At 48.1% G+C, this 50,991-nt stretch overlaps 2 protein-coding genes across 7 annotated transcripts; one reads left to right on the forward strand and one right to left on the reverse strand.

The window, feature by feature from the left end:
• Positions 1 to 22,388: 22,388 nt before the first annotated feature.
• On the forward strand, positions 22,389 to 24,910 carry TMT1B (thiol methyltransferase 1B). The gene is made up of 2 exons (XM_047866537.1): positions 22,389 to 22,921; positions 24,015 to 24,910. Exons 1-2 carry the CDS (start codon positions 22,424 to 22,426, stop codon positions 24,249 to 24,251), a joined length of 735 nt encoding a protein of 244 aa, XP_047722493.1. The 5' UTR covers positions 22,389 to 22,423; the 3' UTR covers positions 24,252 to 24,910.
• ITGA7 (integrin subunit alpha 7) lies at positions 24,871 to 45,014 on the reverse strand. Of its 6 annotated transcripts, XM_047866529.1 has the most exons (26): positions 44,671 to 45,014; positions 40,261 to 40,388; positions 40,080 to 40,159; positions 38,685 to 38,940; positions 38,073 to 38,204; positions 37,658 to 37,777; positions 36,602 to 36,809; positions 36,280 to 36,473; positions 35,828 to 35,916; positions 35,571 to 35,698; positions 35,366 to 35,461; positions 35,148 to 35,209; positions 34,833 to 35,002; positions 34,259 to 34,408; positions 33,466 to 33,581; positions 32,712 to 32,904; positions 32,549 to 32,629; positions 32,363 to 32,442; positions 32,146 to 32,220; positions 31,900 to 32,002; positions 31,189 to 31,365; positions 30,879 to 31,010; positions 28,192 to 28,305; positions 27,864 to 27,962; positions 27,650 to 27,775; positions 24,871 to 25,604 (listed from the first exon to the last, which is right to left on the reverse strand). In XM_047866529.1, the coding sequence occupies exons 1-26, from the start codon at positions 44,874 to 44,876 to the stop codon at positions 25,374 to 25,376; spliced, it is 3,546 nt and encodes a 1,181-aa protein (XP_047722485.1). In that variant the 5' UTR covers positions 44,877 to 45,014; the 3' UTR covers positions 24,871 to 25,373. The 6 variants fall into 6 exon arrangements, with proteins under 6 accessions (XP_047722485.1, XP_047722487.1, XP_047722486.1 ...); XM_047866531.1 differs by lacking the exon at positions 38,073 to 38,204; XM_047866530.1 differs by lacking the exon at positions 37,658 to 37,777.
• Positions 45,015 to 50,991: the final 5,977 nt, after the last annotated feature.

Here is a 50,991-nt window from a genome sequence, read left to right on the forward strand (position 1 = left end):
TCTATCACCAGCCTGTGGCAGGCAAGACCACTCAGAGACAGAGAGAAGACTAGTCCTCTTCATTTTCCAGGCAGTGGGTATATTGAAAAACAAAGAAATGCCAGAACAGAGTTACTAAAATATTGATATATTTTAGATATTTATTTTTAACCAACCAAAAGTTCTAATACAACAAATCAATACATAGACAATAGGACCTTATTTGGCAATAAGGCAAAATCTATACTTGAGGCCCTGTATGGATACAAGGCCTAGACCCTATAGCTTTCCTAGTAATAAGACCCCTCCTTTCTGTGCTACTGGGGAGTTCTTTGCTTCCCGATGGGAGGAAGGGAGTGAGAATTCAGATAAATCAACTTCAGGTTCTCTCTTGAAAGGAGAGCCACCTACAGGATCAGTAGATCAAAGTGGTAGCCCCTCCTCACAAACCCAAGGAGGTGAAAAGAAGTTTATCCTCCCCAACTCATGGCTACATTTCAGCCCCTGCTCATGTCCTCCTTCCTGCCTCTTCCCCAGGGGGAAAAAAAAAATCATTCCCTATGTTTTCATGGAGAGCTACACTACTCTGTAATAGGGAACTACTACCGAGCAGTCCAGAAGAAGACTAGAAGAGTTGTTTTATATAAAGAAACCATTCCCTTGTATCACACAAGCAAGAGTCCTTATAGACCTAGATCTTCAGAAGAAAAGGATTTCCTGTGGACCCTTCCTCTCTCTCTACCCATATTCCAACTTCAGATGTTAGCCAACTGCTAATAGAAACTTTCCGCTGTCCAATACCATGTTTTCACTCTTATGTGGATCCTGAGAAACTTAACAGAAGATCATGGGGGAGGGGAAGGGGAAAAAAAGGTTAGAGAGGGAGGGAGCCAAACCATAAGAGACTCTTAAAAACTAAGAATAAACTGAGGGTTGATGGGGGGGTGGGAGGGAGGGGAAAGTGGGTGATGGGTATTGAGGAGGGCACCTGTTGGGATGAGCACTGGGTGTTGTATGGAAACCAATCTGACAATAAATTTCATATTAAAAAAAAAAAAAAAGAAACTTTCCACTGTCAGGATTTTACCAGATCCAAAGTGGGGAGAAATTGTCTCTGATTTCATGAATGAAGTAGACATTGTGTGCTATAGCCAATTTCCTCACAGGTTACCTAAAAAGCAAGCATATATCATCCCAGTAAGGATTAATTTTTCTCCCAAATCAATAAAATCGAGTTTCATATCAAGAAAACATATATTACTGTGATGTTAAGATCTTGACTCTATCCCTTGCAAAATAATAACCCCAACAGGACTGTGCTAAGGAATACTTGCCTTCTTCCCGAGCCTGCAGTATCTCTAATAGGTCACAAAGCCCTCCCAGGCCAGGTGCAAGCTCCAAATTCTGATCCAAAATTCTCTTCCCTGACAGAAGAAAAGGGCGGGTATCGATACTTCTTAACACATATCACAGTTTGCATTCTAACACATATCTGATGGCTTCCATTATTTTTGCTGTGAAATACTGGAATAGCACATTTGAACATAAGACAGTGCATGCAGGAGCCACACAACAAATACATATGAAAAGAAGAGCACACTGGGGTGCTGGGAAGGCACCAGCTCTTCTGCCACTCCAGCTTGTGCTCCCTGTGAGTTGTCCTTATGACCACAGGAGACCTAAGGTGTAAGTCTGCCAACTGCAGTATAAAGCAGGACATTTTAGCACAGCCACCACTTCAAAAGGTAAATTATTGCTCTGGATTACACAGAATGTTGTTTACATTCAACATTCTGACCCCTACTCCAACCCTGCACCTTGCCCCATTCCTGAAGCTGAGCACCCAGCCCCAGTCCCTGCCCCACACCCAGGAATTGACTCATCTGATCCTCTGGCCCTGACCTATGCTCACTGCCCAGGCCCCTGATTGTCTCCCCTCTCAGTTCCATCCAGGTCCACCTCCTGCCACCCTTCCCTGCCTAATTCTAGCTGAACTCCATTTGAGCCTATTTAGCCAAGCCCAGTCTCAGGCCCCAAACAGTTCCTGTTTAACCTGACCTGAAAGGTGCTCAGTCTCTAAACTTGACTTGGAACAGCTGCTAGATTGAGTCCTTTGCCACCACTCCTTCCTGAGGTCAAGCTCTGGAATGTCCAGCCAGCCAAGCCTTAAACAGCACTGCTTCCTGGAAGAGTGAGAGGGACTAAGGACCTGAGCTCACAAGCTTCATCCCCCTGTTCAACTAATAGTTTGTTTTTGGGGTTTTTTTTTAATGTTTATTTTTTTTTTTTTTTTAATTTTTTTTTTCAACGTTTATTTATTTTTGGGACAGAGAGAGACAGAGCATGAATGGGGGAGGGGCAGAGAGAGAGGGAGACACAGAATCGGAAACAGGCTCCAGGCTCTGAGCCATCAGCCCAGAGCCCGACGCGGGGCTCGAACTCGCCAACCGCGAGATCGTGACCTGGCTGAAGCCGGACGCTTAACCGACTGCGCCACCCAGGCGCCCCATTTAATGTTTATTTTTGAGAGAGAGAGAGAGAGCGTGCGCACTCAAAGGTGGGGGAGGGGCAGAGAGAGAGAGGGAGACACAGAATCCGAAGCAGGCTCCAGGCTATGAGCTGTCAGCACAGAGCCCCACATGTACCTCAAACCCGCGAATCATGAGATCATGACCTAAGCCAAAGTCGGACACTTAACCGACTGAGCCACCCAGGAGCCCTTAAAGTAGTTTCTTAAGACAGTGTTTCTCAAACTTGAATGCACATAGGAGTGACCTGGGGATCTTGTTAAAATGCAGATTTCAGGGGCACCAGCGTGGCTCAGTCGGTTGGGCGTCCAATTTCAACTCAGGTCATGGTCTCACAGTTTGTGAGTTTGAACCCTCTGTCAGGCTCTGTGCTGACAGCACAGAGCCTGGATCCTGCTTCGAATTCTGTGTCTCCTTATCTCTCTATCCCTCCCCCGCTCACACTCTGTCTCTCTCTCAAAAATAAACATTAAAAAAATTTTTTTTTAATTAAATAAATAAATAAATGAAATGCAGATTTCAATTCTGCATGTCTGGTGTGAGGCCCGAAACAGCAGTTCTGACAAATGCTCAGGTGAAACCAATATTGTTAGTCCAGGGAATACACTTTGAGTAGCAAGTTTCTAGAATACTAATTACTAATTGCAAAATAAAATATATATATATATTTCACATTAACAACAGCCCTGATGTCACCAAGGGAAGAGGAAAAATTTTTCACAGTTTGCTCTACCCCACAGAATTTGGAGTCTGTCCCATGCATATTTTGCACCAATCACATGCTATACTGCTTTGAATTTCCCTTAAAAGTTTCCTATGTGTTGTAATAAGCACCAGGTGATGTATGGAAGTGTTGAATCACTATATTGTACACCTGAAACTAATATACTTTATGTTAACTAACTGGAATTTAAATAAAAACTTCTTAAATTTTTTTTAACTTTTTAATGTTTATTTATTTTGAGAGCGAGAGAGAGAAAGCAAGCAGAGGAAAGGCAGAGAGACAGGGAGACACAGAATCCGAAGCAGGCTCCAGGCTCCAAGCTGTCAGCACAGAGCCCAACACGGAGCTCAAACCCACGAACTGTGAGATTATGACCTGAGCTGAAGTCGGACGCTTAACTGACTGAGCCACCCAAACACCCCTAAATAAAAACTTTTTAAAATTTTTCCTATATGTGTGTTTTGTTTACTACTCATACATCAGATTCCTTTATAGCATTCATTCATTCTGCAAGCAATATTGAGGGGCTATAGGAATATATAAGACATAATCTCTGTGCTAGGTAAGCCAACAGGCCATTGAAGGAGACAGATACAGGGGCACCTGGACGGCTCAGTCAATTAAGCATCCAGCTTCAGCTCAGGTCATGATCTCACAGTTCGTGAGTTCAAACTCCACTTTGGGCTCTGTGCTGACACAAAGGCTGGAGACTGCTTTGGATTCTGTGTCTCCCTTTCTCTCTGCCCCTCCCCTGCTCATTCTCTCTCTCTCTCTCTCTTTCTCCCCCCCCCTCAAAAATAAATAAACATTAAAAATTTCTTAATAAAAAGACAAAGGAGACAGAAACATAAGCAGGTATTTGGGGCACAATATGGTAAGAACAACAATAGTATCTGTATATAGTGTGAGGGAAAAGAGGTCTATGACATTATCAGAATTGGGGAGTCATCAGGAAAGCATTCTGGGCAAAGAAGAGCCTGAATTGAATCTAACCAAGAGAGGGAGTAAACCAAGTGAGGTATAGGGGACCCATCTGGCAGAGACTCCAATATGAAACACCTGGAAAGCAGAGGCGCTGCACACACTTGAAGTTATCGAAACACATTACCAAAGGAGAAGGCTTCAGAGAAGAGGCTGAGGTGTTGATCAGGGGTAGATCACAGAGAGCCTCTCTACCATATTAAGGAGTGTAGACTTTATCCTATGAGTGACAATGAGGAAACAATTCATATTTTTAAAGAAGGGCATGGCATGGTCATGTTTGTCTTTTAGGTAAATCATGTTCCGTGACTGTCTGGAGAATGGATTTGAAGGTGACAAAACTAGAAACAGGGGGACCCATTAAGAAGCTGTTTTCATGGTCTAGAAACCAGATGATATGGGCCTGAACTTAAAGTACTGGTGGTTGAGATAAGAGGAGACAGATTCAAGATATGTTTAGAAGGCATTTGGAAATACATGGCAAGATTTAGTGATGAATTCAGGTGCATGGGTGGCTCTGTTGGTTGAGCGTCTGACTTTGGCTTAGGTCATGATCTCTTGGTTCACGGGCTGGAGCACTACATCCAGCTTGCTGCTGTCAGCACAGAGCCTGCTTTGGATTCTCTGTCCCCCTCTCTCTGCCCCTCCCTGCTTCGTGTTGTCTCTGAAAATTAAAAAAAAAAAAAAAGGAAAAAAAAGTTAGTGATGAATTGAATGGGGATGGGGTGAGAGAACAGGAGGATGAAGAATGGTTCCCAGGTGCTTCCTTGGAGAAATTTCAACCAAATCAGAAAGGACAGGAAGAGTTGGTGGATCAGAATTCTGGACCAAACCAAATCTCTATGCTAATGGGTCTCAAATATTTATCTCTAGCCCAAAATGCTCTTCAAAATTCCACATCCATATAGTTAATGGCTCACTGGACATATCACTTCCAAGTCACACACCAAATTCACCATCTTTAAAAAAAAAAAAACAACAAATCTTATGCGTAAATTGCATCCAGCGACCAGAGTCAGAAGTCTCAGAGTAATCTGTAAAAAATTATAAACATCGATCCCATTTACAATTGCACGAAAAACCATAAGAAACCTAGGAATAACCTAACGACAGAGGTAAAAGATCTGTATGCTGAAAACTATAGAACACTTATGAAAGAAATCGAAGAGGACACAAAGGAATGAAAAAACATTCCAAGTTCATCGATTGGAAGAACAAATATTGTCAAAATATCCATACTACCCAAAGCAGTCTACACATTTAATGCAATCCCTATCAAAATACCACCAGCATTCTTCACAGAGCTAGAATAAACACTCCTAAAATGTGTATGAAATCATAAAAGACCCCAAATAGCCAAAGCAATCCTGAAAAAGAAAAGTAAAGCTGGAGGCATCATGATTCCAGACTTCAAGCTATATTACAAAGCTGTAATCATCAAGCTGTAATCATGATGCTGGCACAAAAACAGACACATAAACCAATGGAGCAGAATAGAAAATCCAAAAAAGGACCCACAGCTATATGGTCAATTCATCTTCAACAAAGCAGGAAAAAATATCCAATGGAAAAAAAGATAGTCTCTTCAACAAATGGTGCTGGGAAAACTGGATAGCAACATGTAGAAAAAATGAAACTGGACCACTTTCTTACACCACACACAAAAATAAATTCAAAATGGATGAAAGACCTAAATGTGAGACAGGAAATGATCAAAATCCTAGAGGAGAACATAGGCAGCAACCTCTTTGACCTCAGCCAGAGCAACTTCTTTCCAAACATGTCTCAAAGGCAAGGGAAGCAAAAGCAAAAATTAATTATTGGGACTTCATCAAGATAAAAAGTTTCTGCACAGTGAAGGAAACAATCCATAAAACTAAAAGGCAGCCTAGAAAATGGGAGAAGATATTGCCAAATGATGTATCTGATAAAGGGTTAATATCCAAATCTATAAAGAATTTATCAAACTCAACACCCAAAAAACAAATATCCAGTTAAGAAATGGGCAGAAGACATTAACAGACATTTCTCCAAAGAAGACATACAAATGGCTAACACACATGAAAAGAGGCTCAACATCACCCATCATCAGAGAAATACAAATCAAAAACCATGATGAGATACTACCTCACACCTGTCTGAATAGCTAAAATTAACAACACAAGAAACAACAGGTGTTGGCAAGGATGCAGAGAAAAGGAAACCCTCTAGCACTGTTGGTGGGAATCCAAACTGATGAAGCCACTCTGGAAAACAGTATGGAGGTTCCTCAAAAAGTTAAAAATAGAATTACCCTATGACACAGCAATTGCACTACTACTACCCAAAGGACACAAAAATACAGATTCGAAAGGCTACATGCACCCCGATGTTTATAGCACCATTATTGACAATAACCAAACTACAGAAAGAGCCCAAATGCCCATGGACTGAAGAATGGATAAAGAAGATGTGGCATATATATACAATGGGATATTACTCAACCATCACAAAGAATGAAATCTGGGGCACCTGGGTACCTCAATCAGTTAAGCATTCAACTTTGGCTCAGATCATGATTTCATGGCTCATGAGTTTGAGCCCTGCGTCAGGCTCTGTGCTGACAGCTCAGAGCCTGGAGTCTATTTCGGATTCTGTGTCTCACTCTCTCTCTGCCTCTCCCCCACTCCTGCTCTGTGTCTCTCTCAAAAGTGAATGAATATATAAATAAACAAATAAACAAACATTTTTTAAAAAAAGACTGAAATCTTGGGATGCCTGAGTGGCTCAGTCTGTTGAGCATCCAACTCTTGATTTTGGCTCAGGTCATGATCTCATGGTTTGTGGAACCCAGCCCTGTGTCAGGCTCTTCACTGACAGTGCAGAGCCTCCTTGGGATGCTCTCTCTCTCCCTCTCTCTCTCTCTTCCCCCACCCCGCGCCTCCCCTGCTCATGTGCTCACTCTCTCTCTCTCTCTCAAAAATAAATAAATATTTTTAAAAAAGAATGAAATCTTGCCATTTGCAATGACATGGATGGAGCTAGAGAGTATTATGCCAAGCTAAATAAGTCAGAGAAAGACAAATACCATATGATTTCACTCATGTGGAATTTAAGAAACAAAATAGAAGAACATATGGGAGAGGGAAACAAAAAAGAGGGAAACAAACCATAAGAGACTCTTAATTATAGAGAACAAACTGAGGGCTGATGGAGGGAGGTAGGTGGAAGATGGGCTAGATGGGTGATAGGTATTAAGGAGGGCATTTGTTATGATGAGCACTGGGTGTTGTATGTAAGTGATGAATCACTGAATTTTCTACTCCTGAAACCAATATTACACTGTATGTTAACCAACCAGATTTTAAATAAAAATTTGAAAAGAAGCACCTGGGTGGCTCAGTCGGTTAAGCGTCCAACTTTGGCTCAGGTCGTGATCTCACAGTTCATGACTTCAAGCCCTGCATCTGGCTCTGTGCTGACAGCTTGGAGCCTGGAGCCTGCTTCAGATTCTGTGTCTCCCTCTTTCTCTGCCCCTCCCCTGCTCGTTCTCTCTCTCTCTCTCTCTCTCAAAAATAAATAAACATTAAAAAAAATTTAATTTTGGAAAGAAAAAAACCAGAATTATAAGTGTTTGGGGATTGCCAAGGGCTCATGTGAAGTTAATAGGTATGGAGTTTCAGTTGTAAAGGTCAAAAAGTTCTGGAGATGGATGGTGGCAATGGCTGCACAATAATGGGAATGAAATTAATGCCACTGAACTATACACTTAAAATTGACTTAAATGGTAACTTTTATGTTATGATATTTTACCAAAATTTCATAAATGAAAAATAAAATGCTACCTTAATAACACCTCTTACACAAATCTTCTCTCTGTTCCCCACTTTTGCTCCATTTTCATTGTCCTTTTACTGGACAATTGTAAATCATATCTCCTTTTCTTTTTCATTTTTATTTTTTTCTTTTATTTCCAGTATGATTAGCATACAATGTTATATTAGTTTCAGGTGTACAATATAGTGATTCAACAAGTCTATACACTACTCAGTGTTCATCATGGAAAGAGTACTCTTAATCCCCTTTATCTATTTCACCCATTGCCCCCACCTATCTACCCCCTGGCAACCATCAGTCCTTTGTCTACATTTAAGAGTCTGCTTTTTTGTTTGCCTCGTTTTTCTTTTGTTCATTTGTTTCTTTTTTTATTATTTTTTAAGATTTTTTTAAGTTTATTTATTTTGAGAGAGAGAGAGAGAGAGAGAGAGAGAAAGTGGAGAAGTGGCAGAGAGAGAGAGAGAGAGAGAGAATCCCAAGCAGGCTCTGTGCTGTCAGCACAGAGCCCAACTTGGAGCTCAATCCCACCAACTATGAGATCATGACCTGAGCCAAAATCAAAAGTTGACACTTAACTGATTGAGCTACCCAGGAGCCCCTATATTTTTTTTTAAGTAGGCTTCACGCCCAGCATGGAGCCCAACACGTAGCTTGAAATCACGATGCTGAGATCAAGACCCAAGCTGAGATCAAGAGCAGAATGCTTAACCAACTGAGCCACCTGGGCGCCCCAAGATTTTATTTTTAAGTGATCTCTACACCCAACGAGAGGCTCAAATTTACAACCCTGAGATCAAGAGTCACATGCTCTACTAATTGAGCCAGCCAGGCACTCCTGTTTTGTTTCTTAAATTCCACATATGAGTGAAATCATATGGTATTTGTCTTTCTCTGACTGACTTATTTCATTTAGCATTTATACCCTATGTCCATCCACGTTGTTGCAAATGGCAAGGTCCCATTTTTTATGGCTGAGTAATATTCCATTGTAAGTATATTCCACATCTTCTTTATCTATTCATCTATGGATGGACACTTGAGTTGCTTCTACATCCTGGCTATTATAAATAATGCTAGAATAAACATAGGGGTGCATATATCTGTTTGAACTAGAGTATTTTTTTCTTTGGATAAATACCCAGTAGTAGATTATTGGATCTTATGGTAATTCTATTTTTAATTTTTTGAGGAAATTCCCTACTGTTTTCCAGAGTGGCTACACAGGTTTGCATTCCCACCAATAGTGCCTTTTTCTCCACATCCTCACCAACACTTGTTGTTTCTTATGTTTTTTATTTTAGCCATTCTGACAGGTGTGAGGTGCTATCTCATTGTGATTTTGATTTGTATTTCCCTGATGATGAGTGATATTGAGCATCTTTTCATGTGTCTATTGGCCATCTGGATATCTTCTTTGGAAAAATGTCTGTTCATAGCTTCTGCCTTTTTTAATTGTATTATTTGGGAGGGTTTTATGTTGAGTTGTATAAGTTATTTTTATATTTTGGATATTAACCCATTATAGGATATGTCATTTGCAGATACATTGTCCCATTGGGTTGTCTTTTTATTTTGCCAATGGTTTCCTTCACTCTGCAAAAGCTTTTTATTTTGGTGTAGTCCCAATAGTTTAAGTTTGCTTTTGTTTAGATCTAGAAAAATGTGTTTCTCCATCAAAACCCTAGAAGGGAAAGCAGGAAAAAAAACCTCTCTGACCTCAGCCACAGCAATTTCTTGACACATCTCCAAAGGCAAGGGAATTAAAAGCAAAAATGAACTATTGGGACCTCATGAAGATAAAAAAAGCTTCTGCACTGCAAAGGAAACAATCAACAAAACTAAAAGGCAGCCAATGGAATGGGGAAAGATATTTGCAAATGACATATCAGACAAAGGGCTAGTATCCAAAATCTATAAAGAACTCACCAAACTCCACACCCAAAAAACAAAGAATCCAGTGAAGAAATGGGCAGAAAACATGAATAGACACTTCTCTAAAGAAGACATCCAGATAGCCAACAAGCACATGAAAAGATGTTCAACGTCACTCCTCATCAGGGAAATACAAATCAAAACCACACTGAGATCTCACCTCACGCCAGTCAGAGTGGCTAAAATGAACAAATCAGGAGTCTATAGATGCTGGAAAGGATGTGTGGACAAACAGGAACCCTCTTGCACTGTTGGTGGGAATGCAAACTGGTGCAGCTGCTCTGGAAAACAGTGTGGAGGTTCTTCAAAAAATTAAAAATAGATTTACCCTATGACCCAGAAATAGCACTGCTAGGAATTTACCCAAGGGATACAGGAGTGCTGATGCATAGGGGCACTTGTACCCCAATGTTTATAGTAGCACTTTCAACAATAGCCAAATTATGAAAAAAGCCTAAGTGTCCATCAATTGATGAATGGATAAAGAAATGGTGGTTTATATACACAATGGAACACTACTTGGCAATGAGAAAGAATGAAATATGGCCTTTTGTAACAATGTGGATGGAATTGGAGAGTGTTATGCTAAGTGAAATAAGTCATACAGAAAGATACCATATGTTTTCACTCTTATGTGGATCCTGAGAAACTTAACAGAAGACAATGGAGGAGGGGAAGGAAAAAAAAAAAAGAAAGTTAGAGAGGGAGGGAGCCAAACCATAAGAGACTCTTAAAAACTGAGAATAAACTGAGGGTCGATGGGAGGTGGGAAGGAGAGGAGGGTGGGTGATGGGCATTGAGGAGGACACCTGTTGGGATGAGCACTGGGTGTTGTATGGAAAACAATTTGACAATAAATTTCATATTTAAAAAATAGAAAAATGTGTTTCTATGGCTGATGTCAATGCACATCTCTTGACTGATCTCCCAGTTCCCTGTAAGTCAGTCATCAAAGAGATGCTTCCAACAAGCCAATCATACTATATGACTCCTTCCTTTTTTGTAGGATAAGATCCAAACTCTTTTGGTTGGCATATAAGAGCCTCAATGATACAGACATTACTCAATGAAATGAACCCTTTCTCAATGACATGGACCTTTTATTCATTCATTCAATAAATATGTGTTGAGTGGTCTCTGAGACAGACACTGGAAATGGACCTGAGTATATACGGCAATGAAGAGGAAAATATGTTTTCTGATAATGTAGAGCTAATTCACTAGGAGTCAGCAGGCTTTAAAATACTGGCAAAAAATTTTAATTATAAATCATGACAAAACTATTTATTGTTTATTGATCACACATGTTTTTGATGCAGGCTGGCTGGATCCAAAGACCAGAGGAGGTCCCTCAGGACCAGCCAAGAGGGTCCTTGGCTTCTTGCAGGATGCAAATCAAATGCAAGCTGAGAGGAAGTGAGAATAGAGCTTATTGAAGACATAAAGAGTCTCTCTTCTGGGAGACTCAGAAAGGAAAGGAGAGTGAGTCTCATCGTTGCTTGGGATTTGGGTTTTTATTGAGGATTGCAGGCTGGTCTGGTGATGTGTCTTCTCAGGCATCCAGGAACAAAGACAAGTGTTTAGGTGTCCTCCATGAGTCACTTATACCCTGGATCCAGGGGTCTTCGTGAGTCAGTGGTTTTGGGAAAAGTTCATGACAACCTTAGATGTCATGACTCCTTAGATGTTATCTACTGTGCTGGAAGAGCCCAAAGAAATCATTAACTTCTTGACTTTTACAAGGAGGACATATATATAATCTGTTCTATAAGGCATGGGTAAGGCAGGGGTGTAGATCCTAGCAAGAATAGAAGCAGGAAAAGGAGAAAAAAGCAGCTTTTTTCATGGGGTATCTTTAGTTTCCCTGTTTCATTTTCAGTGTCTACTACTTGCCAGGCACTTGCCATAGCACTTACTATGTGCTAGATATGTGATGATAAGGAAAAAATACATAATCTTTGCTCTTATGGAGCTCCTCAACAGAAATTAATCAGATAATACCAGCAACAAACATTCATTACAAACTGAACTAAGAGTTCTTGACCTAGATGGGAGAAGGGAAAATATGCTTTTGCTCTAAACTCTGAAAGGTAAGTAAATTTAAGTCAGCACGAGGGAGGAGGGGACTGTTGCAGAGAAAGAGAGCATGGTAGGCAAAGGAAATGACAAGCTCAAAGGCCCTGAAGCAAAAAGCAGCCAGAATGTGAGGAACCGAAAGATTGTATGGCTGCAGCCTGGTACATATTGGAGAACAGGTGAGGTGAGTAGAGGCTAGATCTGCAGGGCCTTTAGCCACCATAAAGATTTTGGATTTTATGCTAATGATGATGGGAATTCACTAAAGGGTTTTAAGCCAGAGGTGGCAGTGGGGAGGCCAGTTATGAGGCCATTGCAATGGGCCAGGCAGAGGAGGGTTGTGGCCTGTCTGTGCCAGTGGAGATACTAGAAGTGCATGAAATTAAGATAAATCAGGGGCGCCTGGGTGGCTCAGTCTGTTAAGCCTCTGACTTCGGCTTGGGTCATAATCTCATGGTTCATAAGTTAGAGCCCCACATCAGGCTCTGTGCTGACAGCTCAGAGCCGGGAGCCTGCTTCAGATTCTATGTCTCCCTCTCTCTCTGCCTCTCCCTCATTCACACTCCATCCCTCTCTCAAAAAAAACAAAACTTTTTAAAAATATATATATATAAATCAGGAAGTAGAACTAGCAGGACTTGGAGATAGCTTAGATGTAGGAATGGGGGAAAAAAATTAAAAAATGAGACCTAGGGGGGCACCTGGATGGCTCAGTCAGTAGTGCATGCAACTCTTGATCTTGGAGTGGTGAATTCAAGCCTCATGTTGGGTGTGGATCCTACTTTTTTTTTTTTTTTTTCATTTTTGGGACAGAGAGAGACAGAGCATGAACGGGGGAGGGGCAGAGAGAGAGGGAGACACAGAATCGGAAACAGGCTCCAGGCTCTGAGCCATCAGCCCAGAGCCTGACGCGGGGCTCGAACTCACGGACCGCGAGATCGTGACCTGGCTGAAGTCGGACGCTTAACTGACTGCACCACCCAGGCGCCCCGAGCCTACTTTAAAAAATAAATAAAATATTTTTTCTAATGGGTCCTAGGAATTATGTCAGACTTGTTTAGGTGTGATAATATGGTGGCTATATTTTTTGTTACATATTTTTTCAAGATATATGTTAAAATATTTACAGATGAAATGACATGATGTCTAGGGTTTGCTTCAAAACAATATTCAGGGTAGAAGGGGGAAGTGGGTGAGGATATGGATGGGGCAGGACTGACCATAGCTTAAGAATTGTGTTGGGGCTGGATGATGTATACATGAGAGTACATTATACAATTCTGTCAACTTTTATGTGTATCCAAAGTCTTCCATTATAGAAGGTTAAAAAGTTAGAAGAAGGAGGAAGAAGAAGTGGTGGAGGTGTGAGAAAGAGGGAGAAGGAGAAATAAAATAAGTCCTAGGGTTTTGCTTGAGCAATTGAGAAGCTGATGGTGCCATTTATTGAGATGGTGAGGAGAATGGGCAAAAGAGACTTGGGGAGTATCACAAGTCCCATTTTGGACATGATAAGTGACACATCCAGGACACAAGCTGAGGAATTTGTCAAGTAGGCAATTGGATATGCAAATCTGAATGAAACTCGAAGGAAAAGTCTGCATTAAAGTCCACATTAAAGATATGTGAATAATTAGTATATGCATGGTATTTAAACCCATGAAAATGGATGAAATTACTTAATGAGATAATGTACACACAGAGGGAGATCTAAGGCCAAACCTAAAGAAACAAAATCTAGAGGTTGAGTAGGTAAGAAAGACCTAAAAAGGGAGCCTGAGAAGAACATCCAGGGGTATAAAAACAAGAAGGCTGTGATGTTGGTACAGCTTAGATGAGATAATATTCCAAGGAGGAAGTAGTAGCCAACCATTCCTGAAACTGGTAGGAGGTCAAATAAGATAAGAACAGTTTTTATTACAATTTTAGATTGGAGGGGGTGGGAGAGTGAATGGAAAGTGAGGAAACATGAGCAGATTGTTCAAGAAGTATGGCTGTGAAGTAGATCTATAGAATGGATATATAAAAGGAGATGTGAAGTCAAGAGAGGGTTGCTTTGTTATTAACCTGACATATATTAGAAATAATAGTACGTTGAAAGATCCATGGAGATAAATGACCTAAGAGAAATAAGAAATAAAGCTAAAATTAAAATTTATGGAGGGGCACCTGGCTAGCTCAGTCAGTAGAGCATGCGACTCTTAATCTCACAATCATGGGTTCAAGCCCCATGGTGGATGTAGAGCCTACTTTAAAAAAAAATCATGGTAGCTTGTTTATAATACCCAGGAAGTGGTAACAACCCAAACACACATCAACTGGTGAATGCATAAACAAATTATAGTATATCTATACAATGGAATGCTATTTGGACATTAAAAAAAAAAAAGATGAAAAAGTATTAATACATGCTCCAATATGGGTGAACCTTGGAAACATTCTGCTAAATGTAAGAAGCCAGTCACAAAAGGCCACATATAGTATGATTCCATTTATATCAAATCCATAATACCTAAAGCCATAGAAATAAAGCAGATTGGTAGTGATGGGGAGTTGAGGAAATAGGGAGTGACTGTTAATAGGCATAGAGTTTCTTTCTGGAGCCATCAATTATTCTAAAATTTATTGCAATGATGGTTGCACAACTCTGAATTTCATAACTTAAACTGGAGAAATTTAAGGTATGTGAATTGTGAACTATATCTCAGTAAAGCTGAAATGTTATGTGAGAAATTAAGAAAGTGAGAGGAGGTATAATATAGGAATAAATAGACAGATTGACCCTCAACAGGGGTAGCATCATACCCTCCATTATAAGAGAGGAAAATGGGAGACGATGCAGATAATGTGTAGGCCTTGTGATAGAAAATAAAGAAGTTCACATCTGATGACTTCTGTCATAAACCACAATGTAAATTCATCAATGGGAAGCAAGGGTAAGAGAGGTTTTAAGAGGACAGAGGATTTGGTATGAGCCATTCATCTCAATACTTATTTAACACAATTAATCATTTTTATTTCAACCCCAAAGTCCACATCCCTCTTTTTTTTTTTTTTTTTTTTTTTTTTTTTTTTTTTTTTTTGAGAGACAGAGAGGGCACTAGTGAGAGAGAAGCAGAGAGAGAGGGAGGGAGAAAGTCCCACAGGGGCAGAGAGAAAGAGGGAGAGAGAGAATCCCACACAGGCTCTGCACTGTGGAGCCCAAAGCAGGGCTCAAGCTCGCGAACCATGAGAACATGACCTAAGCCAATATCAGATGCTGAGCCAGATACTTTGTCTCATGTTGAGCATCCGACTTCAGCGCAGGTCATGATCTCACAGTTTGTGAGTTCGAGCCCCACATCAGGCTCTGTGCTGATAGGTCAGAGCCTGGATATACTGATACATTCCGTGTCTCCCTCTCTCTCTTTCTCTCTCTCTCTCTCTATCTCTCTCCTTCTCTCTCAAAAATAAATAAACATTAAAAATGTTTTAATATGTTAAACCAAAAACTTAATTAAAAAATGTTAAACTAGGGGCGCCTGGGTGGCGCAGTCGGTTAAGCGTCCGACTTCAGCCAGGTCACGATCTCGCGGTCCGTGAGTTCGAGCCCCGCATCAGGCTCTGGGCTGATGGCTCAGAGCCTGGAGCCTGTTTCCGATTCTGTGTCTCCCTCTCTCTCTGCCCCGCCCCCGTTCATGCTCTGTCTCTCTCTGTCCCAAAAATAAATAAACATTGAAAAAAAAAAATTTTTTTTTAAATGTTAAACTAAAGGGAGAAGTTAGGAAGTTTGAAGGGGCAAAAGGAAGAAAAAATGATACCCAAAGATCATAAGCTGCTAAGAGCCCTGGGCTGGAGCCCACAAACACTGCTGATGTCCTGTCAACATTGTCATGTGTTCTAGATCTGCCAAAGAGGGCAGTGCTGGAATTGCTGAAAAGGTGCAGGCTGATAGAACCTGGGACCACCCCATCTCCATTGCTGCTATGGAACACCACTGCCAGCAATTGCCACACTGTGTAGCTGGAAGCAGGAATATACCCTCTTCCTCCCACAGTCTGATCTCCCTCCAATGTTTACTCTTCGGCAGAACCCACAAAGAAGCCAGCAAGCAAATGAGCCAGGTAAATGCTGACTCAACCTCAGCAATACAGCAAAGTATAAAAGGGCAGTGAAGGGGCGCCTGGGTGGCGCAGTCGGTTAGGCGTCCGACTTCAGCCAGGTCACGATCTCGCGGTCCGTGAGTTCGAGCCCCGCGTCAGGCTCTGGGCTGATGGCTCGGAGCCTGGAGCCTGTTTCTGATTCTGTGTCTCCCTCTCTCTCTGCCCCTCCCCCATTCATGCTCTGTCTCTCTCTGTCCCAAAAATAAATAAACGTTGAAAAAAAAAAATTTAAAAGGGCAGTGAAGAGCTGAGAGAAAATAGCTATAGCCTGTGGAAAAGCATTAGAAGTATTCCCATTCATTTCAGGAACAAGAAAAGGACTTAGTACCCATACTACTATTTAACGTTGCTACGGAATTAGACAAAGCAATTAAGCAAGAAAAAGAAACAAAAGATATAAAAATTGGAAAGGAAGATTTAAATTATTATTATTGGCAAGGATCATCTTATGCTTAGAAAACCTAAAGAATCCAATAAAAAAGAAGAATTATAAACAATAAGACCATTTGATAAGATGACTAGGTATAAGGATGCCTGGGTTGCTCAGTGGGTTGAGCATCTGACTTGATTTGGGCTCAGGTCATGATTCCAGGGTTGTGGGATTGAGCCCCACATTGGGCTCCAGACTGAGCATGGGGTCTGTTTGAAATTCTCTCTCTCTCTCTGTCTCTCTCTCCCTCTGCCCCTCTCCCCTGCTCTCTCTCTCTCAAAAAAAAAAAAAAAAGATGACTACATACAAAACTAATGTACAATAAACAAATGTACAATAAACTAATGTACAATAAACAAAATACACACACACACAAATGGAAACCAATCAGAAGATATAAATGAACAAGAGACTTCCTTTTATAAAAGGCAGAAATGTAATATAACTAGAAATAAGTTTAACAAATGTTCAATATCTACATGAAGATATCTTTGAAATACTCTTCAGGGAACAAAAGAAGATGTGAACAATTGGGAAAACATAACATACTTTTGAGCAAAAAGATATGTCATTCTCCCTAAAAGATATTTCATATAATCCTAATAAATAGAGCAAACATTATACTCAATGGTGATAGACAAAAAGTTCTTCCTCTGAGATAAAGAATAATAAAAGGATTCCTGTTTTCTCCACATGTATTCAACACAGTACTGAAAATTCTAGCCAAAGCAAGGCAAGAAAAAGAAATAAAAGTCATCCGAATTGGAAAGGAAGAAGTAAAATTATCTTGAATGTAACTACATTACTTATTTAACACAAGGACTTCTGTCTCAACCCCAGAGCCCACATCATTCTTTATGGGTTCTGTGGAAAACAGTATGGTGGTTCCTCAAAAAATCAAAAACAGAATTACCGTATAATCCATCAATTTCACTTCTGGGAATATACCCAAAAGAATTGAAAACAGGGTCTCAAAGAGATATTTGTACACACACTTTTATAGCAGCATTTTTCACAGTAGCTAAAACATGGAAACAACCCAGTGTCCAACGATAGATGAATGGATAAGCAAAATGTAGTATATACATATAATGAAACATTATTCAACCTTGAAAAGGAAGAAACTCTTCAATATGCTACAACATGGATAACCTTGAGGACATTAGGCTAAGTGAAATAAGCCAGTCACAAAAAGACATTTATAAGACATACCTGGAGCAGCCAAAATCATAAAGACAGAAAGTATAATGGTGGTTTCCAGGGACTAAGGAGAGGGGATAATAGGGACTCATTGTTTATTGGATATAGAGTTTCAGTTTTACATGATAAAAGGAGTTATGGGGATGGATGGTGATGATGGTTGCACAACAGTGTGAATGTTTTTAACACCACTGAATAGTACACTTAAAATGTCTAAGATGGTAAGTTTTGTTATGTGTATCTTACCACAATAAAAAAAGAAAAATAAATGGCATTTCCTCCTTAAGGGAAGAGACCCAGCTTCCTATCACCTTAAACCTGTCAGAATGACTAAAATCGAAAACCCAAGAAATAATAAGTGTTGGCAAGGTTGTGGAGAAAAAGAACCCTCATGTACTATTGTTGAGGATGCAAACTGGTGCAGCCACTATGGAAAAGAGTATGAAGTTTCCTCAAAAAATTAAAAATAGAATCCCTATATGATCCAGTACCTCCACTACTGGGTATTTACCCAAATAAAACAAAAATTCAAAAGGTATATGTGCCCTATGTTTATTGCAGCATTATTTACAATTGCCAAGATAAAGAAGCAATGCAAGTTTCCAAAAATAGATGAATGGATAAAGAGGCTGTGAGATAGAGATAGATAGATGATTGATAGATAGATACATACATACATACACAGATAGATACATAGATACATAGATGATAGATGATGATGATGATGATGATAGATAGATAATGGAATATTACTCAGCCATAAAAATAATGAGATCTTGCCATTTGCAACAACGTGGATGGACCTAGAGAGTATAATGCTAAGTGAAATAAGTCAGACAAGGACAAATACCATACAATTTCACTCATATGTGGAATTTAAGAAACAAAACAAACAAAGAAAAAAAAAGGAGACAAACAAAAAACAGACCCTTAAATACAGAGAACAAACTGGTGTTTGCCAGAGGGGAGGTGGGTAGGGGAATGGGGGAAATAGATAAAGGGGATTAAGAGTACTACTCATCGTGATGAGCACTGAGTACTGTATAGAATTGTTGAGTCATTATCTTGTACACTTGAATTAATTAATTATATATAACACTATATGTTAATTATACTTCAATAAAAAATTAAACAAATGACACTTCCAAAATAAAAGAATAATTTCACATTATAAATAAATAAATAGCCATTCCACACCCAGGCAATTACCCAAAGGAAATGAAAATGAAAACATATGTCCACACAAAGACTTGCACATAAATGTTCATAGCAGCTTTATTTGTGATAAACAAAAACCAGAAATAATCCAAATGTCCATTAACAGCTGGATGGATAAATAATTTGTGGTATATCCATAAAATGGAATACCACTTAGCAATAAAATGAATTACTGATACATGCAATGACACAGATGAATCTCCAAATAATCATGCTGAGTGAAATATGCCAGACAAGAAGAATACATACTATAGGCTTCCATTTATCTAAAATTCTAGAAAATGCACTAATCTATAGTGACAGAGCAGACCAGTGGTTGGTTCCCTGAGGATGGGGATGGAAAAGGGAAAGATGGATTGCAAAGAGACATGAGGAAACTTCAATGGTTAGTAGACATGTTCATTATGTTGACTGTGATGATGGTTTCACAAGTGTATTCATACGTCAAAACTTATCTAGTCATACACTATAAATATGTATGCTTTCTTATCCAACTCATACCTTAATAAAACTGTAAATAAATAGGGTATTAGGTTACAACCCATTGAATAAAATAGGAAATCTGTGAGTCAATAATAATATGAATGAGTGAATAAACAGAGAGATGATAAATAGATAGATGATAGATTAGATGATTGATAGATAAAAGATGCATAACACCAAATGTTACTATGTTACTGGTGGAAGTGTAAATTGAAATAGCCACTTTGGAAGACTCTTGGGCAGTATCTGCCAAACCCAATAAAGCAAGGTATTCAAGAGCGTGTACAACACACTATCATTTGTAAAGAAAGGGGAGTATGTATATGCATATGTGTCTATACATCTAAACGCGTGGTGGGTGTGTTATCTGCTAATTTGCAGATCCTCTCCAGCTCCAGAAAGATTCCAAGAAATGGCTGATGTGATGCTTAGTGCATCCAGAGGGGGCATCCGAGTGGTTGAGAGATGGGAGTAGAAGACAGAACTTTCGGGGTGCCTGGGTGGTGCAGTCGGTTAAGCGTCCGACTTCAGCCAGGTCACGATCTCGCGGTCTGGGAGTTCGAGCCCCGCGTCGGGCTCTGGGCTGATGGCTCAGAGCCTGGAGCCTGTTTCCGATTCTGTGTCTCCCTCTCTCTCTACCCCTCCCCCGTTCATGCTCTGTCTCTCTCTGTCTCAAAAAAATAAATAAACGTTGAAAAAAATAAAATAAAACTTAAAAAAAAAAAAAAAGAAGACAGAACTTTCTCTGTAGTCCCTTTGTACCTTTTAAATTTTGTGCCTTGTGACTGTATTACCTTTTCCAAAAAAAAAAAAAAAAAAGAGTTTAATGATTCTTTTAAAACCAAAAAGAACCCTTCTCTAAGGAACAACTATTCTCTGACCTCACCTCCCACCACTTCTCCAGCTCACCCCAGTCTCCACTGAACTGAGCCACTCACCCTTTCCAGGAAGGGGCAGGCAGTGTCTGTCCCGTACACCTGCTTCGTTCCATACACCTATCCCCCTCTGAGGCGCCTCTTTTGTCCCCCAGTAGGGTTGTCTACCCCTGACTCTCTTTACTACTGCAGAAAGCAACTCTGTGCCTACACCGTGTCATGAACAGGCTTCAAACATTGCCACTTCCTTCATGAGCTCGCGCCCCTACTGTGGGGGGAATTTCTGCCTCCTTTACAGGGACAACAGAAGCAAAGCCTAGAGAAGAATGTGTCTCACTGTGGGGTCACAGAACCTCTCTCCTGAGCAGCAGCACAGGGGCTGCTCCTGGCTCTGGCAGCTGTGTGGGAAAAGACAGTTTCCTGAAATAGTTCATCCCTGCCTGACTCAGGAGTTGTCCCCAGACCTTTTTTCTAAGGCCCCCACTGGCCAGGGCAGATCCGTTGGTGGGTCGACTGGAGGGCAGAGGCAGCGGATTTTGACAGAGTGACCCTCTCAACCAGGGACTTTTTTTTTTTTTTTAACGTTTATTTATTTTTGAGACAGAGAGAGACAGAGCATGAACGGGGGAGGGGCAGAGAGAGAGGGAGACACAGAATCGGAAGCAGGCTCCAGGCTCCGAGCCATCAGCCCAGAGCCGACGCGGGGCTCAAACCCACCGACCGTGAGATCGTGACCTGAGCCGAAGTCGGACGCGTAACCGACTGAGCCACGCAGGTGCCCCCCAGGGACTTTTTTAAAACTCAATCCTCCTCCAGAGGCCATCAATGGCCCTGGGAAATGTTCCTCATGAGATTTTAGACTATTCTCATTCCCTCTTGTATAATTCTGAGCTATACAAAATTTCCTTTGGCCTCTGTGTAATTGGTGTGCAGTCCTTAGGACTGTCTGGGGGAGCTTCCCCCAAGACTCTGAGGGAGGCTTGGGCCAAAAGAAAAGCCACCATCTAATAATTTGGGGACTTTCTGCTAAGATGACTATGACCCCAAAATCTGGGCTCTGAGACTCCCTTGCCTTAGTGGCAGCCTAGTACCGAAGCCTCAGGGGGTACCGTCCTAGGCTGTAAGGACAGCTAGCATCATCCCTTAAGGACGGGAGACCTGCTTCCCGTCTCCCCCCACTCTCCTTAGATCACACGAATGTGGAAATAGGAGGAGACCTTGGAAACTGTGTAAGGCCCACCCAATCTCTCTCCACCTCCCCATTTTACAGATGAGAAGTTGGAGCCCAGAAAGCAAAAAGACTTGCCCAAAGAAACAGCAAGTTGTAATGGCAGAACTAATTCTGGGACCTACACTTCCCGACTCTTCTTCTCCACTCTTTTTCTCCCTTCTTTTCTTCTATTGCTGAGGCACTGCAGCCTTGAATGTGATAACAAACACCAGTCAGTTGAGAAAATGCCTTCCTTTTGGCCTGCAACCTCCCTCCTTCTTCTGACCAATCAGGCCTTACCCTGAATACTCTATCTGGGGCAATATTCTATCTGGGGCAAAGGCATGTTACAGTTTACAGGCCCCTGGGGGTGTGCCAGGAGAATCCAACCAGAGTTTCCAGCTTGCATAACCTGTGCACGTCCCGGGGACAGAATGAGGCCAGCACATGCCCATGAGTCAGCTCTGTCCCAGCACTTGGCCCCCATGAAGCTGTGACCTGAGACATATCTGTCTCCGCCCTTCCCACTCCTCTCTGAAATGATCAGCACTTCCTGCCTTCAACTGACAGAGCACCCCGGAACTCAGGACACTAGCACCACCTGTGCCTCCACCCCCCATAAAACTTGTTGAAGAGCCTGTAGGGCTAAAAGAGCTGAGCCCTCCAGAGGTATTCCATACACCCTCCCCCATCCTGGCAAAGAAAAAATTGACAATGAGGACACAGGGAACAAAGTCCTGTCACAGGAGGAAGAGAGACTCCTGTCTGCAGTGACTGCAAAGAGAGAAAAGGCCAACGCCCCAGCGGAAGCACCACTCAGAGTCAGTCTGTCATGGATGTCCTGGTCCGACTCCTGCAGCTGCTGGTGCTGCTCCTGACCCTGCCCCTGCACCTGATGGCCCTGCTGGGCTGCTGGCAGCCCCTGTGCAAAAGCTACTTCCCCTACCTAATGGCGGCACTGACTGCCAAGAGCAACCAAAAGATGGAGAGTAAGAAACGGGAGCTCTTTGGCCAGATAAAGAGGCTTACGGGAGGCTCCGGGAAGGTGGCCTTGCTGGAGCTGGGCTGCGGCACTGGTGCCAACCTCCAGTTCTACCCAGCTGGCTGCCGGATCACCTGCCTGGACCCAAACCCCCACATGGAGAAGTTGCTGACAAAGAGCATGGCTGAGAACAGGCATCTCCAATATGAACAGTTTGTGGTGGCTTCCGGAGAGGACATGAAACAACTGGCCGACGGGTCCATGGACGTGGTGGTCAGCACCCTGGTGCTGTGCTCTGTGCAGAGTCCGAGGAGGGTCCTGCAGGAGGTCCAGAGAGTGCTGAGGCCGGTAAGCAGAAGGGAGAGGGAATGGGCAGGGGGCAGGCAAAGGCAGCAGTGGCCGCTCCAGAAAGGAGAATGTGCTGTACTAGCGCATTAGACACCCATCCACCCCCATCTGCTGGTGAAGAGCAAATAGGACCAGGGCTTCGACGGGGCAGAATAGGATGCTGTGGAAGCACACAGGAGAGCCACCTTACGCGGGGGTTGTTTGGGAGGTAGGGGAAGATGGGAGGAGGGGAGAAGGACACCTAAGGAAGTGAGGTTTTACATTGAGATCTGAGAGATTAAGCAGGTTGTGGAGGAGTGGGGAAAATAAAAGAGTGTTCTAGATAGAGATATTAGGGGAAATAGAATCTATAAGATTTTGAACTGAGCATGGAAAGGAGTTTAGGATGGTTTCCAGGTTTCTGGCATGAGTGACTGGTGGAGGGAGGGAGGTTTAGAGGGAAGTGTCATTTGCTGAAATGGGAGAAACCTATTTGGGGCTTGTTAGGCCTGAGATGCCACTGAGACAGCCAGGAGGAAAAGTCACAGAGGCGGTTAGAAGTCCAGATCTGGAAGTCAGAAAAAGGTGTAGCCTGAAGATAGTGGTCTGGAAGTCCCCAGCTTGTAGCTGGTAAATTCAGAGCACAGGGGTACATGAGATCACTCAGAGAGGGTTCAGCAAGGAGACAAGAGCTGAAGGAACCCCAATGTTAGAAGTCAGGCGCAAGGTTTCCCTGGGATGTTGGCCAAAGGAAGAGGTTGGGTGTATGCATCTGAGTTTCGGAAGTGAGCATCTCTGTACACAGTGAGATCTCTGCTCTAGTCTCTCCATCTCACCATCTATCTGCCCTTGGCTAGGTTGTTCCTCTGGCCATCTTTTAAAGATCTCTCACCAGTCATCCCCACTGGGAGGTTCCTTACATGCACTTTTGAGTGGGAGGGTGGGAGCCAAAGTCTGCAGAAAAAGTCAGGAGCAGAACAATTCCCCTCATAAACTTGCAGACCAGCAACCCCTGCTTCACCAAGAGGCTTGACCAGGTTTGGTCAGCGGGGTGGGGGTGAAGTGAGAGGAAGGGTGCGGAATGGAGCAAGTGACACTAACTCTTCTCTCCCAGGGAGGAGTGTTCTTCTTCTGGGAGCATGTGGCTGAGCCCCGTGGCAGCTGGGCCTTCCTGTGGCAGCAAGTTTTAGAGCCTACTTGGAAACACATTGGGGATGGCTGCTGCCTCACCAGAGAGACCTGGAAGGATCTGGAGAGTACCCAGTTCTCTGAACTCCAAATGGAACAACAACCCTCTCCCTTCAAGTGGTTACCTGTTGGGCCCCACATCATGGGAAAGGCTATAAAATAACCCTTCCCCAAGCCCTGCCTCCAGCCAGAGCAATCCCACCTACCTGCTAAGTCTGTCTTCCCCTGAGAGAAATCTAGGCAAAGAAGTCATTCCCCCCACCACCCCCTCTTCCTCCTTCCCTCCACCTCTGCCAGGAGTCTAACTTCAATTCTTCCTTCCAAAGTGAAAAAGCTCTGGGGCGCCAGCCTGGCTCAGTCAATAGAGCACATGACTTTTAATCTCAAGGTCATGAGTTCAAGCCCCACACTGGGTGTGAAATCTACTTTCAAAACAAAATGGACAAAGTGAAAGAACTCCATTCCCACCCTGACCACAGGGAGGAAAGTGATATTCTCTCCTTTCCTAGACTGGGTCTCCCAATTTTTGCCCACCCACTCCTAGGGCAGTTCCCTGTCCCTTTCCTTTGTTCCCACAGTAGAGCTCCCCCTCCTCTCTGTCTGAAGCACGTACCTCCAGGGACTGGTCACGAAAGTCATGATACGTGCACCCCCGCCGGCTCCCCAACCCTCCCTCCCACTACCAGCTTTGTCTGGAGCTGGAGCGGGCGGTGCAGAGAGAAGCAATCTTACCCTGGAGATCCTGGACAAGGGGGAGCAGGACTCAGCAAAGAAGTCAGAGGTTTTGTCCTCAAATATCGTTTAATAAATAGATAAAATCCACTAGATTGATGCAGCAAACTAAGGTCAGAGGAGAGGGGGAACTAGGGAGAGAAGAACCCCTGAGTCGGCAACACAACCTCCTCTCCAACCCTCTGGGTTTAAGGCACTTTCAGGGGGACAGGTCCTTGGGGTCCTATTAAACAAGGTGAATGGGAGAAGGAGGGATTAGGGTCCCCTCTCCCACTTTTGCATCAGGACCTCACTGCCCTTCTCCCCCGACCCCCACAACCCCATTCTTGATCTGCCCTCATCTCACAGTGTTCTAAGGGGAAGTGTGTTCTAAGGGGAAGTTTTGGGAGGTGCTCCTTGTAGGGGATGGGGGGAGACATCTACGCCCCTGAGGAAACAGATCCTGTCACATCCTGATGGGACTCCAGCAACCCACTCTACCCTCTTCATCCCAAGGAGCCAAATCTGGGGAAAGGGTGGAGGGGACCCACAGGCCAGGCTAGGACGGAAGCAGCTAGGCGGTGCCTGACACGGGATGCCCCTCTGAGCCTGGCTCAGGGTGCCCATCCGCAGCCAGGATGGGGTGTGCATCGGGGCCCTCCCGCCGGGGGCTGCCCCAGTTGTTCCTCAGGATGGTGCCCGTCTTCTCCTCTTTGAACTGCTGTCGGTCTTCCCGCGGGATCTTCACCGCGTGGTACTGGGGCACGGTGGCCTCGGGGTACCGTGCCCGCTTGAAGAATCCCATCTGTAAGGACACCAGGCCCAATGTGAGGAGTGTGCAGGGCTGAGGTCCCTGGAGCAGATATCAGCACAGCATAGAGCCTTGCCTCCACCATCACTGGGACAGAAAGTACCAACTACGGCTGAAAGGAGTTGCGTTGGACAGCATCCAGTGCAGTGCGCGGCCCCTGCAGGTGCCACAGTCAATGCGGGGTCCCCAGGTCCTCACTCACAGAAAGAGAAAGACCAGGAGGGGCCAAGGGTGCAGGACCAAGGACATATCCCTTGGCTCCTGGAAGAGGGAGTTGAAGATGGAACGTCAGGACCGCTGACCCCACCCAAACTTTTTAAGAGACCCAATAGCATGCCCCAGGACATAAACGAGATCTGAGGCAAAACATCGCTCCCTAGACCCCTGCATACTTGGAATGACTTCTCTCGAGCCTCAGATGCACACAGCCCGAGTACTCAAATGGCATCTTCCTCAGGGCAGGGCCCTCTCATCCATGAATATGGTGGCCTAGCCCCTTCCTACATCGTGAACATGCTGGCCCTTACACACGAAAGTGGAAATGTGTCCCTTGCACACTCACACTCAGGACTGCCTGAGACTCCTACATGTTCCAACTGCACGGCATGTCCTTGCACGTTTGTCTCTGCACACAATGCCCACAGAAAAGCCATGCACAAGCCTTCCTGCACTCCCACATGCTCATATGCTGGGAGCCCACCCACCCCTCTGCACATGCCTCAGGCTATATATACTCACCCTTATAATCTCACCCTTATGATAACCACCCACCCCAGTTCCTAGAACTCACACCACCCTCATGCAATCTCAGTTCTTCACCCTGCACATTCTTGGTCCCCTGAATGCCAGGGGCTCTACTCACAGTTACACACACATACACACACACACACACACACACACGTGCGCGCACACACACACGCACGCGCGCACACGCACACACATGCACACACACAATTACCCCGCAGTCCCTGGGCCCCCAGCTTCCACGGCCGAGGGCTGCACAGCCAGACGGGCCCGGTGATAGTTGGTGGGAAAAGACGAGCTCTGGCTGCTCCGATGGAAGAAGCCACACTGGGATGTCAAGGGGGGGAAGGGAGCAAAAGAGGTGGAGGATGGGAAGACTCAAGAAGGATGGAGGTCCTTATCTCTGCTCTGTCCCCCTCCCATGAAAGCAGGGAGCAGGGAGTCTGGTGCCAGTTTCATGAAGGTATCCATCTCCCCTAAGACTGGCCAGGCTCCCAACAGTTTGGATGCTAATCCAGAGGCCTGGTCCACTGATGACTCACATTTGCCCAACAGTGTGCTTAGTCAGCAACTGGTCCAGGGAAGACTAGGGCCAGTCCCTGATGGGGCCCCAAGAACATGCATGGTTCCCCAGAGCCCCATTGTGGCATGTGGTTCAGGGTATGACCACTGATGGTGGATGTGATTCCATGTACTGACATGTGCATGTGCATGCTTTTACATGGAACCCCAGACACAAATATGATTCTATCTATACTATGTACGAAGACAGTTCCAGGTACAGCCTGGTATGTAGAGGCTCCGAGCTCAGTCCTGGAGGTAGTCCCTGGAGTCCCTGCTGTGCCTTCTGTGTCACAGTTCCCTTCTCAGCCTTACCTGCCAGGCTCCAGTGAGATCAGACCACACTTCCCTGCCTCTATGACTTTGCCTCCCTTGATCCCACCCACCTCATCCCCCACATCCACATCCTACAACCGCACCTTCTTCTAAGCCAACTGCTCTCAAGCTCTCTCACCTCTGAACTCCCACTGCACTGTCTTGCTTTAGCGCCTTCTGCCTTGTCCTTAACTACAAAGCTCATCTCCCCCACTAGACTGACTCTCAAATCCTTGAGGCCAAGATCTGCATCTGACTTCTCTCTGAGATGTCCAAAGCCTGAGAGAGTCCCTGGGACATACAAGTGTTGAGCGCAGCCTGGCTGAACAAATGAGAGTGTGGCTGGGAAGGAGAACCACAGCATGAAAGGCCACCTGCCTGGCAGGGAAGACCCCCGGCCCCACCTCTCCGAGCCTCACCTTCCACATGAGCAGCACCAGCAGCGCCAGCACCAGAAGCCCGGCCAGTACAGCCAGGAGGATGACCCACCAGGGGACTCCTTCTGCCACCACAGCCACAGGGTCCAGGTAAACCATCACTGGGATCTGGGGAATGAGGGGTTAAGAGAATAAGGGCTGGCACAAAGGGAAAGAAGAGCTTCCTCACCTCAACATCCCCAGGCCTGCAGCTCACCACTGTGGAGGCGTCTCTGAGCAGCAAGTTCTTGATAGAAGACTTCACAGTGATGTTTGCTCGCACAATCACTTCCAGGGACTTCACAGCTGAGTACTCCTAAGGGAGCAGGGAAGGACAGATTCCTCCTGAATGCCCCATGCCCCCCATCTCCCCTCCCCGCCAGCTCCTGAATTTGTAAATGGAAGGGTCCCCAGCCCAGAGGGTATTTCTGTCTGTCTTGGGTTAAGAGTGTGCCGTATTTCGGGAGAAGGCAAAAGCAGCGGTGAGTCCCAGACAGACTGCTGGGGAAGAAGACACCAGTCCGGCACCCCCACAGGGCTCTTACCTCCAAGAAGGTGCTGTTCCAGAGGCGGCCCCAGACGTGCAGCACAGCAGCTCGGTCAAAGCTATATAGAGGGCAGCTGAACACCACACAGTTGGCAGTGCCCCGGACACAGTCCTAGGGACAAGGACAGGCAGGGCTCTGAGCCACTTGGCCCCAGCCCTCTGAGCATACAGAGGGCCCAACACCCTCACATATGTGTTCACACAGACACAGAGTCTGCCCAGTGCCTACACTCCATCCCTCCATGAGCTCCGACACCTTGGACCCCCTTTTCCCCTTGTTCCTCACTCATGTCTCTCCCATTTTCCTTACCCGACCTCAAACTCACCTTCTCCAGGAAGTCTTCCCAAACTAACCCCATGGTCCAAAAGAGCAGCCTACCCCAAATCTGGTCTACCTGGCCTTGAAATACGTGGAGAACAGGGAGGGGGTCTCTTACTTGACATCAGCAGCAGAGTAACTTCCCCAATGAATGCTTACGTTATATAACAATGGCTCCCTTTACTGAGCACCACTTACCTGCAAGGTACTTATTAAAGCTTCCAACTGTCCTGCAAGGTGCATATTATTATCATCCCCATTTTCCAAACTAGGGAATTAAAGTTCAAAGAGGCCAGGTGCAGGACTCCTGGCTGGCTCAGTCAGTGGAGCATGCAACTCTTGATCTTGGGGTCATGAGTTCAAGCCCCATTTTGGGTATAGAAATTACTTTAAAAAAAAAAAGAGGGGGGTACCTGCGTGGCTCAGTCCATGGAGCATGCAACTCTTGATCTCAGGGTTGTGGGTTTGAGCCTCACACTGAGCTTGGATATTACTTAAAAATAAAATGTTGGGGCGCTTGGGTGGCTCAGTCGGTTGAGCGACCGACTTCAGCTCAGGTCATGATCTCATGGTTTGTGAGTTTAAGCCCCGCATCGGGCTCTGTGCTGACAGCTCAGAGCCCGGAGCCTGCTTCTGATTCTGTGTCTCCCTCTCTCTCTGCCCTTCCCCCACTCATGCTCTGTCTCTCTCTGTCTCAGAAAGAAATAAACATTTAAATAATAATAATAAAAATAAAATCTTAAAAAAAAAAAAAAAAGGCCTGGTGACCTGCCTCAAGTTGCACAGCTAGCAAAGCTGGTAAGTGGTGGAACAGATATTTGAACCCAGGTCCATGGTGGGCAAAGCCACATGCCTACACTAAGCCCAAACCCACAGAAGGAGGAGGAGGCTGTCCCAGGAGCTGCTGTGGGACAGGGGACTTAAGCCCTGCTCCTTCCAGGTCAGACCTAAGTTCACTTGGCCCAATCCCACCTGATGATCCAATTGCCTAAAATTTGTGTTATAGTCACCACACTTCACGTACAGAAGAATGGCTTTGAAAGCATTCGAATTCTTTGCATGGTCTTTTATTTTGCCACTTTTGAGCAATTCAAGAATCCTTGATCGGTTTGTCTAAAAGCAATTTTAAAGTCTTTAAGTTTATTTCTTTACTTTGAGAAAGGGTGCGGGGAGAGAGAGACAGAGAGAGAGAATAGGGGAGAGGCAGAGAAAGAGAAAGAGAGAATCCCAAGCAGGCCTGATGTGGGGCTCAAACCCGTGAACCATAAGATCATGACCTGAACCGAAATCAATGACACTTAATCAACTGAGCCTCCCAGGAGCCCCCCTCTAAAAGCAATCTTCAGCAAAAGAATAGATTTCAAGTTCTTATTAAAAAGGGAGGCCTTTCGGGGCGCCTGGGTGGCGCAGTCGGTTAAGCGACCGACATCAGCCAGGTCACGATCTCGCAGTCCGTGAGTTCGAGCCCCGCGTCAGGCTCTGGGCTGATGGCTCGGAGCCTGGAGCCTGTTTCCGATTCTGTGTCTCCCTCTCTCTCGGCCCCTCCCCCGTTCATGCGCTGTCTCTCTCTGTCCCAAAAATAAATTAAAAAAAAAAAAGTTGAAAAAAAAAATTTTTTTTTTTAAAAATAAATAAAAATAAAAAAAAAAAAAAGGGAGGCCTTTCAAGGGAAATTAGTCATGTAGAAAAAGCAGGACAACACACGTAACAGGGAGTCTGCTGTTTTTCAAGTTCGGACTACCCGCACGTGCCTTCATCTTGCCTCCTGCCATGCTCCTGCTATGCTCTAGTGGAGCAGGGAGGCTGAGGGCCCCCACAAGAAACAGGTGCTCTGGTGGAGCTCCCTCCCAGACAGATGACACCAGAGCTGGCCCAACTGTTTAAGATCCCCCTGCAAACTGTCTCTTTGACTCCTTCTACTGCCCACTCCTCCATAGCTGGGATTCACCTCCTTGCAACCAGGCCATAGTCTGCCCCCACCACCACCCCCCTAGTCTGCCCCTCCACACTCTCACTGCCAGCACCATCCTACAAGGGTCGAGCACAGAGCGCGTGCTCATCGGCTCAATATATCTACTTAAAGAACCAAACTATGTAAAACAAGGAATTGATTGTGTGGCTAACTGGCTGTAGGTCAAGTGCCCTGCTCTGGACTGAGTACTTGGTGGCCACAGGGGACCTGTAATGTCAGCAGCTGTGACGTAACCTGTCTTGTCAACTCTGTCCAAGTGTCTGGCCATCACACCTTTCAACAGGCCAGCCTCTCAGGCAGCCACCCCCTAAAGCTCCATGTCCCCCAGCATCCCGTCACAGCACCAACACCCCTGCCCTTCATTCCGACTGTACCATGTCTGCCCTGCCCTCACCAGGGTGATGTTTTTCTTCTTCTCAGCAGAGGACACTGGCCACCAGGATGTGCTGGGCTCTGGCTGCTCAGGATGTTCCTGCTGCTCTGGCTGCTCCAGCTCCCTCCGCCTCCTATCCCTGCTGTCCACGTCCTGGATGCAGGGAGTGGAGGCAGTGAGCATCCCTCCAAGCAGCAATCCTGAGGTGGCCTCTCCTCCCCCACTGCCTTCCTCCTGGCCCTCCCTCCGGCTTCCCAACCCCAAGACATCCCCAAAGTCTAACCACCCCCACCCTGTTTCAGTGGCCCCGACCACCCCGCCTAAGCCTCACCAGTTGGAGGATGTTGGGCCTTGGGGAACAGAGCCCCTTCTGCCCAGGCCCTTGCCCGCCCTCCAGCTCCACCCGCATGGGGTACAGCAGCCACTTTCCGTTGGCAATCTCATGGGGCCACATGATGTTGAGGAAGGCAGAGCCCAGGGTGTTAAGCGACTGGCCTTGGTTGGAGACCTGTGGGCACAAATAAATATGAAGGGAGGGAGCTTGGTTTTTGAACAGGCCCTAAATCTGCAGAGATAGAGGAGACAAGGGCTGAGGGGAAGGCCTCAGGAAGCAGAACTTCAACAAAGATTCGGGATCCTAGACCCCACCAAGCATCATTCTCTGCCCACTCCAAACCAGGAAGACCTGGAGATGTCACTGCAAGGGTGGGAGGCCCCAGTCAAGCAAGGGCAGAGTTCTAAGGAGAAACATCATCCCTCCCCCTCTGTCCCCATCCCCAGCTAATGGCCCTGGCAGAAAAGCTTCCCTGGACCCTCATGGCCTACCCAGACCAGTAGGTGAGATGTCCATACACACTTGACCAGAAAATGGTCAACTGAGGCCCCAACACAAACACCTGCCCACAACCAAGGTCCAGGACTAAGGGGAGGCCCTGAACTTGCTGACCCATCATACTGCCATAGGGTAGAAGAACCACAGCTTTGGGACATGTCTCAGCCTCTCTATGTGCCAAAAAAGGAGGGGCCTTACCAGGACACTCACCGTGACCTCATACTTGACCTTGCTGCCTATATCCCGCTCAGACCGCATGGCGCTCTCGCCCCGCACCACACCAGAGAAGAAGAGCTGCTGGGGAATGGCCACCCTGGCGCAGAAGGGTCAAAACGGGGGCTGAGGAAGCCTGGGGCCTGGCTGATTGGAGGGTCAGTAGGCAGAGCCCGGGCCAGGGCTCAGGAGTAGCAATGCGTCCCCCCTTCCAGCAGATATGCCCATTTGGTCGGAGCTTACCCCGTGATGGACAGCGGCAGCTCAATGAAGACACGTGCTCGGGCAGAGACCGGATGAAGCTCCTGCTCACTGATCCTGGCATATGAGCAGGAGCAGGCATGGGCAGGGGGCACAGGCACCACCCCAAGGGCTCAGATGAAGACAGCAGAGCCCCACCCAGGTGGACATCAACCAAGCTGCCCCCACCCTCACCACACCCTGGCCCCACCAGGCTTACGTGGCCAACAGCAGCTCCACTTCCAGCTCTGTGGTCTCAATAGTGATCCCTGAGGTGCTAAGGATGAGGTAGAAGGTCACCTAGACCAAGAGTGGAGAAAGATTAGGGTCAGGGAAGGCTAAGGGCGGGAGAAGGGGTCTGGGCTTAGACGGGCACTCCAACAGAGATAAGGGCTGACATGCTCACCTGGGCACCTCTCTTCATGGGGTTCCCTAGCTCACACTCGACATGGGAGGCATTCTCGTTGGACAGGCAGAGCGGCTTCTCCTGCAGTGGGGAGGGAAGAAGAGGTTAGTTTGGGTTACTGGAGCCCCCAAGACCCCACCCCCACCCCGCTGCAGGTCCTCACCGCAGGGTCCAGGGCTCGGACTCCTGAGTAGTGCAGGGAGGCAGGGAGGGTGACCAGAAGCTGGGCTTCATGAGCATCATCTCCATCAGCCTGGGGCTGGGCTGGATCCGAGGGCAGGTTGGTGACCGTCAGCTCCAGGCCAATGACTGGCTGCCCACTCAGGGCAAACAGGGCTGTTGTCCCATCCGCATCCCTGGAGGTCAGATCCCATTCACTCTAAATCTGAACACCTCCCTCTGCCTCTCCCACTCCTGCCTCCTCCTCACCCAGTGCACACTGCCTGCTTCTACCCCGAGTCTCTCCTCCCACCAGCTCCCTCACATTGGCCTCCACACCAGTCCAAACCTCAGGTCTTCCCACACTCCAGAGAATCAGACTAGGAGTCAGGAGACCTCCCTTCCGGTCCAAGCTCCCTTACTTACCCACCTGGGGGAAGTGACTTAACCTCTCAAGGCCCCCATTCTCTATCTATAAAGGGACTAATAATAATTCCTACCTCACCGGGTTGGGAAGACTAAACAGTGAGCTGTATGTAAACTTTATATTATCATATACATTCACATACATATACTATCATATATCGTGAAGGCTTGTTATTCTTCGCCAGGAGAGCCCCTATGGCCCCATCACTGATCCTCATCTTCTGAATTATCACAGATCCTCCCCAGCCTCGGCCTGGCCCTCCGAAGGGGGCTTCCTTCTCTTCCTTGAATTCTCGCCTTCCCACCCCACCTGACCCCTCACTCCTCCTCACATGGGCAGAGGTTGGAACTCCGTGTCGCTGACCCGGGCACAGAAGCGAGCATGAACCAGCTGCAGGTTGCTCTGACAGATCTTGTCTTCACCACAACCTTGTTTCAGGAAGTGGATCTAAGGAGAGATTTGAGGAGAGGGTGGTTCGTAGGTGTGAGGCAGGGGATGAATGTGTCACTAAGGCATACAGTGGGGTAGAATATCACAAGATTAAGCAACCTGGGTTCAACTCTCAGATCTGCTGTTTACTAGCTGTGTGATATTGAGTTGGTCACTGACCACCCTGTGCTGTGTCCTTTTCAGTAAAACAAGCATGTGATGATGACAAGGTAGAGGCCAGCAGGTAAGTCCACAGTGAGGCCACATTTCCCTAGCCTCCCTTGCATGTAATTGAGTTCCAGATTTAGAACATGAAGAGAAGTGAAGAGCATCCCTTCCAGACTGGCCAGGAGGGCCATACAAGGGGCTTCATGTTCTTCCTTCCGGGTGATAAGGAGGGAGGCTACCTAAGGACCTTGGAGGCCACATCTGAAGATGGCAGATCCCTATGAGCCCAGGCCCCTGAATGAATGCATGGGATGGAAGATTAGTGTCCCCTCTGACTAGGAACACATGATCACTTGGGCCATTTTCCATTTGGGGGTCTACTTGTCACAGCACCTAGAGATATGAGGAACTGCTGAGGTAGCACATAAAAGAGTTTTGAAAGCTACAAATGCAGGTCACTGGGAGAGACAATGATCACTGCTTCTCCTAGCCCCTTCTCCTGAGCTAAACCAGAACCCATGGCTCACCTCTGCCCTCTGGGTGCTGGGCTGGTGGGCATTGAGGATGGGGGCCACTGGGGGCAGACCCTGGCCAGGAGCCTGTCGCCGGAGCCGTGGGGTCTGGAGACTGTAGGACAGGGTGACCACAATGGCCCGAAGCTTGTCTTTGACATTCTCCTGGGAAGAGGAAAGATGGACAAGGATACAATCTTCAGGCCCCAACCAGATCTAGGACAGATTTTGAAACCTGGCAAGAAGATTAGGGAGGTAAAGGAGAGAGGTGGAGACCAGAGCAAAGGGGAGGGAAAGCGACTGGGATGGAAAAGGGAGGAGCCCAGGATCTAGGGCTTTGAGGACCATGTGTGACAGAGGAACCTGCCATCTCTATCTCCAGGGAGGACAGAACTTGTACTCTGGACATAGAAGGCGGAAGACACAAGAAGGCAGCTGGCGAGGAGAAGGTCAGCCTATAAGGGAGGCTTCCCAAAAGCGGAGATCAGAAAATGAGGTGTAAGCATGTTTGGGAAGAAGCTAAGAGGAGTCGACAAAAAGAGACCATGCAATGACAATGACTCTCAGAGGCCAAGGGGTCAGTGTCCACCTGTAGCTGGAACATGGTGTCTCCACAGACTCGGTCATGCTGGTGCTTCAGCCACACGGTGCCTGAGGCCTGGTGCTTGGGGTCATCTGGGCCACGGCTCAGGAAGGTCACACGGGGGACCTGGCCCCGGAGCCTTCGGTCTGTGTCCCCATCTAACACATAATCCAGGGCTATGGCGTGTGGGGAGAGGAGGGGAGCCAGTGAGCTGGAGAACTGCTCTAATCGGACCCTGTCTCTGAGATGCCTTTCTCTCCACCTCAGAGTGACCCACCCTGAAACCCAAAGGGTGGAAAATGGGAGAGGAACCTCACTCACCCACAACAGGGCTGTAGCTGCTGGGGGTTGCAATGTAGCTGAAACAGACCCGCAAGTCCACACTGTGGGGGCAAGGGTAGCTCCTGAGCCAGGCAAGACCGATGGGCCAACACCTCACTCCTGTCGCAGCCCCAGTCCCCAGCCCCACACTGGGCAGAGGAAGAAAAGGGGAAAATGGACCCTGAATTTTCCCTGCCTCCCCTTGGATCCCACCTCACCAGACTGAGTGGCCAGCAGCACAGTTAGGCTGTTCTAGATCAATGGCTCGGGGAGCAATGAAGACCTCATGCGACACATGAAGGACGGGTCTGGCCCTGTGGAATGAGGAGTTGAGAGCACAAGAAACATGAGACTATGAGGCAGGGAAAGAGAAGAGCTGGCCTTAAGCAGGGAGAGGCAAAGGCAGAGGAGGGGGCTGATCACCTGAAGAGCACAGCAGTGTCAGCCAAGGAGCCAACCAGTAGGTCTGGGTAATGATTCCCATCCACATCCAGGCCACCGGACAGGGAGTAGCCAAAGCTCTTTATGCCCACGGCCTCACCCTCCAGCACCTGCAGGACCAGACCATCAGCTCCCCACCAGCATCACCCCCAGCCTGCCCCCTGCCCTCTGCTGTTGTGCCCCCTTTATTTCCCCCACACCCATTACCCCCACACCTCATCCCAATGACCCCCTCTTACCTGGGAAGGTTTGATGACAACCCCCAGGCTGCTCCCATGGTAGATAAAGACTTTCCCATCCCCATCAAAGGGAGCCCCCACAGCGATATCTGTGGGTGTGGGAGAAAGGTAATCAGACTGGGGCGGGGCAGGAAGATGGGGTCCAGGCCCCAACTTCCCCTCAATCACTCAGTTCCATATAATATGCTTTCTATTTTATTGAGAGGCTACTAAGTCCCAGGCACCTTACACACATCATCTTTAAGCCTCTTAGCTACTCTCTGCAGATATGACTATCAGAAAGGTTACTTGCCCAATGTCCCAAAGCTGGTAAAATGATAAAGCTCAGATGTGAGCCCAGGTTGTTTCTCTCTCAGAGCCCTCAGAAGGCCTCCCCCTTGACCTCTGAGGCACTTCCCCATCCCTGCTCCTGCCCCCTCCCACCCCTGAGGCTTTCCAGTTCCCAATCACACCTGCAAAGCCATCTTGGTTGAGGTCCCCCAAGACAGCCAGGCTGATCCCGAACATGGAGTCAGGAGAGCCACAGAGCCGGAGAGGGGAGACCCCAGCCCAGTGACCCCCCTGGTTCATGTACACATACACGGCACCCCCCAGCTCTTCTTGGCGCTCAAAGAAGTAGGGGGCACCCACTACCAGGTCTGCCCAGCTATGGAGAGAGGGAAATAGTCAGTGTGGCTCCCTCCCCAGCCAGGGGAGTCAGACAGATGCCAGAGGCCCCTGAGACCTCCTAGACCCAGCCTCCCCCAGGCTGCACTCCCCTGTGCCCACTCTTACCCATCATTATTGAGATCGGCCACAGCCAGTGAGTAGCCAAAGCCGGAGGTCAGGCGCTCCCCAGACAGCATAACTTCAGGCACCAGGCGACTGGCACTGTCTTTGCGCAGAATGACCACAGCACCCTTGTGGTTGGCACGGGGGGCCCCTGCCACAAAGCTCAGCTCTTCTGCACGCACCAGACCCTTCCCCGAGTCGATGGAGAAACCTGGGTGGGGCGGCTTACCAGTGAGCACTCCCCAGAAGATTTAGGAGCCAGGGTGTGTCCAAGCTCCCCCCACTTTGCCCCCTCCTCACAGGTCCGGAGCCAAAAGGTAGAGGTGCCCTCCAAGTTATCAGCACCACAGCCGGACTGCTCTACCTCCCCCTCCAGAGCCCTGGAAGCCCTCCCACACCCAGAGGCTGGAGTTTGGCACAAGAAGTGCGATGAGATCAGCCTTGGGGACTGGGGAGGAAAGACAAAGGCAATGACTAGGAAGGCCAGCCAGCTGGGCAGGAGCTGAGCAGGGCACCACGCGTAAAGTTCCCAGGGAACGTCTCCCCTCTGCACCCCCAGGTGGCCCCAGTCCCATCCAATGCACCTTCTTTGCCCCCACTCCCAACGCACTCACAGGGAGAGGAAGTCTTCATGTGGACAGAGGGGAGCCAAAGGGGAGTGGGAAAGAACTTGGTTCACCCAAACATCTCCCAGGCCTCGTTTCCTCCCCCTCTGCAGAGGGATGCAGTTGAGATAAGGAGAGGGACTTACCAACAAGGCTAGGGCTTTCTCGGGCTTGTGCCCACCGTCCACCCTTCAGAGAAAGTCCCACTAAAGCTCCACCCTCCTTCTTTCCCAGTATGGTGTCAGCCCACCTGGTTCTTCCTCCATGGAGACCCCAGGTCACATCCCCCTAGGCCATCCCCCTGGGGGCATCTTCTCAGGCCTGGTCACCGCGCCCAGCTCTTCTCTGAAATTTGGGCCCAACATGGATTTCCCTGGGTGTATGTTGGTGAGGGCAGGGCAGGAGAGGAGGGGAGGCCAGGCCAAGCCCCCAGGGCCCAGGGAAGCTTACAAACCTAAGTAGCTATTCAGGGCCAAGTCTCCGGCTGGTCCTGGGAGCCGGTCAGCGGGGTCCAAAGTTTTATACACCAGCTGGTCAGGGTCTGAGCTATCAATGTTGGTCACAAAGAGCAACCCTGCGGGGGGCAGGTAGGGGGAGACACCAGGGAAGGGACATCCAGAGGAGGGGCCACAGAGTGGGGAGACAGAGTCAGACATAAAGGCAAGAAGAAGGAGGTACAAGAGGAAGAGGTGGAGAAAGAATATGAGAGAGACAAAGAGGCCAGAGAGGTAAGAATCAGAGACAGAAAGACAGAGAGAGACAGGGTGAAAGCCAGAGACAAAGACACAGAAGGATGGGAGCATGGAGAGGGATGACAAGAGAGAGGAGCAGAGGGTTAGAGCAGCTCTGGGCCAGGGAGGGGTCCCTACCAAAGTAGCTGTTGGCAGGGACGGGGATGAGGCGGGGGTCCTGCTCCTTCTCACCCCCCGCCTCGTAGGGCCCGTCGTCCAGGTGCACCAGGTCCGCCGAGCCCTGCACACAGAGCTCCACCCTGGCGGTGCCTGCAAGGACAGACCCATTAGTGCTCCGGGGCAGGGAGCTAGGAGCACCTCTCAGGCCAGATGCCAGTTAGACAGGCACACGGGGACACCCCTGGTCTCCCATGCAGCCCTGTCTCTACCCCTTCCCCAGCCCAAGCTTCCTGGCCCCACAGACTTGCTGTCCCACTCACCAAGTGTCAGCTCGGCCAGCAGCAACGTGCGGACACGGGGATGGGGGTGATGAGGTTGGGGAGTGAGCAGGCCCAGCCGTGCACGTGGGGGTTCATGCCAGCGTGGTGAGGAACACTCGGCCATTCGAAGGACAGGAGACGCCCCCATTTGTGTGTGTGCTGGCACGATGGGGGTGGGAGATGTGCCAGTGCCCCAGGGCTACGTGGTGGTGAATGTGTGGGCATGCTCAGCCAGGTGCTGCTCCCAATCCCATTGCTGAGGTAAGAGGCCATTTTGGTTCCCTTCTCCCCTCCCCAAGGGGTGACTCACCCTTCCAGTTATAGGTTCCCGGGGCCCCAAAGAGGAGGTAGTGGCTGTCAGGGGAGAAGGCGGCAGCTGTGCCCTGCTGGCAGAACCCAAATTGTTCATGGCCTTGGGGGCGACCCTCACAGAACTTCCATTCCCCGCCATCCAATTCATCACGGACGGCCAGGTCTTGGCTTAGCACAAAGCAACGACCGATCACATCCCTGGTCTCCAGGATCTGGTCTACTCGCTGCCGTGCCTCATACCGGTGTGCACAGGTCTGTGGGAGGAAGGGATGTGGGGTCATCCACTGTGTGGGCCAATGACCCACAAGAGCCACGCAGCCCGCATGCAGACGTGTGGCAGGCGCAGTTTCGTGAGCACACACCACATGCACACAGACACACACATCATGTGAGCACCGCCACTCAGCTCAGTGGTAGGCAATATATACGTAACTATCCCACTTGTGCCCACTCGCTTGTCCCAGAAGGGAAGAAGCCTTGTTCCACATTCTGCCCGGGCACCCGCAGGTACGACTAAGCCAGCACACAGCACTCTGCCTCTTTGACCATGCCATATGTGCCTGTCCCCAGCACGCCAAGCTGGTCCTGTCTCTACACTTTGGTAAGTGCCACCACTTTGCAAAGAACTTCCTCCCCTCTCTGCTCCTGACATGTTGCTCATTCTGGAAAGGTTGCCTAAGATCTCTGCCACCTGCAGGAGTCTTTTCTGTCCACTCTCCTTTGGACTTTCACACAGTGACTGTACCCCTCACTTAACATTAACCATATTCTGCCCCACAGTGGCTTAATTGTGCATCTGCGTGTCAGTGATGGTACAGAGAGAAACACGCAAAGAAAAAGAGAGAAGGAGCGTCTCCAGAACTATGTGGTAGGCTCTTTGCGCCATGGACCAGGCTTTTCCTTGTCTTTACGTTTCCTCTCTTAGTAGCTAGCACAACACCTGATGTTTAAAACGTTCTCAGTAAGAGTTTGACAAATACATAGATAGATAGATAGATAGATAGCTGGCTTTAAATTATAAGGACAGGGACCAGGGGTACCTGGGTGGCTCAGTCAGTTGAGCATCCAACTCTTGATCTGGGCTCAAATCATGATCTCAGGGTCATGGGTTTGAGCCCTGAGTTGGCCTACTTAAGATTCTCTCTCTTTCTCTCCCTGTGCCCCTCTCCCCGGTTCACACTCACTCTCTCTCTCTAAAAATAAAAATAAAATAAAATAAAAATAAGGACAGAGACCATGTCTTATACCTTTTTTCTATCTCCCTGAGGTCCTGGGAATTAGGCCATCATACTACATGCCAGCCTGTGTTCTATAAACACACCTGTGCACATGCACACCATATACACACTCACACACCCCACCCTTGCATACAGTCACAAGGAGTGGTACTCACGACAATCTTGCCTCCAGGCCCCTGGCTCCGAACACTGACTCCCAACCACTGGTTCTCCTTGCTTTCTTTCTGCACATCAGCTGGAGGCAGGACACTGGGAATAAGGAGAGGGAAGAGGAGGCCAAGTCCTCTCCTCCCCTTCATGCGCTGCACCCCCTCCCCACCCCTACAGGGACCACACCTCCACGGTCGATGTCCACTCTGTAGCAGTCGGTCTCTTCCAGGCTCAGGGGACAAGCGAAGAGGCCTCCAGTGCGATTCGCCTGCTGCCCAGGCAGAGCCAGGGCCTGCGGAGCACCCACCAGCAGCCTGCACAACGGGACAGGAGCAGGAGTTAGCAGACAGAACGCTGTGCCTCCCCAGGGCTGCCCAGGTCCGACCCCTCAGAACCAAGCCGAGTGTGGAGAACTAAGGAGTAGGGCCAGAAGTCAGTTTCCCCAAGTCTGGCGAGGACAAATTAATATACTTGGCCATGCAATCATCACATTACACACGCACATACTATCTGGATGAGGGGCCACATGCACTGTAGATACACACACGTGCGCATGTGCCAAACAAAGCAGCCTGGCCAGAGCTGCTAGTTTGAAAGAACCGCCTGTTCCCAGCACCTGTTCCTGACCAGGCCTTCCCTACCCACTTCCTGGCCCCATCCCCAAGCTCTACCCTCCTCCCCAAACCCAGTCCAGTTAGAACCCTCCCAGAAATGCCAAGAATGCTGAGAGCAGAAGCAACAGGAGCCCACACTGGTACCACAGGGTGGCCCAGGGAGCAGCCTCAGAGGCCGAGCAAGAGGCTAGATATGGGCCTGTTCCCCCACGCTTCATCCGGGGCCCACCAAAGACCCCACCCCACCCCCAGCAACCCTGCCAACCCCAGATTCCGTCAGACAGCTGGCCTCGAGGTAGGGGCCAGTTTCTCCTCTGTCTCCAATCCTACCCCCATTTTCTGCCCCTGTCCTGAATCCCCTTCCCCATTGTTCCTCCTCCTCCCCACATCCATGATTTTCCCCATTCCTCTCACCCTCCCTGCCCCCACCCTGTCCTCTCTCCTACCTCCCCCTCAGACGCTTTCCCAGCTACAACTTTCTTGGCAGGACAATTTTCCATGATCACAGCCAAGGTTTTTTTCCCCAGGGGAGGACTGTGCTGGGAATGAAGGCTGCCTGGGTCCCCTGGGGCTGAACCCCAGGCCAGGAGTGAAGGAAGGGGTAAGGTGAGGTGACTGGCACCCAGCTGACTACAAGGATCTCTCTTCACAGAAGGAGAGACTCAAAAGTGAAAGCAGGGAAACCTCGAGGCCTCTCTCCCACATTCTTCCTCCATTTCCCTTGCTGGGGATGAGGCCCAAAGTGGTGTCGGGCAATATTGCAGACAGGCATCTATGGGGCACTGTGCCAGTCCTGAGGGGGAGGGGAGGGCACAGAGCCACACTCCCTTCCCACAGCTCTAGTCTCTTAGCAGCTGTCATCCCGCGTCAGAGCCAGTGTCCAGAGTGAGGAGGGGGCAGGGAGTGGCAAGGAAGACAGCGTGCATTCGGCATTCATCAACAGCTATGTATTGAGAACTTAGCATCTGCCAAGCCTTGTGTCAGGCACTGGTGAGACAAGGAAGTAGTATTTCTTCAGCACCTACTATGGGCAAGGCCCTAGGCTAGATGCCAAGGATATGAGGAACAAACATTTGTCACCCTCTACCTAGGTTGCAGACATCAGGCTGGGCAAGTTACATGCATTCTCTCTTTTAAGCATCACAGCAATCCTATATGAGGGTTCCTTTCTCGTCTTTCAGAGGAGGAGACTCACTCACATACATTAAGTAGGATGCTGGAATTCAAATCCACATCGGCCTAACTCCAAAACCCATGCCTTTTCCACCATAGCCAATGATGGGCCATCTCCAGAACACTGAGACCACTCCAGAGAAAGAACAGGAGGAAGGGGAGGGGAGGGTACCCTGCACAAAAAAGGAAATGACACGGCCAACCTTCCAACAAGTCCGCAGTACCCCCCGCCCCATCACCAAACTCAGAGATGGCCCTGTCTTCGAGGACTGGGGCTATCTTACTCATCTCTGCACTTGCCCCATAGGAGGCACGTGGATGCTTTTGTTGAACGCACACGTTGTGTGGACTCCCAGAGACACCCAGTGCCTCAGCTGGTCAACACATAACTAAGAACCAGAAGAAGCTAATATCAGTGTTTAGTGTTCACTTCTCCCCTAGAGGTCTAAGTGGGGAGGAGGATGGAGGGAAGAGGTCCATATGGAAGAAAGAGGCTTGTGCACATACATGCGGCCAGCCTCACTCTCGGTGGAGAACAGACCAGCCCACCCAACCTGGGAACAAGAGTTCCCACACACAGCCTCTCTAGTCCCTCCACCTCTGCCCTAGCCACACCCTTTTCTGGCTTCATCCCACAGTCCCCGGCCACCCCAGGTCTCTGGACACTGACTCCCAACCACTGGTTCTCAGCCACAGCTGTACCCATTGCAGACAAAAGCAAGAACACCTTGGCAGCTGGGGGCAGAGGGATTCCCCAGGAGCCTGGCCAAGTAGAAGCAAAGGAGTAGCCCACTACCACCACACCTCTCAATTCTGCACATACTCCAGGGCTCTGACCCAAGGCCTGCCCTCTCTGACTCTCTCAAACTGGGTGGCCCTCTGGGGGGAGAGGGGGGTGCTTGGCCCAAAAGTTGACTCAACCGGGGTGATCTGGCCAAGCCTTTGGATCCAGGTTTGCAGTAAGGCACTAAAGCTATTCTCTAGCTCTGTGGATCATGATACAGGAATAACAGTAACAGGAATAACACTTTCACAGCATTTCCTGTGGACTTTGCGTTATTCTAAGGGTTTTATACATACTAAGAACTCTTAATCCCCACAAAAACTCTATCTGGTAGTCCTACAGTTGAACTCCACTTTACAGCTGAAAGATATAAATGAGGCTGAAACCACAGAGCCAAGAAGGTTAGACTTCAAAGTCTCATCCAGGGGCAAGACTGAAAGACATCACAATGGGTGAAGCCTTTCAATCGGTGGGTGCTGGTGAAGGAAAACTGAAACTCAAAAGCTAGGGACTGAGCAAGGTACCTGGTCTCTCACGTGCCACCAGGCAGCAGAGCACCCCTTGCTGGAACCAAAGCAGGGTTAGACAGTCAGGCTCCTCTGGGAGTGCCCCCAGTTTGGCTCTGGGAGACAGAGTCAAGGGGCCACCTTCAGAGAGGAGGGGGAAATGACAAGAGACCAAGCTATTAAAAATAACTTAGAATTTGCCTGGAAATAGCTCAGAGAGTTCAGCATGTCCTAAAAAGGCCTCCAGTCCTGGAACTCTGGCCGATGGGGGAAGAAGGGAGGGAGAGACAAGATGAGGTAGGAAGCAGATAGAAGGCTGAAGAGATGAAGTCAGTTGCTTTCTATCTCTCCCAAAGGGTGGGGGACCACTGACCATGCTCCCTGATGACAGGGATAATGGAAGAAGATTAGAGCTAGCCCCTCCTTCCCAAGCTGGGGAAGAGAAATGAGCTCCTGTCCCTACCCTCTGCCCCCAAGCAAACACTATCCAGGAGGAGACAATCCCAATGGACAGCATTGATCCCAGTAATGGACACTTAGTGTGGCTTAGGCTCTGGCCTAGGAAAGAAAAGCCCCCTGGCAGGAGGGGGTGGGAAGCTTTCTTGCTCTTGTCTCTCTTCTTAAAATCATACATGTAGCTGGAGCCAATAGGATATGAAACATGACAGACATAGGCCCCACACATATGTGTCCATCTCCCAATGAACCCTGAACTGAATAGGAAATAACTAGAATTGTACTCTGCCCCTCACTCCTCCCTGCCTTCCCCCACTACTGGGATTCCTAGACCTGGAAATCTCCTGAGGAGGAGGAAGGGGAGCACGAGCCTGGCCAGCATCCTTCTTGAGTCTCTGTCGCTGTTGCTGCTGCTGCTGCTGCTGCTGCTGTTGTGCTGCTGCTGCTGCTACAACTTTTGGGGGTTCTGTTTTCTGCTCCATAATCAAACCACCTAGTACAGGCTGCCCTGTACCCTCCCAGGTCCTCTCCCAGCCTCATATTCTTGAGCCACAGAAACAAATGGCACGTCTCCCCTGGTCTCCAGTGTCCTGCTGTCTTAATTCCATCCCATGGCAATGTTCTCACAGGAACTTAGGTCTGGAGTCTAACCCTCCATCCTTCCCAGGGTGTCTTCAACCTCTCTGCCCTTTCCCTCTCCTCCTGCCCTAAGCAGAGACAAGACGTTCGGTCCCTCTTCCTGAGGAAATTCAGCCCTCTGACGGAGGGGAGTCACAGACCCTGGGACTGGAGCAAGGATGCAAGTTGGGGGGAAAACAAAAGGAGATCGTTCCCTGCCAAGACAAGAACCTCTCTCTCCCAACTCATCCCCAAAGCAAGACCCTCGGGGTCTCAGAGCCTGAGGGTACGCCTCCAGACCCAAGACAGATGAGGCAAGGTTGGAGTGTGGGGTATCTGCGGACAGCCTGAGTCGTCGTGGGGTTGGAAGACTGAGAGATGGGATGGGGGTTGGGGGAAATCTGTGGCTCGGGCACGGGGATTCTGGGCGGGTGCGGTGACTCACCAGCTCTGGGGTCGGGGCTGCAACTGCCGGTGCAGAGCCACAGAGAAGCCGAAGAGGCTACCCGGCTCGCCCTCCTTGCGCAGGGCGCCCATCACGTCCAGATTGAAGGCGACAGCCCCCGGGCAGAGCAGTCCGGCCAGCAGGGAGCCAAGAAGGTAACAAATCCCGGGGGGGGCCCGAGGACCACGGCCCGGAGTCCCGGCCATGCGGCGAACCTTGCGCGCGCTTCCCACGAGCGCAGGAAAACTCGCTCGCGCCCCAAGCTCCAGGTCTCCCACGGCGAGCCTCTGGTCTCGCGTCTCGCAGATCTTTCAGGGGTCTCGCAATCTCTCGCCTCGCCCCCCTCTCCCGCCGCCCCGCCGCCCCGCCGCCCCAGCACCCCTCCAGGGTAACTGCAGCGGCCGCAGCCCAAGGGTAAGCCCGAGCTCCCGCCTCCGCTCCCAGGGGCGCCGCCCCGCACCCCGGCTCCGCCCTCGGCCCCGCCCCTCGCCCGCGCGGCAGGTGGAGGCTTCGCTGCGCCGCAAAGGGATGCCCAGGCTGGCGACTCCGGGTAGGAACGGGCCCGGCTCGGCGGGATCCCCACCCCAGCTTCGGCCCCGCCCCAGCCTGCGCGCTCCTGCCCTTCCCCCACTCCAGCCCAAACCCGCGAGTGGTGCGGGCGGCGCCTGGGAATGGGGGGGAAGAGAAGTACAGATAGAAAGGGACCGAAAAAGAGAAAGGAACGTATGAGATGAGAAGTGCGTGACGCAGTCTGGGAAGAGAGATGCAGACGGAGAGATGAAAGGGGAGGGTCCTGTGTGATCCTTTGGTGCTCCTTTCTCTCCAAGGTCAAGTAGAGCGCCTCATTGCTTTTTGAATCACGCCGCTTCCCGCCCCATGCCATCCCACCCCCCACCCCCCCAGAAACGCCCAGCAATGACAACGGCTACGCTAGCCACGACGTCAGCATTCAGGGAGATTGAGGAAAAGATAGAGGAAAGAGGAGAGAGAGAAACTCAGCAGGTCTGGAGAGGAGAGCAAAAGAAGCAGGTAGAAAGAAAACAGAAAGAGAAAAGAGATGGAGAAAGAAGGGCAAGAGTTTGATTAATAAAGGCGGGGGGCGGGGGGCGCTTGGCTGGCTCTGTCCATAGAGCATGAGACTCTTGATCTCCCAGTCTGAGTTGGAGCCCCACCTTGGGCAGAAAGATTACAAGAGAGAAAGAGAGAAGAAAGAGAAGAAAGGAAGAAAGGGAGAGAGAGAGAAGGAGGAAGGAAGGAAGGAAGGAAGGAAGGAAGGAAGGAAGGGAGGGAGAAAATAAAAACACCCACAAGGAATGGAATGGAGAAAAGAAAATTACTGAGGCTGATACAAGAAGAGGAAATTAAGCAGCAAAAAGGGAGTGGGGGGTCAAAGAAGGGCAAAGATGAAAAAGATTGGACCCAAGAGGGAGAGGGATGGAAAGGATGTCTTCATTGGAGAGGGCAGAGTTCCAGACTGGTCCAGGCAGGATCAGGGTGGGGCTTTGCAAGGATCTCCACAGGGAACTGCAAGCCTGTCCCTTTTCCTCTCCCTTTCCCCCAGGCTGAGACAGAAGCAAAGGGAGGGGGACATTTTCCAACCCTCTGCTATTTATAACTCCAATCCAGAAACGGAGCCAGGAGGAGAGATAGGAAATAATTTGGGACAACTGGAACCTAGCTTGTTCCCACCTCCCTTCTCATTGGGTGTTGGTCTTTTGTATATCCACCTGTCCATCTTTCCCTTGTCTCTCTATCTTGTTTTGTCTCATCTCAAACTCTTTTTGTCCCTCTTCTTGTCTCTGTCACTTGGAACCCTTCTTCGACAATTTTTCAATATCTATATGTTGTCTCTGCCCCTCAAACTCTATCATACTCTTGAGATTTTCTCTTCTCAGGGGCGCCTGGGTGGCTCAGTGGGTTAAGCGTTCAACTTAGGCTTAGGTCATGACCTCACAGTTTGTGGGTTCCAGCCCCTTCAACTCCCCTTCAGCCTCTGTGCTGACAGCTCAGAGCCTGGAGCCTGCCTTGGATTGTGTCTCCCTCTCTCTCTGCCCCTCCCCTGTTCCCTCTCTGTCTCTCAAAAGTGAATACACTTTTTAAAATATGTATTTAGGGGCGCCTGGGTGGCTCAGTCGGTTAAGCGTCCGACTTCAGCTCAGGTCACGATCTCGCGGTATGTGAGTTCGAGCCCCGCGTCGGGCTCTGTGCTGACTGCTCAGAGCCTGGAGCCTGTTTCAGATTCTGTGTCTCCCTCTCTCTCTGACCCTCCCCCGTTCATGCTCTGTCTCAAAAATAAATGTTAAAAAAAATTAAATAAATAAATACATAAATACATAAATACATAAATAAATAAATAAAATATGTATTTAAAAAAAAGATTTTCTCTTTTCATGGAGCACCTGGCTGGCCCAGTCTGTAGAGCATTTGACTCTTGATCTCAGGGTTGTAAGTTCGAGCCCCACATTGGGTGGAGAAATTACTTAAAAATGAAACCTTGGGGGGGAAAAGATTTTCTCTTCTTCCCTTTCTTAAAAGCCCCAATGCGTCCTACCTAATTTTTCCCCATGCTCCCTTTGTCTCTCTTACTTCTTTGTCCAAGATTATACTTTAAAAAAACAAACAAAAAGGTAGGCTTTCACTCTGCTGGCCCTGAGACAGTCCTCGCCCTGGGTAAGTTACCATACATTTGAAGGTTTGGTCCTCTGTTTTTGCAACACTACACTTGTGGACATCCCTTCCAGGGGACTAGCACTATAAATAAGTACTATCAAGGAAATACATGTGCTGCCAGCAAGTTGGCACCAGGATCCTACTTTTATTATCCCCAAGATCTGCCCTCTCCATCCCTTTTCTATCTCAGAGCCCCAGACAGTAGAGCTGATATGTGACTGCAGAGTAGTAAAATCAGGATCAAACCCAGGACTCCTGACTCTGAGCCCGGATCTCCAACAGGAGTCGGAATGCCTTTAGAGCCCCAGGTGCCTTCCTCTCTGCACCTGCAGCTTCTGCCTTCCTTCATCTCCACCCCACTGGCTCCTGCTAAATCCAAGGTTGAAATCGAATGCCAAGAATCTGCTTCTGACCTCCTCTGCCCAAATATTTGAGAAGTCATCTCACCCGCCACAGGAGGAAGGAGCAGGAAAAAGAGAGCGAGAGAGGCTGCCCAAAATTAGCCTGGCTATAAATAGTGGGGCAAGGGAGGGCAGTTGAAAATGTAAGAGCCCTAAACCAGCCTAGTAAATTTAGACATGTAGATTTTCCCTAAACCTCCTTTAGGAGGACCAGGGGCGCCTGGGTGGCTCAGTCGGGGTTAAGCGTCTGGCTTCAGCTCAGGTCATGATCTCCCTATCCGTGAGTTTGAACCCCGCATGGGGCTCTGTGCTGACAGCTCAGATCCTGGAGGCTTCTTCGGATTCTGTGCCTCCCTCGCTCTCTGCCCCTCCCCCACTCACACTTTGTCACCCTCTTGTCTGAAAAATGAAGAAACCTTAAAAAAAATTGGTTTTAAAAAGAAAAGGAGTGAGACCAGATTGTTGGAGTGAGGCACAATATCATAGGTAAAGGGGGGGAATGAAGAAGCAAGAGGGATCTGAAAAATAAAGGAAGCTCAACGTGTAAATAAATAATCTGCCAGAGAACTTCTTGTATTTGAGTGAAGAGTTTGGAAATTCATTAAATTAAAACTATAAAGATGAAGAACAGGTTAGTGATTGCCAGGGGACAGGGATGGGAGGAGATAAATATAAAAAGATAGTACCTTATACCTGAAACTAATATAACATGTATGTTAATTATACTTTAAAAATAAATAAATAGGGGCGCCTGGGTGGCTCAGTCGGTTTAAGCGTCCATCTTCAGCTCAGGTCATGATTTCACAGTTTGTGAGTTCGAGCCCCATATTAGGCTCTCTACTATCAGTGTAGAGTCCACTTCAGATCCTCTATCCCCTCTCACTCTCTGCCCCTACCCCACTCTCGTGCACTCTCTCTCTCTCAAAAATAAATAAACATTTATAAATAAGTAAATAAATACCAAATACCAAAAAAAAAAAAAAAATATATATATATATATATAGCATGGGAGGTTCCATTGTGGTGATGAAGAAATCTGTATCTTGATTTTGGTGGTAGTTACTCAGATCGATACACGGGATAAAATTGCACGGAACTACACACACATGTACACACTTACACACACATGAATACATGTGGGGCACTGATAAAAACTGAATAAAGCCTGTAAGCTAGTTAACCGTATACCTATGTCAGCTTCTTGGTTTTGATATTGTGCTACAGTTATATGAGATGTCACCACCGAGGAAAGCTGGGTGAAGGGTACACAGGACTTCATGTACTATTTTTGCAACTTCCTCTGAGTCTATAACTATTTCAAAATAATTTTAAAAATTGATAAGTGTCCAAGCCCAGCAAAGCTTTCAGCCTTTATCTGAGTGGAAGCTGAGACTTTTTCCAGCCCCACCTCCATGTAGGATCCGTTTTTCAGCTTCCCCAGACTAGACATTTTCTAACCACTGCCTCTAGCCTACAAGCAAACACTTCTAGAACACACTGCAGGGTTAACTTCCCTCCACCTCATCTGGCAGCAGAGGCTTGGAGCATACATCCCAGGGTCAGCCTCTTCCTCCCCAACACACACAACATGAGGACTTTCTCACCCCACCCACATCTCTAGCACTGGATTCCTTCTGCCTGCCTCTGAATGCTGGCTGTAGACAAAGCTCAAACTATGGGAGTAGCTGGGAGAGAAAGAATATAAGTTTGATTGAAAGGAGTCACGGGGGAAATGACTTGACTGCTTTAGGGATCCTAGGGAAACCCATGCATCTTCTGGAGAAGGGCTGGGAGGTCACTTCCCACAGGGAGCCATTTAGGCTGTCTTGAGGGCCCTTTTCTTGGAGCACTGGCCTTGGGCCAACATTTGGAACTTGGCCACACCACCAACGGCACCCCCCTTCTTGAAGCCCAGCCAGACTTCCCAGCATGAGAAGCCTTCTCCACTCACTCCATGTTCTCCTTCAGTCCTCACCCAACCCTTAACAATTCAGCAGCTTCCGGCCCTAATGTTTGGCCCCATCTTCAGTTTGAAGCTTGCTAATTAAAGCTAACTCAGAAAGAGATTTCAAAAGAACAAGGAAATGGGTGGGGGAAAGGAGCGTGGAGTTGCATCCATTCATTCATTAAGAGAAAATAATCTAGGTGGGAAAGTGTACAGAGAGGTGGGCAAAAAGAGATTTCACATGTCAAGTCATTCTCCAGGGATGCACGAATCTTGTGCCCATCTCTACCAAAGGCAACTGGGGAGCTGAGCTTCAACTCAGCAGAAACTCAAGTTACACAGTGAGCAGCAAAAGCCTAGAAAAAGAGCATCTGGACGATGACCCAGAGAGATCAGCTGGGGTCCCCAAATACAGGTACCTGTGTCCTCTGCCCTAGGGCAAAGGAACAGCCAGTGTGGGGAGGAGGGCAGGGCTGATGTCTGCAGAATCCTGGCAGTCTCCATGCCGATTGTGAAAATGTCAGGCGGTTGTGCCAAGGGGGGTGAGGGTAATGCAGGATGGGCTGGCACTCTCCCTGAGTCAACTTAATCTTAACATTCACAAACTCACCACTGAAACCCCTGACACCAACCCCCCCTCATTAGCCCCTGCCCTCTGTTTCACATCCCCAAGTAGCCATTTTCTGGTACCCCTTCCAACCCCTGCTCTTCTCTCCCAGGCCCCACAGCTCTGGGAGTGAGGCACCCAGCATCTTCCAATGTGCTTCTATTTTGCTTGCTCATTGCAGTTGGAAGCTGGAGCCAAGTGGGGGGTTGGGGGTAAGATTGGAATAGGCTGCCCGGTGATGCTCTCACTCTTCCCACTTCTATTGATCAGCCCCTTGCTAGAGCAGAACCTCTTCCCAAACACTCCTCCCCTTGCTAGGATTCTCTTCAACTGTGCCCACAAGCTAGAAGGTCATAGTGATGAGAGACAGAATCTCCCCTCCTGGGGTCTTTCCCATGGTTTATGCAGCATAGTACAGTGGTTACACTCGGCCTCCGGAGCCAGATAGCCCGGATTCGTATCCTAGCTCTACCACTTAGCTCTATTACTTATCTGCTCTGTATCTCAGAATCTTCATCTGAAAATTGAGGACAATACTTCACACGATAGTTCTAGGGATTAAATGAAGTAATACATGTAAGGCGTTTGACCCATGAGAAGTACTCAGGAAATGTTGGAAAAGTAAATGATAGGACACATACAAGCATAGACACAGACATACACATTCCAACATTTAAAAAAATTTTTTTAATGTTTAT

The sequence above is a fragment of the Prionailurus viverrinus genome, chromosome B4, assembly GCF_022837055.1.
Source record: "Prionailurus viverrinus isolate Anna chromosome B4, UM_Priviv_1.0, whole genome shotgun sequence".
NCBI lineage: Eukaryota > Metazoa > Chordata > Mammalia > Carnivora > Felidae > Prionailurus > Prionailurus viverrinus.

Bases quoted from the DNA above. Each gene is read 5' to 3' on its own strand.
- TMT1B (XM_047866537.1), top strand. From the start codon at position 22,424: ATGGATGTCCTGGTCCGACTCCTGCAGCTGCTGGTGCTGCTCCTGACC. The intron at 22,922-24,014 runs GTAAGCAGAAGG...CTTCTCTCCCAG, and splicing joins TCCAGAGAGTGCTGAGGCCG to GGAGGAGTGTTCTTCTTCTG.
- ITGA7 (XM_047866529.1), bottom strand. From the start codon at position 44,876: ATGGCCGGGACTCCGGGCCGTGGTCCTCGGGCCCCCCCCGGGATTTGT. The intron at 38,941-40,079 runs GTGAGTACCACT...TTCCTCCCACAG, and splicing joins GGCCTGGAGGCAAGATTGTC to ACCTGTGCACACCGGTATGA. The intron at 35,462-35,570 runs GTGATCAGCCCC...CTCATTCCACAG, and splicing joins GACACTGCTGTGCTCTTCAG to GGCCAGACCCGTCCTTCATG.